Genomic DNA, 72,089 nt, shown 5'->3' with positions numbered 1-72,089 from the left:
TGCATCATGAAATCGAACGAAATTTGGTACACATATGTGCCCCTATGTGAACTTGTGCCCATTGGTTTTTGGCACGAATTCCTCCAAGGGGGGTGGAGCAATGGGACCTTTCTTGAGTAATATGTGCCTGCTATTCCCCAGGAAGTTACTGGCGAAATCAGACAAAATTTGGTTCATATGTTGCTCCTAAGATGTAAAGGTGCTGATTCAATTTTGGTGTTAATTGCTCAAACGTTTGAACTATTAAAGTTTTTTGTCGTCACTTGTGACTGCGATGTCTCAAGAAATAATGAACGGAATCAAACAAGAATTTATCTACAAGTAGCCCCTAGAGGGTACAACAGCATTTGGAACTGGTTCTGGTGCATACTGCAGCAGCAACAACACAAATCTGTGCTTCTCATTAGGAAAGCTTGCTACTGTCTTCCAGGCAGAAACGTTAGCCATATTGGCTTGTGTAACTGCCTTGAACGAGTTATAAACAGTAAGGTCATCAGAATATTCTCTGATAGCCAAGCTGCGTTAAAAGCTCTCAATTGAAACTGCTTCTCTACCAAGACTGTTTGGGAGTGCCATAATGCACTGGTAAGAGTAGCTGGCAGTAATATGGTTTCCCTTTACTGGGTTCCTGGTCACCCTGACACTGTAGGCAATGAATTGACTGATCAATTAACTAAGCAGGGTTCCAATGTTCCATTTGGGGGACCCGAGCCTGCCCTCTGTCTGCCCTACAGTGCAGTAAGGTTTACTGCAAAGAACCTTCTAATGGGTGAATTGTATAGTTTGTGGCTTTAGTCCAGTTCTCAAAGACAGGCCAAGACTCTCAAACAGCAGCCTCCTTGGTTTAAATCCAGGGAACTGCTGAATTTAAGTCGGAACGAGATCAAAAAGTCTGTTGGGTTACTAACTGGACACTGCTCTCTTAATAGGCATCTTAATCTGATGAGTATTATCAAAGATCCCTCATGCAGAGGATGCCATATGGCTGATGAAAGCTCAATCCATGTGCTGTGTGAATGTGACTTCTACTCTGCGCAGAGATTTGAGCAGTTAGGATACCACGAGGTGGATCCCTGGGCATAGGCGGATTTAGGACTGAGTTCCTGGGGGGGGGGGCAGGATCTTTTTTTTTTTTTTTTTTGGAGCAACATTTTAATTGCCCTCCCCCCTCCCATGTTTTTGTCTGTTTTCTGTGACGCGTAAGGCCATTCTTTACTTCATTACTGTGCGTAATCATGCTGTCCTTTTTAAATTGACCTTAAAAGAGAGGGGGCTGGTATTAAGAGAGTAACGCAGTGCTCCCTTTTAAGTGGGATATAGAATATCTCCAGTTTTAGGGGGCCCGGGGGTTACTCCCCCGGAGGAAATTGTCTAAAATGGATATAAAATTCAGCATTTTGAAGTCTTATAAGGGTTGATTGAAAATAATAGGCAAATAATTTTTTTTTTAAGTTTTACGCTTTAAAAGTGCTTTATGATGCAAGTTAATACTTTAAAAGAAATGGTGCACAGATTTAGAGAATAGGTATCAAGAGAGTAACATACTAGCCATTTGAACAATTCTTAATTTATACACTTGATAAGAAATAAAATTGAAGCACACTTTGCTTAGGAGTTTCAAAGACTTGTCTAATTATTTTCAAGGTTTGGTTGATTAGAATTGGGTTTTTGGTTCAAGAGCCCTTGTAGGCTATACTACGCCAATTCTTTTCAGGGATTTTAGAACCTATCAATAATTTGCACTTTCCAGTCTCTGAAATTGAGTAGTAGATTATACACTTGTACAGTATTGTTCAAACTTTGTAAGAAACGGCTATTTTAAGTTTAAAAGAAAAAATAAACTTTAAATTCCTATTCGAAAAAGAAAAAATCATGATTTTTTTTTGTTATAAGATTTTGGAAGATAAGTTGTTGCTATATAAACTCCTCCCAAAACTGGGGGGCATTGTCCCCTTCCCCCCCTATAAATCGACCCATTCTCTTCTGAACTATTCAAAAACGAAAAAATAATAATTTTTTTTTTAATTTTTGAAAGATGTGTTGTTACTACAAAAAGTCCTTCCAAAACTGGGGGGGCATTGCCCTCCTCTGACCCCTCATAAATCCGCCCATGCCAGTGGTCTCAGTGCTTGCGCTGGTTTTAAGCCCCCACTTTATCGCTTCATATTTCATACATAGAGGATACAAGAGCTGATTCTATTTTTACTTCAATAGCTGTAAAGGGGGTGGTACAATCGAACGTTCTATCGTTTTCATTGCGAGTGCTATATCTCAAGAAGTAATGCTAAAGTAAGTTCTGAATGAAATTTGGAATAAATGTGAACCCATATGTAAACAGGCGTTGGTTCAATTTTGGCACCAATCGCTCCAAGGGGGGGGGGGGGTTGTACAAAAAAAAATAGTTTTATTAATTCAACAATATTGAAAGATAAATCATAATAGACGGTCGTTTGCATATTTCGGGTGGTTTTAATTGTAGGGAAATGATCAGAAATATTATCTCACTGATTTAAAATGTTTAACTGTTGCCATCTTATGCTTGTTAACAAATAAAATATTTGTAATCATTTCAAGCAAGGCTTTTAAAATAACTTTCAATTTTTGCTGTTTGCTTTGCGTTTGTGATAATTCGGGAATTGGGACAGTTGTCAAGTTTTTATCTGCATGATTTTATTTTTGCTGAGAATATTGCTTTCTTGTCAAGCATGGGGAAGGATCAGAATTCATAGTAAAGATATAGAAGAAAGTTTCATAATATCCACAACATACGAGTTTCATGTTGGAATTAAGAAAAATCTTGAAATTAAGAAAAATAACTACTTCAGTAGGATTTTAAAATTTGGATTAGTTTATGAACGACAATGAGTTGAGGTACTTGCTGTGAGATAAATAGGTTTAATAAGTTTCTAGTTCTTCATTTTAGGTTTTTCAATTTACTAGGACCTGCTTATCTGACCAGAGAGCCTGTTGCTGGTTGTCAATTTTACATTTGTGTGAATAGATTGAGCGAACAAAAAAATAAAACACTTAAGAATACTGATTAAAGTGAAAAACCAACGTAAATAAAGCACAAACTCTCAAGAAAATACAGTACATAACTATTTGAAGGCAGCAGTGGAGACTCTTCATTAATGCAAAAAACTCACCACACAACCAGAAAGTTGTGAGAGAACTGAATGTCAACCAATGGATGCCGGTATTTATACCAAATGGGTGAGTCAATAGGAATTCCTAACAAAAGACAACAACCAACCAATCAGCAAACTGCAAGTCAACCCCTGGGCAGACAGTAACGGAGGGGGGGGGGAGATAACCAAAAAGAATGAGAATTTGTGATTTATTTACCTTGGTTTTTCACTTTATTCATGTTGCAGCACAAAATTTATTAGATGATTTTTCATTTAACTTAAGAATTATTTTGTGAAGTTTTAGTTATAAGGTCTTTTTTTAAGGCAAATGCTTAAATTGTTTTAATTCTCCTGTAGTTTATAATCTGGGAGATCATAAAGTTTCTATGTCTAAGTGGCTTAAAACAAGTTCGTATCATTCCAAACCCGATTGAAACATTTATTGAAGCTGCTCTGGAATGTGTTCCAAGACTACCTGTAAGCCCTGCATTTTATAAGGTAATTTTTTATTCATTGATTTACTTTTACCGATAAATGATTTTAAAAAAAATAGCTATAAGCATTTGAGCACATGGTCTTTTTCTTCTTTTTCATTAGCAGCTTTTCCAATGCTCAATTTTTCTGTAGGAAAGAAATGTATGAATGTTATGTATATTCTTGCAATGTTTCGTCTGCATGGGCAGCATTGTAATACTTGCTGATGTAGACAAATATTTAAACAAAATCAGCTATCCTCTATTGTTCAACTTAGTCACCTGTCCATATTCTTTGGCCATGCATGGTTTTGTGAAAAAAATATGGAAATTCAGACATTGTGCCCATCTTGGAAGATATCAGAGAAGACTGGAAAACTGGCCTAAAATTTAAATTTTGCTATTGTTTCCATTTGTAATTAAACTTCCTTGTAAAAAATCATTCTGAACCTTGCTTTTGAAACATCCCTCGTAATTTTTAAACATTTGCAGAATTTAAGGCAAAAATGTAAGGATTAGCTCTTTTCAGGGATTACAATATAAAAAGAGGTCTTGGCTTTTTCTTTTGAAATATTTCCAGTTGACACCCCTAATTAGTGCAGGGAAAAACATACTTCAACTCCCAAACAAAAGCAGTTCATACTATTAACGGAAAGAATAAGTGAGAAATGTGTTTTTTTACGTTGAAAATTGGAAGACAGCAAACACATGATTAGCTCTGTACAGGCAAAAATATTTCCAGTATGCCTGACCTTCACCCTTTCTGGCTCTTAATATTCATTGGAGATTGATAAATTGATTAGAACTCATCCCGGGACTGTTGCCGGTTGTCATTTTGTATTTTATTGTGTTTATAAAGATTGATGAAAAAAAATGTATTATCTTTTGTTTTACGAATGAATATCTTTTGTAGGTGATTGTGAGAAGGTACGGTTTGGAAAAAAGAAGCTGTTTGCTTCTTGAAGATCTATTTTTTGATATTGAAAATGAAGAAAACCTTTCAGCACATGAACTAAAGGAAGCATCTCGTTTCATTGCATCATTATATTCAAGTTTAGGAGAAAATGACTTATTGTCTGGACTCTGGCAAAAACATGCTAGATTTTTGGAGACAAGACACGGAATGATGTTTGAACAAGAGGGCAATATCCTTAAAGCTAGACAAGTTTATGCAGATGCATTGGAAAAATATGAGTTTCATGACATTTCTATTCATTTTGAATGCCAATCGGAGTATGATTTATGGCAATCTCACTGGACAAAGTAATTTTTCTTTTGTATTTATGTGTATTATTGTGCTTTTTTTGGATGTTTGACACAATTTAATTTGTTTTGATTATCTTATATCTTTAAACGAGCAATTCTTGTGGGTATATATATATATATTTCTTACCTCGGAAACGGCTCTAACAATTTGGATAAAATTTTGGATTTAATTGTAGTTTTGCATTCTAAGTTCATCTACATCAGTGTTTTTTCTGTAAAAACGCGATTTTTTTTACAAAAAACAGTTTTTTAATATAAAGTCAAATTGAGTTAAGCCTTGAAGTACACTGTGAGTTCACGCATCAGGCAGACGATTTGCAACCATAACAATGAAAATTTGTCTCGTGTTTTGAAATTTTATACTTGCTTAGGGTTGCCAGGCTTGGCTGATATTGGCCACTTTGGCTAATTTCAAACACACTTGGCTGAAAACAAATTCAAAAGCATTATGTAAGTCAATGTTAGGCTTTTTTTCTTTTTTAAGTGAAACTATTGCTTGACCATCCTATTTTATTTTATTTATTTGGAACTACTTTGATATACCCCCCCCCCCCCCAATCGGAAATTTGGCGACTTTTTTCCTTGCCAAGCAAAATACCTGTTTTTGGCATTGGCGCAAAATACCTGGTTTTCAACAACACTATATACAGTAGGCATATTGAAAGCTAAAAGATAAAAATAATTAATAGAAAAAAAATATATAATTGGAAAATACAACCAGATTTACGGCAAAAGACAGCAAGTCAGAATCTGCTTGATCACTTCACAAAGAATTGGCGAATGAATGAAATGGCGCTAAAACATATATGAAATCCAAAAATTGTTACCACAAAACTTTCAAAAAAAAAACACTCAAAAAATTGTACAAAATACAAGAAAATACTAAAAGCTGAAAAAAACCTAAATTGACAACACCTAAATAAGAAACAGCAACCCTAAAAAGTCCGTAGGGAGTGCCAGATTTGGCGCGCAATTTTTTTTTTTTTTTTGAGGGGGGGGGGTATGTCAAAGTGATATCATTTATTTATTTTCTTTTTACACTTCAAATGGTTTAAAATGTTTTTAAAATCACGCATCTAAATTTTATTTCGAAGAAGTGTATGTCTTGAGATTGTTTATGTTTTGTTGAGACAGTTGTTATCATTTGTTGGAATGGTTTGTGGATCATCAGTTTTGATGGATATCATGCTGTATGTAGCATTTTCTGGCGTAAAAACTAAAAGTACATATTCAAAAAAAAAATCTCGATTCGGATAAAATCGTGAAACGCATCATAGAATGAAAGGAAGTATTCGGTTAAAAACCGATTTCACCATAGCAAAACTAAGGTCAAAATATTTTAATTACTGACAAGAAAATTGTATAGTGGAAACAAACGTAACAGATAGTTTAAAGCAAAATGTTGATTTAATTACATTCAGAATCTTCTTTGTTTGGTACTTTAGTGTTATAAGAAGGTCGAATGCTTAATATTTTGTTAACGTAAAGCTTTTCAAGTATATTTAGAAAAGTATTGAACCTTAAAAAAACACGAGTTGACAAAAAATAATACTTTTAAAGCCGAGCGAGGCTCGGTCGCCCAGGTACTTATATACTAAATCACATTATAGTGAAGTTTCTGGTGTGTGCAAATCCAGGGGCCCATCGCGTCGATGGGCCCTCCCGTCTATGCGCCCTCAAACCTGAACATCTTTTTAAAATTGATTTTTAATTATTTTTAAATTTTATTTCTTTTTATTTATTTATTTATTTTGGTGCAAAGTTTCTTATTTTTTATATATTTTTTAAAAAATTTATCTTATTTTTTGTTTTTTGGTGCACAATTTCCTTATTTATTTATTTATTTTGAAGAAAGTACTGTAGTTACAGCTGAGGGACATATGAAATATCCCAAAAGGATTTTGCAAGACATTTTTTTTTCTTCAGTCACTACTCAATAATACTTTACTTGTAGAAAAAAAGAAAACAATCAACCCTTGTTTATCGTGGTTAATCCGTTCCTGACTCTGCCATGATAAATGAACGGTTTCTTTATTTATTAAGCAAATGTTTCCATTATTAGAAAATAGACTAAGTAGAACTTAGTATTAAAAAGTAGAACTTATTTATAACCTTATAAATGCAATTAAAAAAAAATGATTAGAGCTCTATAGATATTGCATTTTTTCATGCCTTTTCTTAGGGTAGGGAAATAGGTTTCAAAAATGTTTTCATTGTTAAACTGTAAAAAACTTATTTATGACCTTATAAATGCATTTTTAAAAAAATAAGTAGAGCCCTATAGATATGAAATAACATTCTTTATCCACCATTACTCATATTATCAAATTATTACACAAAATATGAAAATAAGACCCTATTAGGTGTTCTCATAAACATTATTTTCCCATTGTTAGTGTTGAGCATTGAACAACGCACACACGGAGTTCTTACACACTTTCACTAATCCATAAAACAGTGTAAGGTTTTTGGTGTTGAAATAAGTGCAAATGTGTAACAACGTTTCCCCAACCTGGCCTTTGCAATGTTTCTCTATTGAAGGTAATGCTTACTATTTGAAAAGCAAGAAGTTGAACAATATTACATTTATCCATACACTTAACACATTTATCCTCTTTCAACAATACAGTGATATACACTGTCCAAGAGTTTCATGTTTTAAAGCAGATTGCGATACTTCACACTTTATGCAGCGTTTTTATAAATCCGCCTCCCCCTCCTCTCTCAACTGATTCTACTGTAACCCCTAAGAAGAATTTGCCTTGCTTAAAATCAGTATTTTTTTACTTTTTTTAAGGAAAGAGTTAACCTAAGATTATGAAAGCAAATAAATAAATTTGATGAATAAATTTAAAGGGAAAAAAACGTGATGGAGCAAAGCCGCGATAGATAAAGCGCAAAGTGGCAAGGGACGACTGTATATCATTTATTATCTACTACTACATCACGTGTCTATACACTATTAAGGCTTGAGAGAGTCTGCGAATTTCACAAAAATGAATTTGGAATGCTTATGAATTTAGTTTCAATTCACTTTTGAAAGTTTTGTTTGCATTTAGAAAGTTCTTTTAATGTTCAGATCAGTCTCAGAGATCATTATGCAAGTTAATTTAAATAATATCAAGGTAGAATAAAACTAAACTGTTATTTACATCAAAGAAACAAAATACAATTGTTTCAGTATTTATCGCTTGGCAACTTCGATTGCTAAAAAAGAAGTTAAAATGTTAAGCAAAATGTTACGCCTGTTATGCAATTACTTTTTAAAATTGTAATAATGTGATACTCTCTGCTTTTCTATTAGGTGTTCAGCACAACTAGGTGATTGGACGACTGATTTCTGTGATGCTGAAATGTACAAGACAGCGCGTGCCTCTGGACTTTCGGAAGATGAATGGAAGAATAAGATTTTAGAAGCAATAGGAGAACCACTGTTTATCAAACAAGTATGTATGAACAAAAGTATCATGTAAGGTGTGACAGAAATAACTTCCGCAATCCAAATATGAGTAACAAAGCAAAAACCAAAACCTATTGAAAAAAAATGTTTACACTTAAACACTAGAAAGACGGAAGCGGTCATTTTGACCGCAAACTGTTTTCAAATGCTCATATTTGCTGCGTTTAATTTTCAGACTCTTTTTCCTTCATTATTTTTCCTGACTATTTATTAATATCTTACAATAATAAATTTTATTTCTTTAGCCGTATTATTGTAGTCACTATAAATGTTTTTACCTAGAAGGACTGACTATGTTCATTTTGATCGCTCAATGAACCTCTATTTATACATCCGTTTTCTTCGCTTGTCCTGTTGTCAGATGTGTGCACTATGGGTTTTTGTTAGTTGTCATTGTGAGTAACATTCTTTTGGGTTTGAGTTCCACTTGCTAGTCAGGTGTAATTCTTTGAACCATTAGGAAAATGAAACATCTGCTGGTCACATGTTTGGTATGGTTTCAGGAAAGGTAAATCGTGTGCTACTAATTTATTGCATTTCAGTGACAAGGTTGCCTTGGTTTAGGATAACAAAATTGCGTGGATGTTGTTTATATTGATTTTCAAAAAGCTTTCGATTGGTCAGTGTTGAGCAGTTTCTCAAACTGTGGTCCGCGAGAAATTTTCATCCGGTTCGCAAACAGCTGGTGAAAATTGCTCTATATCATTTTCAGGGCTCCCAAATGGTCCGCTTTTCCCGCCAAAGTCCGTTTTTTAAGGTTAAGTCCGCTTTAGACCGCTTTTTAACATTTTGGTCCGATTAGTCCGCTTTTATATTGTTTTTACTTAAAAATCAGATTTTAAAAGTTTCCATTGTGTTCAAAGATACTGTACACCCAAACACGTGGCCGCGGCGCCTTAACCTGACTTTCCCGTATTATTTCGCTTCAGATTGACGTCATTACTCCTTCAACCGCTGCAGCATGGAAATCTAAGGCCCCTATATATACGAGCCTACGCATCAGCTTAAGATTAGCCTTTTTGGATCGGAGCGCGTGTTTGAGTGGTTTTCTTTTCTGGCGAGTTATCGCGTTTGGTGATTGTTCACTGTGAGCGGCACGTGAATTTTCGGCAAATTTGGCGAAATCCGAAACTTTACTGTGGTAACCCTAGTAGTGCAACAATTAAAAATCCGATCCAAAATGGCTAAACTTAAGCTGATGCGTCGGCCTGTCTATATAGCGGCTCTATGGAAATCCATAAAAAAGAGAGGTTTGGGAGGAAGAGTTATGACCTCAAATCGCGGAGCAGAGTGCTACCGATATTTCTCGGAATTGCAGCCTCACGTTTGCAATAACGAATGAACTTTCCGATCTCAATAACTCGAATATTCATCTCAAAGTTTTCATTGGATCCCAAGCTCTAGAGACTGTTGTGTCGTGCGTTGGCTGTAATAGTAACGCTGCTATGAACCACCTCTTTTGCAAATAAATTCGGAAGTAATCTCGTGGCGCATGCGCCATTTTTTTTACAGGCGCATATGTTCGTAAATTTTACGCCCTTGAAAAACCTTGAAAAGTTCCTGAAAAATATATTTTTTTTCCAAGTGCTTGAAAGAGCCTTGAAAAAGTATGAAAAGTTTCTTTATTGCTTGATTCTTTCAAAAATCATTACAAGCAATCTAAAGCATACTTTAGATTGCTTGTAATTCTTTTAAAAATATTTCATCAGTGCAATTTTCTGAACATAGGTTCGATATGCAGTATCGCGAAAAATTGCTTTCGTGTTTGAGGTTTCAATCCTTTTGCATCTTGTAAATATTTTGATGTTTTTTCACAATCGGAAGTTATTTTGACATGTGCTACCTTAGATTAGCTTATTTTTTGTTTAATTTCAATAATTAACGAAGAAATTAGTTTGGAAACCATGACAACATTGAACTTACTCAAACTTTGCGGAAAACTGCTTCTCGCGTTTGAAATTTCAATCCTTTTGCATCTTGTAAATATTTTGATGTTTATTACAATATGAAGTTATTTTGACATATACTACTTTAGATTAGTTTATTTTTCGTTTAATTTCAACAATTAACGAGAAATTAGTTTGGAAACCATGACAACATTAAACTTAAACGGACTTCGCAGAAAACTACTTCTCGCGTTTGAAATTTCAATCTTTTTGCATCTTGTAAATATTTTGATGTTTTTGACAGCAGGAAGTTATTTTGACATATACTGCTTTAGATTAGCTTATTTTTCGTTTAATTTAAATAATTAACGAAGTAATTATTTTGGAAATCACGGCAACATTGAACTTACTTGGTCTTCGCGGAAAATGGGTTTTAGTGTTTGAAATTTCAGTCTTTTTGCATCATGAAAATATTAAAATATTTTGCCCAATCGAATGTTATTTTCCCAAATGCTACCTAAGATTAGCATGATTTGTGTTTAATATAGTAGAAAATAAATAAATTTATTTTATGGAAAGTATGCCAAAATTGAACTTGGTTCGTGAAAATTTGCTTATCTGAGCTTTCAATCGTTTTGCATCTAATAAATATTTTTATATTTTTGGCAATTTGAAGTTGTTTTGACATGCTGCATTAGATTAACTCGTTTTAATTTTTATTTAAATAATTAAAAAATTAATATATATTTTTTTTAATTCAAATTTCTAGTTTAGCAACCTTAACTTGCAAACTTAAGTTTCATTATTATTAGCTTAATTTCGGTTATTACTGTTTCTTATAGGGGGGGGGATATTAAATGTAAACAATTGAGTGCATAACATTTTAACTTAGTTTTTGTCTTTAAAACAAAGTTGAAATATAAAATTTTATAAAGGTGAATTTTTGTACATTTTTTTCATTGTCATGATGCCTGCTAAAGAGGGGAATCAGTCCCCCCCCCCCCCCCCGCATAAAAGTTCAAAGCACTCGTGGTCTTGCAATCATGGAGTTTTTTTAAATCTAAGTTGATCTGCTTCTTTGTGATTAAGCATTTCAGACATTTTTAGGAAAACTTTCAATACAGTAAATCTTTTATTAAAGTGTCTCTTGTAGAAAAAGCAGTTTGTTTTCGTATACTTTTTATATTACTTTCTTTTATTTATATGTTAGCATTAAATGAAATCTGCATGTAATATTTATAGTGCGAATTTAGGATAGTACCTTGAAAAACATTTTTTTACACTTGAAAAGTGCTTAAATTTTTTTTTCTCCCTAAATGGTATGAACCGTGTAATAAAGAGATTAAATTTAAAATTCAAATATAAAATAATTTTATTATAAACTCAGTTGTAGCTTTGTTGAAAATCAAAACAATATTTTTTAGGTTTCAGTGTGAGTCATGAGGAAGTGCAAATTTCTCAGCTAATAGTTAGATGAAACTGATGAAGATGGGAACAAAATTAGAGACTGGGAAAAACAACAAGAGAATAAAGTTTTTTTTTTTTTTTTTTTTTGGTGTATGATAACGCTATATTAAGAAGCATTAAAAGACAGAAAAACATAAAAATAATTTTAAACTAAATAAAGATGAAGTGCAACTTCACCTATCCTTTCAGTGAGACGTCAAAATGTATCATTATGCCTATTTAGTTCTAAAGAGGCTGCTTTAAGTGCTGAACTAAGTGCCCTCCCCCCCCCCCCCCCCCCCCACCCCAATGTTATGCACTTTTATCAATGGATAAAAAAAATCAGTTTCACTGGTGATAAAAGAATTGTATCTCTCGTTATTATAGTTAATTAACGAATTATCTTCATAAATTTAGCAGCTGGCAACTAATTTGCCTTTTGGTGCTTCGTGGGTTTAACTATGAGTGGCCCTCCCAAGGGCCTCTTTTTGATCCTAACTGGTCCTCTTTAGTCCCCTTTTTGATTGAAAATGGTCCTCTTTTACCCTTTTCTGAAGCTAAAATGTGTTGGGAGCCCTGCATTTTTATAGATGTAATTGAATTTATTAAAGAAAACTATTGGATTCATCTCATTTCACCTAATATAACTGTTGCAAAAATATTATTTCTATCATACATAATCCGCTTAGTATTTGGAAGGGTACCAAGTAATCCTCAGTAGTTGAGAACCACTCATTCCACTGAGTGACACACAGTGAAAACCACTGGTGTAGAGTATAAGAGTTCTATCTGGACTTCAATAAAAATTTTCAAAAGAATTTGCACCTCAACTAAAATTAGTCGGATCCCGACTTACGCGAGGGATGCGTTCCAAGACCCCTCGCGCAAGTCGAAATTTCGCATTGTGAAACAACGTATGTTTAGAAATATTTTATAAGCATACCCAATTATTTCAGACCTATGTTAACACCCCTCCAATTGTTTCAAACCATTTCTTCACTATATATTACAATTTCTTTTGTAAAGAACTGACTTTTTATTGTACTTTAGAAAAAGAGTTTCCATAAGTTGCTGTTATGAAGCACAAAATCAATTATCAATGAGAGACATGAATTAAATAGTATGGTACTTACATTAAGTACATTACATTACTGCATTAATACCATTAAACATAAGACATTATAAACTTAATTACAAGTTTTTTAGATGATGATGATGGTTTATGCATAGTCTGGGGACACCCCTCTTTCTGGCCTCTTTTATTCACAATGCATGAGCAGCTTCTATTTTCATGATGTTTGTATTTTGCTGAGACACTACTGTGCGAGCGTCAGTTTTAAAACTAAGTTTTGAACGATGACGGACTTCCTTTTCTTGAATTTTAAATGTACGTCTCGAAGATTCACTCATACCTAACTGTCGTGCTACCTTCGAAGAACTTTTTAATTCTTCTAGCATATCGAGAATCTTGGCCTTTTTTTAATGGTCAGAAACTTTCTCTTTTTCTTACTATTCACTTGTGCCAACTTTAGATAAAAAAGCACGTTTGGGAGCCATTCTATTTTATCAACGTTCATGTGTAAAATGAAAAACAAACATTAAGAATTTGAGTGGTTATTTGTATAAACTAAAGCAAAGCGTTGTTTAGACTAATACAGTGTGTTTATTTTGGCTTTTAGTGATGCTAAAGGGATGAAAGTCCATTCACAAAATTCAATATTTAATGTAAACGAAGCTCATTCTAACACTCCGCCGCTCCTTGCCAAAAAAATTCATGTTGCAGACGAGCAATTTGTGTCCACAATATTTTTTTTTTTTTTTTTTTTAAATCATTAATTAATGAAAAACTCGCGTTATAGCCATTTCACGTAAGTCGGATCGCGTTGTAGAGGATTATTTCTGATCCAACACAGGAAGTTTTGTTTACTGACCTAGCTCGTCTGATGGAAATGTGTTTCGTCATTAGGTTGCAGCAGTACAGGCATATAGTAATGTAAATTCCATTTCACGACAGCAATTAAAATTATATACCACACACTACTCAAAGTCACGTACATATGCAATACTAATAGGGCTACATTAACTGCAGTGACAAATTATTTCTGCTGTGTATATCTAATACTTATAACAAAATTATTAACTTTCTTGATGGCACTGAAATTAAAAGGTGACATATTCACTTAAGTATTTTATTGTTGCTTTGATTTTTTTAGATCTTAATATTTTTGTAATAACAGTATCAGATTCACATATCAAGAGCAGTGTGCATCACGAAAATTAAATATGACTAGACATTTCAAATCATTGGTCAAAATTTGAAGTGAAAACAACATTTCCAAAAACGTTTTGGCATTTGTCTCATTAATTTATTTTATTTATACATATTTCTAAAAGATTTTTGACGTATTTAATAACATCCTGCTCACAGATGCATTTAAAAATCTCTGTATAAATGTGCATTCAGTGATTTTTTTTAATGCCCCTATGAGCATATTTCACACATTGATTTTTGCAAATACACCTCAAAATGTAATCAAGTGTATTTTCATGATTTGTATTTCGAAAAAAAAATAGCATCACGCAAAATAAGGAAAGGAAAAAGCAATTAATAGTACATTTGAATATTTTTTAATTTTTTCCAAATTCAAAATGTCAAACATTCCAATGATAAAAAAAAATGGTTCACATCTTTTCTTTTTTTTCCTTGCCATCTGCCATCTCATGAATAGTAAGTTACTTTTCTCATGGAATTTTCTCACTACCTATGTTTTATCCTATTTTTATATACTTCATGCCTTCAAAGTGAATGTCATTTCTTTACAAAATGTAAAGGAGTATTTTCATACCTTGAACAAAACTCTCGCAATATCTGGTTGTGTTCATTTGTATTCTAATAATTTTGTCTTCTTGAAAAGTTAAACTTTATTTGTGTACTAGCATTTTCATGACTATTAAATTTTTGCTTAACCTTCTTTTTGATTTTATATAACTATTTCAGTTCTATGACCAATGTTTGCTCAAATTGCTATGGTGCATAAATGTATATTTATTACATGTACAATAGTTATTGTAACATTTATAATTTTGAGCTTTTTTTTTGTAGAGAAAGAGAATGTCGTTAGATGTGATAAAGTCAGACTTCAGACCACTTCTGCCAGATTCTTCCTCCTATCTTTTTTCTTCAATTGAGGATTTCAAACTCGATATGTCTCCAGCAGAAATAGTAACTGCAGCTAATTGTATGAACACTTGTATGTTGCCTGAAGTAATGACTATAAGGCATAAATTATTATTGCAAGTAAGTGCTTTGCATTATTAAGAGGGTTTTTTAAATTTCTTTATTTATTTATTTTTTTTAATCATGCGCTTGCATTTTTACATTAAAACCTAGCTTTTTGTTGAAAGCCATGATGAAATCCAGAATCTGACGAAAGCTATTCAAATCTCAAGCTAACCTGGAATTTAGGAAAAATTACCACTTTAGTTTGTGGGTTCTCGGAACAGCTTACCAGAAGAAGCTCTAATGAGTGAGGGGCTAGATAGCTTGAAGAGGGAATCTAATAAACTAACTAGGACCAGCCTAACTGTCCCCAGAGCCTGATGATGGTTTTCACATTTTTATTTATATTTTATAAGACTTATATTGTAGCATCTTTATTATTTTGGGGGGAGGGGGAATTTGTGCTTTAAAAAAAAGTGGAAATTTTTCAGTTAGGTTTTGGTGACATTGGAAGGGGGGAGAGAAATAAATAAAAATGACTTAAAATAGATTTTGGGCTTTCTAATTTAAAATAGGTGTTTTAATCTACATTCAGTTAATCATCGGCCAAAAAAAAAATAATAATCAAAGTATGGAAAGAATGCAGATAATCTGCATCGCTGATAATTCAGTGTTCACTTATTTCCACCAATTCCCACCTTTTAACATTACACATTAGGTTTTCCCATGCAAGGAGTCCTCATGATTGGGGTCAAAGGTATTCTGAACTACTGGGAGTAAAATGAGATTTTAAGTGTCCTCCATCAACTTGAATGCCATACAGACTGTTCCTCTTGTGAATAACTTAATTATCTTGTGAATAACTTAATTTTTCGAAAACCCACAAGTTTTGAAACATAGTATCGCTGCACCTATCTCAGCTATGATAAAAACAAATTTTTAAAGGTAATTTTAGACTCTTTAATTTAGCATTTGATGATTTTGCTTGCAATTAAATAGATTTTGAGGCATAAGACAAAAGCTGAAAAAGCGGAATCCAAGATTAACGGAAAAAATGGAATTCCAAGACAGTGGCGCGAGCTCCCTTCAACTTCTCTTCTTAGTACAGTAGACCCTCGTTTTATGCAGCTTTATTTTACGCGGTTTCGATTATACAAGATTTAATTAAAATTTGACACATTTATTTTACTTTACACGAACGAGTTTTGGTTCACGCGGATGCAGCAATGCAAACAGATAAAATTTTCCCCTCTTTCAAAATCCAAACTTCTAAAGATTGCAGATTACGCGTAATCAACTGCATTTTGGCGTGCTAATCATCCAGCTAGAGCCACTGGAGACATTTTATGCGGTTGATTCCAGAGCTCTTTCCAGAAGTAAAGTTATTCAACTCACTCAGTTCAGAACTCACTGGAAGAAGAGCTTTTAGGAGTGTCAAAGGAGGCTAAAATCAACGAGGATACCGACATTGATGCCACACAACCAAACATGTGCACATTGAAAATTTTGAGCCGTTCCTAGACAATAGAAATGATTTTTCTGATTCGTTAGTGAAGGAAGAGTCGATCATGGAAATGACGCAAGTGATCATGGATGCGTTAATGCTCTGCAAAGAATTATAGGGAAAAATTCTTAATGAGTGCCAAAAGACTATCATAACCAGCTCCTCTTTATAAACAGAACACGAAATTAATTTATATTTTCTTTATGCATGTTGTGCATAAAAGTCGACATAAGTACACATTAAACTTATTGTACAATTAGTCATCACTAGAATGAAGTATTTTGTTATCTACGGAAACAAACCCCTATTTTAACACTACTATTAGGTTTCAATTTAAGAGGCCTTTCTGTGGAACAAAACTGCCGCATAAAACGAGGGTCTACTGTGTGTTTGTTGGGAGACCTTTCTGTACATGTGTGCCAATTTTCAGAACTATATGTTTTTTTTTTAAATTTTTTTACCGCTTTCATTTTGGGCCTTTGTTTGCTTTACTATGAGGGGGGGGGGGAGAGAATGAAAAGAATACCTGCAAATGTTTTTATCTTTCTTCATTTGGCCCGTACTACTCTTCACATCAAAACAAAGAAATAACCATTTCAAATTTATCTTTCAAAAATGAAAAAGAGTAGAAAAATGATGAGGTTCTCAAAAATTCGCGAACTTTGAAATTGAATTTCTTGACATCTATTATATCTACAATAAAAACAAAAAAATCTTTTTAAAGATAATTTTACTTTCTTTAATTTACCAATAGACAGTTTTGCTCTCAAATAATTTTAAGATAAAAAACAAAAACTGAAATAATGCACCTAAAGTCCAAGATGGCAGTGCGATAACCCCCTTCCCCTACGACTATGAATTTTTAGTATGTTCATCAGGAGTCCTTCTTGTATGTGTGTACCAATTTTCAAAACTGCATTTTTTTTCCACCCTTATTTTCGCTTTTGGTTATTAGACTATTAAAGTTTCATTAGAAAGTAAAAATAGATAAAGATGACCAACATGGCAGCAATATAAACATTTTTCTATTTTCACCCATGTAGAAGGTAAACAAGCCATCAAGCCAGGTGACGTCTAACACAAAAGTACCCATTATTTTTTAAATGAACTGACCCACGTTGCTCAATAGTAGTTTTAGTGTCTTTGATATAATAGTTTTATTGTTGGTTATTTTTAATTCTATTGTTACTTCTTATATGTAGACTGCACAGCTTTTGGAAAAGTTTGGAACCTACAGCTTCAGCTCGATTGACAGAAAAAGAGTCATTTTCCAAAATGTATGGAAAAATTTGACTGCTCTCCCTTCTTGTTTGAGTTTTTCTGCACCTACGGTTGATGAAGATATTGCTTGGTGGTCAAATGTAATGCTTTCAGTGGAAAAAATGTACCAAAAAGTATGTTTCATACAAGCAGAAGATGAAGTAATATTTTCTGCGAAAGGTCAAGACACTCTAAGTTTTAAAGCTTTGGCTTCAAAGTGTGCCTACCAGTGGTCCTTGAAATCTGCAAGATTTTTTATGGAGTGCGAGGATATTGGTTTATGTCAAGATATTCTCATTAAGTAAGTTTTTGCTTCTTTCTTAGTTTCATTCATAGTGTAAAATAAGTCATGGTGTAAAATTCATCCTGTAGAAGGGTAGTTAATGATAGCTTATTTTTCCAGACCAATATTTTTTTTATAATGTCGCCACATTTATCAATCTTTTTATAAAGTTTCATCAGGATCCACCAACTTTAATTTTTTTCAACTTAATAAGCTAAAAATGACTGTTTTATTAGAATAACCCATATGGTATACATAAATCTTAGGCACTTTACACTTTACCTGTGGATACCAAATATCATGGTGCCCTTCACCTCCCCCAACAGCTCCCACTTAGTTTGTGCTGCTGGGGAAGGAGAACCTGTTTAAATGCAGTTTTTTTTAATACTGTCCAGAACCTTTTATCTGGGAACCAAAAAACAGGGAAACCAGAAAACTGGCAATTTTTTGCCGATTTTTTCCGCCATTTTTTAAAAATACACATTTTTAGCAATTTTTGAAAAACTTAATTTTTTTTTTTTTTTTGAAATACCTAAAAGAATGTGAACGGTTACTTAATAAAGCCATATAACTCACGTGTAACTCGGGAAAGTGTTTATGAAAACAAACTTCAAAGGGTTATCAACCTTTACAAGGAGCAAAATTTGCAAAATATTTTCTTGAATTAAAAAGTACACTCGTAAGTCTGAAATTTTCATGTTTAATTCCAACTGAAAACTAAAGAAACGAATATTGTCGTATTCTAATGGAATATTTTATTAAATGGCCTTTAATTAAAGCCGTTTAGAGCGTAACTGGCGTCGCAAAAGTGCAGGAAACGCCGGAAACCAGATTCGCGAATTTTCTGCATAGTGATCGTGGAACCAAGAAATCGTTAAACGCGACTGTGATAAGGCTGCAAGAACTCACAAATCAATTTTCTATTGATATTAACTTAATGCAAAAGCAGTAAAAATAAAAAAATACCGTAATTGCAAACAGAAAATATTTATAAATAATTTTTTTTTTTTTTGAAAGTGTTCATAAAAACAAATTCTTTTATACACTACAATGAAAAAAATCGCACATTTACGTTCAGACTTTTTTCTTGCCATTTTCTTCATTTTCTCTCTTTTTGAAACATCGAAAAGTGGTGGTTTTTTTTTTCTTTTTCAAACTGAATGTGAGGGTCTAAGGTTTTATGAATAACTTACCTTTTTTGGTGTTTAAATTATTCTCTCAGTAGTAGTTTTTAATATTTCGATATTTAAAAGCATTTCTGAACTGTTTTCTTCTTATTTTAATCTGTATTACTATTTATTACAGTAATTTAAGTTTTGTAAACAATCGGCCAATAGCGCTTTTTAGCGATCCAGAAAACCGGGAAATTCAGATATCCAGGATAGCAATGGTCCCAAACTTCCTGGACAATTGGTTCTCTACTGTACTAAACTCTTAAAGATTTCAATTCAAGAAACTTTTTTTAGTTAAAATGTCTTCATATATATATATATATATATATATATATATATATATATATATATATATAAAATTAAGCAAACAGAATTACAAATATTAAACAAATTATAAATAACAAATGATGATAAAAAGGAAAAATGCAAACAGCTATTAAGTAGGAATAGAAAAAGTGAATCCAGAGCTCATCAGCCGTGGAGGATTCATTAATTATGGTCAAAAGACCAAAATTTTTAACCATGAACTAGAAGAGAATGCTTAAGCTCCAGTACATGTAATATAGAGTAACAATGGGCAAACGCACCACTTGCTAAGCTAAAAACAATAAACTAGAGCTCAAACCTAAAACTAAAAGCAGGGGGTTTCGCCTCGACTAATTAGGAAAACAAGTTCCGATAATTAGCCTTCCACGGGACAGTACCTGCCAATAACAAAATTGTCTTACCTTGAAATCCGCGTAAACATATCCTGTCCGTTGTTCAGCCTGATAAAAAAACCTATCCATTCGTCAACAAAACATTAAAAATATAAAAACCATGTCCGGAAAACAGTCCAAAGACATTGTTACTCTATATTACATGTACTGGAGCTTAAACATTCTCTTCTAGTTCATGGTTAAAAATTTTGGTCTTTTGACCATAATTAATGAATCCTCCACGGCTAATGAGCTCTGGATTCACTCTTTTTCTATTCCTACTTAATAGCTGTTTGCATTTGTTGGGCTTAAAAGCCTTTATTCAGTATCTTGGAGCGCTTTTAATTTAATTACAAATGTTAAAGTATTTTTTGAAACTTACCTCCGATATGTTTTTGCCACTCCGCGTCTTGTGTCCCAGCGGCGGATAACTGAAATTGATTCGGGCATGATCGTGCAACATCGGAATCATCCTATGACGTAACACCCGATGGTTGAGATGTTTTTGGCTACTTTGAGCCGAAAAAACGAATAGAAAGATTGTTAAATCACTCAATCAGGAATAATTGAGATGTATATCTCCAATGCAAAGTAGGGTGTGTCATGGGATGACGTATCACGGTCATAGAACGTATAAATAGATTGATTGAAATATTTTCAGTGCTCACTTTTGTTTGTGTTTACTCCCCATTGGCATCTTGCCATTTTTTGTTGACCAATCAGGGATTGGTCTTTGAAGGTTTGGCAACCATGCTAGGTTGTTGATTGAAGTTGCGGCGCGCTCGAGCCGTTGATGATGCAACGTTTTTGAATTCAAGCTGGGCTTGAGATAAGTTTTATTCAGTGTTAAGTGTTGTTTAAGAATGTTCTAAATTACTCCGGCTAATGGAGGGAAAAATGTCAACATTGCTGAAGACGTTCGCAGGAGATGAAGTTCATTGCCATTAGGCATAACACTTAACCTTGGCCAATACCTGGATTGATTTACCGGTGCTCCTGTGGTGGTGTGGGACTGTCATCAGTTTGAAATCATCGATGTCCTTCAGAGTGACCTTCATGATTGGATTTCCTAGACGTTCCTACCAGAGTTCCAGAAGGTTCCGGTGTGATTCCTGGGCGTGCACAAGTTTGTGTTCCGGTATTTGAAAAGGTTCTTCTAGAACTAAGCAAGCCTATCGGCCGGTGAATGATGGAACTGTTTTCTTTGATTACACTTGGTAAAGAAGTCTTCAGCAATGTAAACATGCGCATTTAGCGCTGGAAGGTGACATTTTTACAATTTTTTCTAAAATGTTTCGCGTTTTTCCTAAAAGTGTTTATTTAATAATTTAACTTTGAAATTTCTGTGATTATTGGGGGGTTTTGTACACTCTAAATTATTTTTGGTATTTAACAAATGTTTATTGTTGTATACTGTGATATTTTAATAAATGTTATTTATTTAAAATTACTTTGAGTATGTTTTATTTCTTACTGGCAGACTGCACGACTTTTTGATGTTGGGGTTCTGTAAACCTTTTATTTAGTTCTATGAACTTAAGGTAAAGACACATTTCCCAACAGCATTTTTCCTTTTTATCATCATTTGTTATTTATAATTTGTTTAATATTTGTAATTCTGTTTGCTTAATTTTATATTTACTTGGCTTTTTAGTTTTGCTGCGTTGCGCATCTATGGGCTCTTGGTGTGGTCTTTTCAATATTTTTCACTTTTATTATTATTTTATATATATTTATATATATATATATATATATATTTTCTTTCTCTGTCTCTTACTCTAGCTTAGAAGAACTTGATGTACCTCTTTGGCGGGATATTGTAGCTGAGTTAAAGCAGTTGTTACGTACTAAAGCTCTTGATTCAGAACAAGTATGTTTCTTTTTCTTAATTTTTTTTCCCCCTAGAGATTAACTTGCTCTAAATTTTGTATTTTGATGTAATTGTCTTTATATCAAAAAATCAAATTTTTGTTTCATTATTGATTTATGCATCATTTATGATTTATCATGAATTCCTTCTGAAATGTATACTGCTGGTACTGTTTATGTAGCTGCTATAATGTTTAAAAATGCTCTATGTAACAACTATCTCTGTTTAAGAGCAATTTTTTTAACACCCAAACCATCATAGAAAAGTTAATAAATGATGATGATAGGATTTCTGTCTTTATATGATTTACTTAACATGTGTAAGGGTGATGTGACCAGATTTTCCCTACTAAAAATCAAGATACAGCACTGACAAGAGGAAGGGGTGGGGTGTTTTTTCTTCAGAGGTTTAATATGCCACCAAACAAAAGAAGAATTTTGATTTTGCATCAGAAATAAATTTTATATGGCGCACCTCCCTCCTTCTCTTTTGGAAACATAATGATTTCATGAAATCATTGCAATTTACCCATTTTAACTGTGTTTTAGATGTCAGTTCCAATTTTTTATGTTTTTTAAAATCCTGTTTCCTTCACTGTAAGTAGAGAAAACTCAGTTTTCCTCCATTCAAAAAAATTACTTGTTTTTTAAAAATTAAAAAATAATAATAAAATTGGTCTAAAAAGCTGAGAAAGGACATTTAGTACAGTGATAGATGATTCAAATTGGGGAATTTTAATGGTAAAATTATACAGAAGTCTGGAGGTGTTGTGAGCTTCTATAATCAGTTTTACATTATTTTTAGCTTTTCTTGAACATTTTCCGACAATATCAAAGTTTGAGCAAACTTTCAAACTCATCTATGGGAGAATTCTGCCGTGGACAGGTAAATAGGAGTATCTGCAAATATGAGTTTTTGAGTTATTTTAAGAAATATCTTTTGGATTCAGTACTAACAAAGGGAACATTTTGTTATTTGACGGGTTTTTTGCACTTTTTTTCAGCAAGAGCCAAAAAAACAAGCAAGCTTGTACAGTAAAGCTAACAAACAATAGATAGACAAAAATGCAAAAAATTAAAAAATTGCAGTTACTGCCCATTACCTGCTTACTGCAGAATTTCGTTTCAGTACATCTTAACATCTGAGTATCACTTAAAACATTTATTATTACATCTCAAATTCTTCATAATCAATAATAATATATTTTTTTTATTGCACTTGCAGCCCAACCATTTTCGTCAAGATGTATTTCATGCAATAACCAGTTTCAAACATTCCCCTCACCTTGGGGTAGGCCTAGATACTTCAGCATTCGAACCAGTCAAAAGTTCAATGTATTCCGACTACATCGAAGATGCTCAAAGCAGTGAGGTCAGGATGACTTGGGCAGAGTTTTTATATCTACTGTGTACTAAGAAAAACAAGTAAGCTATTGCCTTCAATTTTTATATGTTCAGTGTTGGGGGAAAACTGTCATTTTTCTGGGTCTAGCTTTTAAATCAATTCACGTTAAAAAATTGTTTTGCTGTTTACAAGTCAAGATAAAAAAAATAATAATATTTCAATCTTTTCAACATTCCATTTCAAATAACAAATTCAAGCTAACAAAATAAGTAATTTTGTTTCAACTGTACTAAAGGTTAGGAAGGAAAATCGGACATTGGGAATAAATAGGGAAGTTTTTGATTTTTTATTTTTATATGATAGAATAACATGCATAAACATCATGTGTGAAAAAAAAATTTCCTTTTGATAAGTACTTTATTAAAAATAATTAAATAATAATTAAAAATAATAGCAATGGGGATGTCACTTTGGTACTAGCTTATTATCATGAGTTTATATTTTCAAGTTACGTTTCCTTTCTTAGCTTGTCTTTACTTAGCATTTGAAAAAGCCTTTGAGCTCAGGGTTTCAGCAGCTATGTTCTATTGCACGTAACTCATTGCATATCTCTGCATTCTAATCTGAATACAAATATGACGATCAGAAACAGGCCCTTGGCCCAGCTAGGCTGGTCCTAGTCAATTTATTAGTCCTCAATGAAGATCAATGGCCCTCTTGAAGCCCCTTGCACACCCACTTGCTCATTACCACTTCTTCCGGTGAGCTGTTCCAAGGGCCCACAACCCTACTAAAGTAGTAGTTTTTCCTTATTTCCAGGTTAGCCTGAGATTTGAATAGCTCAAAACAATGACCCCTCGTCCTGCTTTTGCTGCAAAAATTTAATCCATTAGCATCATTCATTTTGATAAATTTAAACAACTGAATCATGTTCCCTATGATCCTCCTTTGCTCCAGGCTATACATGTTAAGCCTATTAAGTCTGGTATCATAATCTAACTCTGAGAGTCCCCTTACTAGCCTAATTACCCTTCTTTAAACCCTTTCCAATACAGAAATATCTTTCCTCTGATAAGGCGACCAAAACTGCACAGCATACTCCAAATGGGGCCTCACTAAACTCCTATATGAAGGCATAGGGATGTAAGTTACAAAATTTAAAAATTGGAGATAACCAGTACACATGGTAGGTTAACCTCTCCTCTGGGCTTGGGGCAAGAGATGGTACTAGTAGCTCCGATAGTTGCTGCTGTACAGCATGATTAAGAAAAGTTTCAATGAAAGCCTACCTAGTATGTTATCTTTAAACGCGTTTTACTCAAAACTTGAAAATGTCCACTTACATCCCTTTGCTTCTCACTGCCTCATTTAAAATGATGCGGTCAAGTGGTTTGACAAGGATCATTTTTCACTTGCATCTGGAAGGTAAAAAATATATTGATGAGCTGTTTTTTGCTTGTTTTACAAAGAATGAGTCATGTAAAATATAATAAAAGAAACTTACTATGTATGGCATGTTTTATTTTTAATTAGTATCGCATCATATACAAAAAAAAAAAATTTAAAAAAATAGAAAAAACATTCAGTCTAAATTCTAACTTTTTAGTAAATGTTTCTTTACACAAAAAGGTTTAATTTAATAATTGTAAATTTAATTTCGATTCCAGTGATGTAGGATTCGTTGTTTAATTATTTTGAAAAGTGAAACGGAATCTTACGTAAGAATAGGGGGGGGGAGGGGGTTGAAAAATCTTACATACCCTTACATAGGGGAAGGGAGGGGCAAAAATTGACAAAATCATCCTTACGTAATTAATGAAAGGCCCCTAATACTACGGACCAGGCCTAAAATAATTTTTCGAGCAATGTCAATGGATTCTGTGACTTGTTTATCTATCAATCACAAAGCAAATAAAAAACGGGAGGTAAAGGGATATCATTAAACAGTCCTAATCGCTTATAAAAAGTTGTACTTTGAAAATTAACATACATTCAAGGTTGATATTGCCTAAGAGAAGTTGCTTTTTTTTTTAATTTAGCATTTTATTTTCAAGCTTAAGATTGCTTTAAAAGACTTGCATGTCTTTTTAAAATTAATGTCTTTATTTTTATGAGAATTTTTATCAATGCATGTGGTTACTTCCCTATTGTGCTTAAAATAAATTATGCTTTTAGTTGTGAATAATTACTTGATTCAAAAAAAAAAAAAAAACTGCTGTTTTATAATTGATATAGTTTATTATGTATATATTTAGTTATTATGTATATATTTACATATTTTGATTGCAACTTTCTCTGTAGAATGAATGATGATCAAAAAGACTGGCAGAAATATGGAGTATTCGCCATTGAATGTTTCTTACAAAATTGCACTCTTGGCTACCAATCTCAAAGTTTTGTACCGATCTCTAAAGTGAGTGTTTTTTTTTCTGCTGTTGCTAAGTTAAGAGAATTAGTATATTTAATTATTTATTGTATTTTAATAAATATTTTTGACTCACAAGAAAACTTTGATAGAACAATGTCTCTGGACCCAATACAATTATTTCTACAGAGAAACATATCATTCTATTGATGTTTATTGTTAGCAAGCTTTTAAAATATCAAACTTGAAGTTTTCCTTTTTTTTATCTTGTTTTAATTTAAATCACAAATTATGAAAGGCTTGAAGAGTTTAAATGTGATAATTTTGCAAGCATGAAAAGGGTTTAAAATTCATATACTCAAGAAATTTGTTTATCAGATAAACTCACTTGCTGTTCATACTCTCACACATGAGTGGACCCCTTTCTTTTAGGAGGTAAATTGGGGAAAAATCAAAAACCTGCCCAGTTTTAGGCCATTTTTGGTCATTTAAAGAGGGAGGGGGGATCATGACCCCCATGGATCTGTGCCTGATTGACCCTCAGCTTTTAACCTCATTTCTTGTACTAAATTTTTCCATTGATATGCAAGTATATTGTTGCCTGAGAGCAACAGTAAGATATAAGATATCTTACTGCTGCTCTAAAGCGACGACATGCAATAGTTTTATTTGATTATTCCATCCTGTTTAACTGCTGGATCAAAAATATGAGAAGGATTACATATGAATGAAAGGCTTGAGAAAACTGCCCATAAAGACTTTATAGATTGATATTTTGCATAGCTAATGTCTCTTCTCCTGATCAGTGAATCAAGACTCCCCCCCCCCCACTTAAATTTAAGTTTAGGGCACCCCTGGGCCTAGGTCAGTTTTACCCCAGGGATAGTTTAATATCAGAATTTTTTAAAAATTGCCAATTTTTCAATAATAGGACCTTTATATGCGCAATTCAATTCATTACTTTCAAACCGTGCATTATAATGACTTATCTAAAGATTTAGAAGTGATTTGCTCAGTTTTCTTTTTTTCCTTTCTTTTGCATAATTAGTTAGTTTGTTTTAATTAATTCTTTAATTTTTGAGCGATTTATCATAAATTATAAGATTTGATAACTTTGGGACTGTGGATAATTTTTTATTTTGAACACACTGTTTGTAACACACTGATTTGGTTCAGTCTGCAATCATGTCTATTGAGTAGACCTTTGTCAAACTGCTACCTGACGGCAGTTGTCAGAGCCCTAGTCCACTGCACTCATTGTGACAGCAAAGTTATCCTCACCTTTTTTTCTTCAAAATTGTTGTTTTGGGTGAAATTTTTCGTTTGTGCCTCGAGAACTGCACACAAATAACATTTAGGTCTGTGTACACATTAATAAGCACCTCCTCAAGTGGTTAATGTAGAAATAACCCTGTTACTGTAAGTTTTATGTTTAAAACCTCTACTTTGTAAATTTTCATCTCTTCATGGGGTAACTTTTGGACTGAGAGATTTTCAAAGTTAAAGAGCTGCATGTTTACACAGATCTTTTGGCTTTGGTTGACAAAAACGGAACTTCACAAAGTGTTTAAAGAATCTTAGCCACGCTATCTGTTTGCTTACTAACATTTCAAAGCAGTTTAACGTAATTTATAATCTTGAATTTACCCATTAATTAGAATTTATTGTTCTTACTAGTTGCTAAATATAATATTCTAGGATTGATATAAAATTATTTTTCCCTTGTTGATCTATTTCAAATAAATCTAAAGAAGTTCTTCTGCCCTTATATAGAAGTTTGGTAAGACCCCATTTGGAGTATGCTGTTCAGTTTTGGTCTCCTTATCTTAAGAAAGACATTAATGTATTGGAAAGGGTTCAAAGGCGGGCTACAAGGCTAATAGGTGGACTTTCCCACTTAGATTATGATTCCAGGCTCAGAAAGCTTAAAATGTACAGTCTTGAGCAAAGAAGAGACCGAGGGGACATGATTCAGCTGTTTAAATTTATTAAAACGAAAGATGTTACGGGGCTGAAGTTTAGCACTGAAAACAGGACAAGGGGTCATTGTTTTAAGCTATTTAAATCTCAGGCTAACACGGATGTTAGGAAAAATTATTATTTTAGCAGGGTAGTGGAACCTCGGAACAGCTTACCGGAAGAGGTGGTAATGAGCAAAGGAGTAGACAGTTTTAAGAGGGCCATTGATCTTCACTGGGGATTGTAAATTGACTAGGACCAGTGTAGCTGGGCCCAGAGCCTGTTGCTGGTCGTCACTTTTGTATTTGTATTTGTTTTTAAAGTAGATAATGCACCTATTTAATAATAGTGAGATACCATTGGTACAAAGTCATGTTTCCTGCTGTTTTTAATGGGGATAAAGCACTGTCCAAATGTTATGCCAATTAATGGGGTAAGATTGGGACACATTAAGTTTTTTGTTTTCTTTTTTATGAAATACCATAGCAATTAGAGTTATTCTTTTACCATATCTTGTAAGAGGAATGCTCAACTGACATGTTAATGATTTTTTAAGCTTTTTTACTTTGAAAACAAAAATAGGAACAGAGTAAAACTTTGAAAATTGTCCCAAAGTTACCCCATCTAGCAATATTAATTAACACTTGGCTTGTCTTTGACATTTTTCGCCAAACTGTTGTGGTATTTAAAACAAATAAAAAATATGAAAAAGAAAGCTGAAATTTGTGTAAAATTATAATTTTTAGGAATATAGAGTGAACTACCTTCATTTTTTTCTTTCAGGTACTGTGGTTACTATCCTATGATGATGCAGAATCCAAACTTGCATCAGCAGTTAGTGAATATGGAGTGAAGATTCCTGCTGAACATTGGTTACTTTGGATTCCTCAACTGTTATCTCTGCTTTCTGAAAAACCTCTTTTCATTTCAAAAATATTGGCCTACATTGGACAAAAGTGTCCTCAAGATCTCTTTTTCCCTCTAAGATCTTTTGTTTTGGAGCATGCAGAAGCCAATAAGACAGGTGACATTTTCTTAGTTTTTTTCTCAACATTTTTTTTTTTTTTTTTTTTGAATTTCTGGTTCACCCCATCTCCCATCTCCTGCTTGCTGTTACTCCAAACTCCGTAGATTGCTTCACAATCTTATTTCATACAAGAAGATTTAAATCATCTATTAGGAAGAATCAGATTAAAATGTGTGTTGTGATTAGAACAAAATAAAAATCTCCCCTTCCATAGAAAATATAATTTCTGGAAAGAGCTTATTATAATTCAAGCAATATTAAAATCCCACTCCCACGTGGATTCAAATAGAGTTTGATGGAAATAAGCATAAGCAAGTTATTTATAAAAAAAAAAGAGCTTTGAAAAGCACCTTTTCCCTGGGTTACAAGCTAACTTGTGAGCTTAACAAACCGTTGGTACAAGCTAAGTTGTACCAACTAGCAGGGCTATAAGTGCTAAGGGACACCTGAAGCATTTCAAAACGTCAGTTTTGTATGTTTGAAAACTTATTTTTGAATTTGTGGTCTCTAGTAACATGTTGCGCCTTAGTTCAATGCTTGAACTGAGTTTAGTCTAGGACTTTCGCTGAAACGGAAACCCTTATATCTGCTTTTCTAATTTGATTGGGAAAATTGGAATAAACTTAATCTGATGCAGAAGAAAACCTTTTTTGTGACATACATTTGAACTCTCTTAATACAATCACATTTAATATGAAGCCACAGAAAACGAACATTTTGTTCATTAAATTTAGTTTGCTATTTAATTACTATATTAAAAATTTCACGTATAATACATGCATTAAATTGAAAGTCTCGGCTAAGAGGAACAAACCTCTTTACTTAAACTGTTCGTGGTTGAATACTGTAATCTTCTTTTTTAGTAATTATTCATCATTTTATTAGGTAGTAAAAGTCCCATTGTGTATCCAGAAGAAAATATTAAATATCTTGCATAGAAAATTAAGCCTGTACATTTATTTACCTGCAGACATTTCAATTTACTTGGAGATGAAATTGTTCATCTTCTATTGCGGATTACAACGCAATTGACATCTTCCCTTTTCAATATTTTCCAAAAACATTCATTTATAAGAAATAAGTGATTTTTTTTCTGAATGTTTTTTAAAGATAACAATGTGTGTAGTAATATTTTTAAAATCTAGCCCAGCATTTCTTCATTTTTTCACAGTATCACTCATTCATGGTTGTTACAAATAATGGCTAATATAAACAAATTCAAGGATTTTTGACAGTTCGTATTAACCGAGTTCAACTGTACTAGAATGGAGTATGGGAAATCTTTCACATCTTAAATTGGTAAATCATGTGAAATTTTAGCCACAAAAATTATATGAAAAAAAAAACTCAATGTTTTTGAAATAAATCCCTCCAAGGTACAACCCCCTCAAGTAAATTAATAACCCGGATAAGTAATTTTGTATCAAATTTCAAGGCTGTAGGTACTAGGAGGCCTCCTGGACACAGGTTCCTCATAGACAGAATTTCACAATTTCTTTGACTTTTTTTTTTTTTCTTTTTGATACATAGACATATATAAGTTTAAGCAGAGTAATATCAGTGTTGGCATGATTGAGGTGTGTGATAAATAGTTGAAATGAACTATTTCAGAACATTGTTTCAAAACGTTAGTTTTTGTCATCAATGTTAAACCATAAAACTTATTAATTTTGAATAAGATTAATTTTGAATAAGTAATTAGTTTTTTATCATAATGAATTTGCAAACTTTGCAGAAAATCAGCTGCTTGATACATTCAAGGAACTATCCATGTCAATCCAGTCAGGAGTGTTATCTTCATAGTATCAGAAGTTTAAAATATGTTAAAATTCAGAATAAAGTTAGCTACAGGAATTTTTTTGTTTTTCGCCAAAAAAATATTTCTGGCTTGAGATACAGCCCGCCAAAGATGGCAACCTGAACAGCATTTCTCACTTGTAATTTTCGATAACATTTTCAAACTGCGTTAACTCTAGAATGGTGCATGATATATTGGTTTTTTTTTTATTTGAAAGATAATCATTTTCTCTTTGGGTTGATAATGCACCATTCAGAAACATGTGTTTAATTTTTTGTGCTGCAGCATTTTGAAAAACAAATTATATATATATATATATATATATATATATATATATATATATATATATATATATATATCAATTTTAAAATTTATTTAAAAAACGCAAGCTTCAACAATTTTTATTTATTTATTTATTTATTTATTTATTTATTCTTTTACTTTTGATAAGTTCCAGAGTACTATATTTCCTGAAACAGAGAGCCTTAACTTTTGATTTTAAAAGGTTTTAAAGGCATTGGAAGAAAATACATACATATATATTTTTAATTCAATATTAATTATAATTTTTTAGAATGTTACTTTGCAAGTGACCAGAAGACGCTTTTAATTTGGTTATATTTTCATTTTAAATTGTCACTTTATCCAAGATTTCTACTTTTGTGAAAAATGAGCAGGCACTACGCTAAACTATTTTTTTGGCATTACGCTGAAAAGTGTAGAGAAAGATTTTGGCAAGCAAATCAGCTAGTGACTGCATTCTGATTTTCATAAAAAATAGAATTCCTGGATGAAGCGGCAACTAAAACTGAAAATTCAGATATGTATCCAAACTAAATAAGAATACCTGCTGACCGCTTGCTCCTAAATAAATTTTGAATTTTCAAATGCCTCTAAAGTCTATTTTAAACACGAAATAGAAGCTCTTCTTTTTGCAGGGAATGCAGTGCCCAGTAATACTGATCAATAGTTAAAAAAAATTAACAATTTTAAATTGGTGAGTTTGAAAAAAAAATTATACATTGATTTTCTAAAACACTGTAGTAAGAAAAATTAAGCACTTATTTCCAAATGAGTGCATATCGCCTTGAAAAATGATTATCTTTCACATTAAAAAAAGGTAACAAAATATGGTGCACTATTCTGGAGATAAAGCAGTTAGAAATTTTTGTTGAAAATCCAAGTGAGAAATGGCACCGGGATTGATATCTTGAGCAGGCTGTATCTCTTGAGTTCCTAAATCTTCATTTGGAATACATGCCATTATCATGTGTGCAAACGTAATGTTTGATTTTCTGTGTAATCTATGAGATATCAACAAATAAATAACTTAAAACTTTATATTCTTCTTTTTAGTGCAATAATTCTAGTACTTTCTCTTACCTAGGAAAGGGAACAGCTGCAAAGCCTGGTAAAGTTCCTGAAGGAGTGCAACTTTATCGCATAATACTGAATCGGATGAAAACTGAAAATCCGAGCTTGATTCTCTCGCTGAATAGAATAGCTGATGAGGTAAGAATATTTTTATGCAAAAATGTGGAACTTGAACATCTTCACTTAATCTAACTTTGAGAAGCTGAGTTTTGTACTTGCTGAAGCAGGGTGGCGACAGATCAGGGAAATCAGGGAGATCAGGGAAAAGTCAGGGAACTTTATTTATCAGGGAAAAGTCAGGGAAATATCAGGGAATTTTAACAAAATAACAAAAAATCAGGGAAAATTGATTTTATGAAGAATTTTTTTTTTTTTTGCTTTACAAAATTAAGTACCTTAATTCCCTACGCATTTTACGCCAATTATCTGTTCAAAAAAAGTAAAATGAATGAGGTGCGATTATACACTGTCGCATATTTGTGCATCTTTTTTCCTCAACGTTAAAGTATTGAATCTTACTTATTAACCACAGGATGAACTTCTTAAGATTGCTTCTGTGTCTGTTAGGTTGTTTATTTTACCTAGCTTGAAATTTCCTTTTACGCTTTCAATGCTACGTAAACTAAACAACCATACAGGCAAAGAGGAAGCCTTCATTAATGCCTTAGCTCCGTTGCCGTTATTCCATCGACTCGAAGTAATTAAGTACTATAATCACGATTTCAAGAAGAAATCTTTGGTGGTTTTTGAATTAATACTATAAAAGCTTAAGTTATTACTTCTTTGGGTTTTTAATTTAATTGCTAAAATAGAACTTTCAATTAAAAAACTTTGTTTTTTGCCGTTATACTATTTGTTGTCACCGCAGATTATAAAGGTTTTCTTTTCTTCAGACTTAAGTAATTTTTTAATTTTATAACCAAGTTGTATTCTTTTATATATTTTGATATTAACTAATTGCTTTTTTTTTCTTGCATTCAAAGTTGTTTGTTACCAAAGCAATCTAAGATTTTTTTTCGTTACATACTGAAATCATTTGAAATAGAGTTAACGTGTGTGATTAAGTAAATATCTTTATTTTTCATTGTTAAAATGCTGTGTTCATTCATTAAAATCTATGTTCTTTAATTAGAGAAGAGCTCCCTATGAATGGATGTCAAATGGTTTCATCTGTTTTGCATAAATATGTCAATTAGTTATTTAAGAATAACTATATTACTTCTATTCTTTCACTATTACTTGTTATTCTTGCAACAATTATTATACTGTTTGAAAACTTAGTTCAAAATATTTTCAATTACTTTTTAGTTCTATCATAAATACACATATGTTTTTAAGAATAATTTTAATAGTTTCTTAAAATTCTTATGCTAAGTGGTTTCTGGAAGTAAAGTATTTTTTTTTTTAAATTTCCTATAATCTTTCCATGTAGAAAAATTTAATGTACTGTTTTGTAGGTTTTGTTCCACCCCCTCCCCCCCAAAAAAATTGACTTGATACGTTTTTTTAACCATTTTATTAAAAAAGTAGCATTTTTTTAAAATAAATCTTTAGTTCAACAACTTTACACAACTTAAAACGTTTAAAATTTTGCATTTTATACAAACATACAATGGATTTCAAGTAGAGCAAAGAAAGAAAACAATTATCATTGGTAACGTAAATCAGGGAAGTTTGGTGAACTTAATCAGGGAAAAGTCAGGGAACTTTTTTTCACAGTTCCTGTCGCCACCCTGTGAAGGAGCGATAAGTGAATGTGCATATGAATACTATTGAATTAATTTTCATTTTGAAAAAATGCAATGCAATAGAAGTTCCCAAATTCGGACATTTTTTAAAACTGTAATTATACTTTCTTTCTGAGGTTTTTTTTGGGGGGGGGGGGTGAAGGACATATGATTGTATTTTTGCATTTTACAGGGAGTAGATGGGCAAAGGGTTTGTGTTTAATACATTTTATAGGGAAAAACAACAAAAACATACAAAAATGCATGATTTCATTATGTTTCTAAAATCCAGGGGAGGGGTCACTCAAGCCCCCTCCTCCTGCTATTGCCCAAATGGCAGGCCTACATTTTATCAATTCAAAGCCACTGCATGCCACTGAAACATTAAACGAATTTTGCACTTGTCTATCACTGATGTTTCTAAGTCAACTAATTGTACAGAAAAAGAGCAAAGTTAAAAAATCGTCAGCAAAAAAAAAAAAAAAAAAATGCTTACGCATGCTTTTTTTTTTAAATAATTTTAAAAGGGTATATTTGTACTTTCTTTGCTTTAATTTTTCTTCATTTTATATGTGACATTTCATTTATTTTTTGAGAGAGGTTGAAAATCAAGCTCTCATTCATATGTTTTGGTAGTTTTTTTTTTTCCCCTTGTGAAGATTGTAGAGTCAATGTAATGTAAAATAGTAATGTTCAGGATTCGGGAAAAAATCAGACATGCTGAATTCTCAAAGACTTCAAATTTTGTGCTTTGTACTGTACTTCCCCTAACATTTTGTTCAAGAAGTTCCTGTATATGTTTTGTAAGATTCCTGTAACTGTCTATATTTTTTTGGAAAACGTGCGTTCTCATTTTTTGTTTCTCATGGTGTTTCTCATTTTTATTGCATAGAGGGGAGGGTTTTTTTTATGTAATTTATTTTCCAACATAAATTAATAATTTAAAAATCAGCTGGTTAGTAATCATTTTTGATGACCTTGTTATCAATACGTGGTTCTAAGGATTATCAAACCGTATTTTGTGTGACAAATTTTTTTTCGAATAACTCAAATACCGTAGCCCCTCGTTATATCGCCTCTCGATATTTCGCTCATTTGGATAGATCTCCTTTCTTCTGTCTCCCAAAATATTGAAACTTTAAAAAAAAAACCTTGCTTTTAGCTTGAAACCATTCATGAAAACATATGGTATTACTCAGAAAAGGTCTTTATCTTTATTTTGCGAATGAACAAAATGAAGATGCTCCAATTCTTCTGAATTCGCTGGAAAAGCATCGGCAACTCCTGCTATCTAATGTACATACATGCAGTATATTTTAGTGTAAGATCTAGTTTGGTAACTATTTGATGTTTTCTTTTGTATTGATACTAAGACCTTTACAATAAATGAGACAGCAGGCGGGTGTCATACTGGTCTAAGTAGAAGAGAACATAGCCCTCTCTGACTACCTGTTAGCACAGTGTTGAGAGATTCCTCGTTATAATAATTTTATTGTATTTTACTAGTGAAATGCGTAATTGAAATTGTTTTATTTAGTTTTTGTTTTCTGAGAGCTGGCAACAAAATATCTTTAGAATGTGCGTGCGAAAAGAGTTTTGATTATTAGAGTTGAAAAATGTTAGTTTGGATGGCGTATTTTGAGTATTGAGAAGCGAGAAACACTTGAGAGATTTTATAAAATGAAATAGTGAGTTATTGAGTTTCATTTTGAGTTATTGAGTTTTATTTTCGAGTTTTGAGCATTAGTTAGGCAAATTTGCCATGAAATTATGTGTTGTGTAAATATTTTCTTGTTATGTGCTGTGTCCTGTGAATAAATGTATTTGTGCGATATGTGTTACGAGTGTACTGATTCGAAGTCCGATTAGAGTTTTTCGGACATCTGGCGTCCGTGACAGGACTCTTTCGTCTGTTTGAATAAAATAAATTTAATTATCGTGCTGAGAAAAAAAAAATGGATGAATTTAAGAAAAACAGGACACAGTACAGGAGATTATTTACGAAAGCTTGCAATGAATTTGATGCAGAAGAAGCTTGGTTAAGTGATGAAGATAAATTACTTAAACTTAAAGTAATTGAAGAAAAAGCACTTTTAATGATTGAGACTGAATACAAGGTTAGAAATCATCTTTGCGATGAAAATACTTCAGAAACAGAATGTGATGCTGAGTTCGATCAATCTGAGATTTATATTGATCGTTGGCGCGTTTTAGGACAAAAACTCAAAAAACTTTCATCATGTGAAAAAGAAGATTCTGTTTCGGTTTCAAGTGCAAATACATCGCAGAAAAATACTCTGTTACGGTATCCTAAGATACGGCTCCCGTCATTCAATGGAGATATAAGAAACTGGCTCGGATTTTGGGGACAGTTTCAAAAGATCGATAAAGACCCCAACTTGGACCTACATGACAAGTTTTCTTATTTGTCACAAAGTATGGTTAAAGGTAGCATTGCTGAGGATTTAATTAAAAGTTTCCCACCTGGAGGAGATAGCTATGAAAAAGCATTAAATCAGCTAAAGAGTAGATTTGGAAAAGAAGAGTTGCTGATCCAGATCTATGTAAGAGATCTATTAGCATTAGTTCTTCAGAGAGAAAGTGCTCAAACCAAATCTCTTCGAGTATTATACGACTTATTAGAGACTAAATTGAGGGCATTAGAGTCTCTAGGAGTAACTAGAGACAAATATGCTTGTATGTTATTTCCTCTAATTGAATCATCACTTCCACAAGAAACTTTGAGAGCTTGGGAACGATGCCGAGCAACAAACCGGAGAACGCGAGAGGTTGCCACAGAAAATGAATCGAGTTCACAGTTCGAAGAGACGAACGACTTGAGATCAATTTTGGATTTCCTACAAGATGAGGTAGAGGCTGAAGACAGAATAATTTTGGCTTCTCAGTCGTTCGATTGTCCTAAAGTGAAATCTACTTCTCGAGAGAACAGTAAATTACACATTGAAAAGAAAAATGGTAATAAATTAAAGTTTGGGAATAGAGATCAAGTAGCAACAGCAGCTGACCTTTTTACTGCATCGCGGGAACAGAAACTGTGTATTTTTTGCGGCAATCACCATGATTCGAATGATTGCATAAAAGCAGGGAAAATACCGCTTAAAGAGAGAGAATTACTAGTTGGAAAATCTCACTGCTGTTTTCTATGTCTCAAAACAGGACATCAAGTTCGTCAATGCAATGTGAAAGCTGGATGTGCTAATTGTGGAAGAAGACATCATATTTTGCTGTGCAGAAGTGGCCAACTGCATTTACCTTCATCTTCTGAAAGAGTTGTTGCATTAGAAGAAACTCCAAAGCAAGATTCAGCTCTCGCAAACATTTCAATGTCACCAAAAGTGATGTTGCAAACCCTAATAGTAATCATAAGAGGAAACGGAAAGAGCCGTAAAGAGAGAGCAATTTTTGATTCTGCATCCCAGAGGTCATACATTCTAAAGGATACGGCAAAGGAGATGAAGTACGAAGTCCTGGGTTCAGAGTGTCTCAAACATGCACTTTTCGGAGGAAAAAATTCTGGTGTGTGTAAACATGAAGTTTTTAAATTGTATTTAACTAGTGCTAACGGTAATTATAACTGCAATTTTGACGTTTTGAGTCAACCAGTCATATGTGAAACAAAGCCACCTACAAATGAACTCTGTATAAAAGAACTCTGTGACTTAAATATTCATATTGAGGATGATAGTAGAGCCCCTATTGAAATTTTGATAGGAGCAGACGTTGCGGGAAAACTGATGACAGGTGGTTATAAATTACTTCATAGTGGCCTTGCCGCAATTGAAACTAAACTAGGGTGGACACTAATGGGGAAGAACTCTAGTTTAGAATCTCGAGAAAGCACTGCATTACTTGTAACGAGTATGATTTGTAATGATACTTGTATATCAAACTTGTGGTCACTGGAAACGATCGGTATACTGGATCCATCTGAGAAGAAAACGCAAGATGAATTGCATGCAGCAGCTAAAGAACATTTTTTGAGAACTGTTAGAATAGACGATGAAGGAAGGTTTATCGTTGATTTGCCTTGGTTGAGTGAACATCCCCCTCTGCCTGAAAATTTTGAATTGGCTTTGAAGAGACTGAACAACACAGTAAAGAACTTAAAAGCGAAAAATCTGTATGAGGATTATGACCTGGTTTTCAAAGAATGGGAAAAGGAAGGAATAATTGAAGAGGTTCCTTATAATGAAATTCAAGAACCATCGCATTATTTACCACATCGGCCTGTTGTCAAAGAAAATAGTACGACTCGCATTAGGCCAGTATTCAATGCTTCCACTAAGTCGAGATCTTCACCAAGTCTAAATGACTGCCTTGAAAAGGGTATGAACCTTATGGAATTCATTCCATCAATATTAACACGCTTTCGTATGTATAAAATAGGGGTTACTGCTGATATATGTAAAGCGTTTCTGCAAATCCGTGTATCTGAAAGGGACAAAAATTATCTGAGATTCCTCTGGTACAACGATAAGTCTGAGCTAAAGTATTTCAGGCACTGTCGTGTAATATTCGGTGCTTCGTGTAGCCCTTTTTTACTCGGATCTGTGGTTCAGTATCATTTAGAATCAGCACTAGAAGAGGCACGAGTTGAGTCCTCGAAATATCCCGTTGAAACTGTAGAAGAACTTGCTAACAGTTTTTATGTGGACAATTGTCTTGTTAGCGTAAAGGATGAAGCTCAGTTGCATAAATTTATGCAAGCGGCCACAGAAATATTAATGGAGAGAAAATTTGAATTACGAGGGTGGGAGTACTCGGATTCCCGCTGTCAAGTTTCAGAACCCACGAATGTGCTAGGAATGATGTGGGACCGTGGAAATGATACCCTCAGTTTAAAGTTATCACATGATACTGATACCTCTTCGATGAAAATTTCTAAGAGGTCAATTTTATCTGCTGCACATAAAACGTTTGATCCTTTAGGCATAGCCTGTCCAGTTACTTTACTGCCAAAACTTTTGCTGCAGAGGTTATGGGAATGCAAATTAACATGGGATCAAGAAGTAGATACAAATACTAAAGAAGAATTCTTGAAATGGTTGAAAAATTTGGAGACTTTGAAAGAATTGAAGATAACTAGATGGTTGCAATGCGAATACGTAATTGATAGTTTACATTTTTTCTGCGACGCTAGTAAGTCTGCCTATTCAGCTGTTGTTTTTATAAAAATTTGTTTGAATGATTCAGCAGCTATTCATCTGCTAAGAGCCAAATCTCGGATTGCACCTTGTGGAAAGAAAGAGACGACTATAGCAAGATTAGAGCTTCTTGGAGCCACAATTTTAGCACGTCTTTCTGTAGAAGTTCTGAAAGAATTCAAAAAAGAGAAAATTGTGTTTTGGACTGATTCTACTACAGTTCTTTCATGGTTGAGAAGAGAAGGGCCGTGGGGAGTGTTTGTACAAAACCGAGTGCAGGAAATTAGATCCTTGACTCCTTTGAATGCATGGCGGTTCGTCCCAGGATCACTAAATCCAGCAGATCTTCCGAGTAGAGGTTGCTCTGCTCGTCAACTTCTTCCGTCAAAATGGTGGGAAGGTCCGCAATGGTTGTATTTCCCATCGGAAGAATGGCCTAAAGACGAATTTTTTGTTGATGAAGAAGAAATCCTAAGTGAAAGAAAGAGAGACGTGGTATCATCTATGGTCAACGTGCAATGTACAGATAACATTGTAAGTGACCGATTTTCACGATGACAGTCAGAACAATTGGATGGATCTATAGATTTTATCACAATATTTCCAGTCAGAGTAAGAGAGTAGGAGAGTTGACAACTGATGAGTACAACAGAGCTGAAATTGCACTTATTAGGCAAATACAATCAGAGCAATTTCATGAAGATAATCGTTTGAAGAAGCTGCAAACATTCAAAGATAAGTATGGATTACTGCGATTACAAACAAGATTGTTTGATTGCGAGGAAACAGAAGAGTTTAAGAGTCCTATTCTGTTACCTTCAAAACATAAAGCGGTATTGAAAATGGCGACTGAAGAACATAAAAAATCTTTCCACGCTGGACTGTCTACTTTATTAGTGAGATTAAGAGAAAAATATTGGATATTAGACGTCAGGAAGTTAGCTAAGCAAGTGATTTCTAACTGTGTTATATGTAAACGTCATACAGCTAAACCTCTGGAAGTGCCATTCGCCCCATTACCAAGAGACAGAGTCACCCATGCAGGTGTTTTTGAAGTTCCTGGAGCAGATGGCCATTCCAGAGTAGCCATAGTAAAGACACAACAAGGAGAGAGACTGCGGCCATTTCAAAGGCTATATCCCTTAGAACTATCTGCGATTGAAGTTAGTTCTTTGAAATTACCTTCGCTGGTCAAAGAGACCTCTGCAGAAACAACCTTTTTCTCAGGAACGAGAAAAGAGCCTGGGATACCTTCAGACGTGTTTTTGGGAGAAGAAACATCAAACAACACTCGGCCCCTTTTGAAAGAAACCAGATATGGGAGAAAGATTAGAGTACCTGAACGTTTAAAGCTGTAAAACTCTGTTTCATTTGAACTGTTATAATTTCTTTGATCTAATTGATATTTCGTAGGTTTTGTGTTGCAATACAAATTAGTAAATTTCATATTGCAAGGTGGGAGAATGTTGAGAGATTCCTCGTTATAATAATTTTATTGTATTTTACTAGTGAAATGCGTAATTGAAATTGTTTTATTTAGTTTTTGTTTTCTGAGAGCTGGCAACAAAATATCTTTAGAATGTGCGTGCGAAAAGAGTTTTGATTATTAGAGTTGAAAAATGTTAGTTTGGATGGCGTATTTTGAGTATTGAGAAGCGAGAAACACTTGAGAGATTTTATAAAATGAAATAGTGAGTTATTGAGTTTCATTTTGAGTTATTGAGTTTTATTTTCGAGTTTTGAGCATTAGTTAGGCAAATTTGCCATGAAATTATGTGTTGTGTAAATATTTTCTTGTTATGTGCTGTGTCCTGTGAATAAATGTATTTGTGCGATATGTGTTACGAGTGTACTGATTCGAAGTCCGATTAGAGTTTTTCGGACACACAGAAAAAAATTGTGCTCTGTTGCACAAATCTGGATTTGCATCAAAAAAAAGAAGAATGTTGTGAACGACGAAAGAATCTCCTCTAAACAATCTGGTTACTTTTACTTTTCACATCCTTTTTAATGCAAATCGAAGGGATTAGAAAGTCAACTGGGAATAAGAAGGTATTGGAATGCTCACTCTTATCATGATGTAACTAATGAAGATCATATTTTTCCGCCATTTCATATTGACGCTGAAAATTTACTTCAGTTTAAATGCTTGTGACAGTTCATTCGTGAACTACATTGAAACTATTTGAAAATCATCTCAAAAAAAAAAAAAAAAGAATGCTAATTTACTTGTATATTTGGATGGATAGCTATTTTTTATGAACTTGGTTATATCACGCTTTTGGATATGTTGCGCTTTTCTTTGTCCCCCGAAAAGTGCAATATAATGAGGGGTTACTGTAATTATCTTGAGATTAAGAAACAAAAACCATTTAGTAATCAATTTTTGACAATCATTAAACCAACATAATTTATCAGGGTTCGTACGCTCCTGACAAACTCCTGCTTTTTAAGAAAAGAAAATAAGGGCCTTTAAAACTCCTGAATTTTGCTATTATCTCCTTACGAACTCCTTATTTTTTTTATTCTACATGACCTTAAAGATGTTTTTCTATCATCCTAAAGAAGTGATTACGTTGTACCTAACTTTACCAAAATTCCGCTATTTCTTCGTCTGTTAATACCGGAAATCTGATTTTTCCGTTAGACAAATTTCTTTTCTGCATCCGATTTTTTTTTCAAATTTATGACGATTATGCGGATAGTTATTTGTAAAATAACATCTTGTAGATTTGTTAAAATACCATGCTAAAGGTTTTTTTTTTTTTTGCTTCTATAAATTCTTTTATGTAACACCCCCCTCCCCCCCCCTTGAATTTGATACCGAGGCTGCTCATGTCAAAGAAAATGCAGTAAATGCATATTTTACTATAAATTCAGTATGTTCGTGCGTTCAATGTTTTGTATGAAAACAGAAATAAATAATATTAGAGTTGTACATATTTTTTCTGAAATAAGTTTTAAAAAATACATCTTTAAACAGGAAATTAGACCTTAAAAAATAAAATGAACTCCTGCAAAATTCCTTAAAAACTCCTTACTTTTGATTTTTAAAGTTGAGTATGAACCCTGTTTATCTCTGCTACCCCTGTTTGTTATCATAATCAAAGATTTTTGCAAGAGAAAATGCTCTCATAGACATCTCATTAAAATGAAGCTACTCACGGAAAATTAGCTCGATAATGATCAACTGCGAAAATAAACCCTGGATCCTTGACTATGCATAACTGACCAATTCTTTATTTTCAGATGTTGCTGCTGAAAGGACCAGTTTATGAACACATCTTGAAGTTGCTGAAGGAAATTCGTAAAATATGCTACCATTTGTTATTTCAAAAAGCTGAAAACAGCCCTGTCACTTCCGAAATTTCTGCTCGTATCAAAGTTGTTGTAAACCTTTTTATGAATGAGGAGAACATAGAGAAAAATCTTGGTTCTGCTTTGCAAAAAGGGAGTGATGCTTCACTTGAATCCTTTAACAACTCATTTAATGCTATCAAAGTAAAGTTTTGTAAAGATTTCTATCATTAGTAAGTAAATCTTTCTTGTATGTTAGAATTTTTATGTGTCATATTTAGTAGTTATTCATAAATAATTTTTGTTTGGATCTTTTATTTCTTAATATTTTTCCATTTTTTGACTCATCCAAACAAATTTTAAAGGAATTGTTCAGAAAATAAGCATTTCAAATCAATGGTTTTTATTGCTTATTTCTTTCTCTTTTTTTAAATTAAGTATTTAGTAGTCAAATACGCATAGTAACTGAAAACAAATAAATGGGTTGGATAAACAAGTTTACTTTTATCCAAGTTCTCTACAAACAAAGAACTAGTTAATGAAAAGAGGCCTGTTGCCTCTGCAAAAAAAAAAGGTTAATGTTTCCATCATTGATATTTTGGGTGGATTTTTTTTTCTCTTTTGCTCTTCAAATTAATTGAAACATTAAAATTATTTACTGTTTTTAGTAATTTCCTCAGTATATGTCAACAAAAGGCTGTGAAAAAATATTGTGGATCAATTTCAAAACAATCTTATTATAGTAAAAAGGCAACATTATTTTACAGTAATGAAAGTGAAGTGTTTCTTTCTCTCCCCCCCCCCCCCTTCTAACTAAGATACTCTAACCTAATTGCTTTCTCTCACCCAAGTGCAAATCCAGAAGTTTTTCAAGAGAGAGTGGCTGATTTTTATTACTTACCATCTACAAAGCACGATGGTTTGCAAAATGCTGATCACAAATGTTCAATTCCAAAACATTTCCAAGGGAGAGCCACCATACCTCTCTTCTCATAATATCATAAAAGATCGCAAAAATTATGTTTTTTGAACTTCAATCTCGAAAAATTACCAATGGAGAGTCCCTCAAGGGAGGGTTGATCATCCCCATCACCTCTTCCTTGTGTTCAAGCTTGCTCTCACATTAATGAATTGAATACATTCTTTGAGGGTACCATGTCTTCAAAATTCAAGTACTGATTCAATTTTTGCTGCCGTGTACCCTATTCACGGTTTTGCAACAGTCCCTTCAGCTGTCAGTCTGCAGGTATTTTGACTAGCTATGCAGTGTTAATAGTGCTAAAACAACTTGTTTTGTTTAATGATTTCAGGACTTCATATGCGCCATAAACATGCTTAAGGCTTGTACAGACTTATGACTGCATGAAAAATGCTGAGAAAATGAAAAGTAAAAAGAGAAATTTTGTTTTCACCATGTTTCTGATAAGGAACCATAGAGGCTTAAAGTCATGAAAATATGATTATAAAGAGAATATTTCGTATATTAAATGCATTGTTCATCATTACTTTACAACAGAAAACCTTTTTTAAACAGAAAGAAGAGTTTTTATAAGCTACATAAAAGCAAAAGTTATTACACACTGTAGCACCGAATTTTCGTCTGCTACAGTACCCACAATGCACTGCAGTGACGTCAGATGAATAGGGTCCATTGCAACATCATCAAAATCAGTCTCTTTAATTAAAGCATATTCTTGATTTTTCTTTCTTTTCTCACCTCATCTAACAAGGCTGAACACTCTTATTATTCTTCCTTTTATTATACTTCCTTTTACAAAGAAGGAAGTATTGTATTCGCGAAAAAATTTCACTCAAAAACCGACCTTAATTTCCATTTTACTCACCCCCGAATGAATATTGAGTTTTTTTTCGACTCGACCACACGTGGATAAGTGCCTATGAACGTATAGACACGGGAAATATCCATTTTGACAATTCCCGAGTTAATTACAACGAGTTTTCTCGTAACATCTGTATGTATGTATATGCGTATGTATGTCGCATAACTCAAGAACGGTATGTCCTAGAAAGTTGAAATTTAGTATGTAGACTCCTAGTGGGGTCTGGTTGTGCATCTTGCCTTTTGGTTGCATTCGGGTGTTTTTAAAGTGGTCTTTTGCTTCTTTTGGGGGGGAAATCATTGTTAATTTCGATGTAAACTCAAGTGGTGTTATAATTTGACTACACATGATGATATATATATCGCCAGTCTTTTGGTTGCCAAGTTTTGTCGCCAACATGGGGACAACAGGGTGGCGACAGATCAGGGAAATCAGGGAAAAGTCAGGAAACTTTATTTATCAGGGAAAAGTCGGGGAAATATCAGGAAATTTTGACAAAATAACAAAAAATCAGGGAAAATTGATTTCATGAAGAAAAAAATTTTTTTTTGCTTTACAGAATTAAGTACTTTAATTCCCTGCGCATTTTCCGCCAATTTTCTGTTCAAAAAAAGTAAAATGAATGAGGTGCGATTATACACTGCCGCATATTTGTGCATCTTTTTTCTTCAACGTCAAAGTATTGAATCTTACTTATTAACCACAGGATGAACTTCCTAAGATTGTGTCTGTTAGGTTGTTTATTTTACCTAGCTTAAAATTTCCTTTTACGCTTTCAATGCTACGTAAAATAAACAACCATACAAGCAAAGAGGAAGCCTTCATTAATGCCTTAGCTCCTTTGCCTTTATTCCATTGTCTTGAAGTAATTAGTGTACTGTAATCACGATTTCAAGAAGAAATCTTTGGTTTTTGAATTAATACTATAAAAGCCTAAAAGTTATTACTTCTTCTCGTTTTTAATTTTAATTGCTAAAATTGAACTTTCAATAAAAAAACTTTGTTTGTTGCCGTTATACTATTATGTTGTCACCGCAGATTATAAAGGTTGTCTTTTCTTCAGATTTAATTGATTCTTTAATTTTATAACCAAGTTGTATTCTTCTTTTATGTATTTTAAAATTAACTTATTGTTTTTTTTTCTTTTTTTTTTCTTGCATTTTAAAGTTGTTTGTTACAAAAGCAATCTTAAGATTTTTTTTTTCGTTACATACTGAAATCATTTGAAATAGAGTTAACTTGTGTACTTAAGTAAATATCTTTTTTTTTTCATTGTTAAAATGCTGTATTCATTCATCAAAACCTATGTTCTTGATTAGAGAAAAGCTCCCTATGAATGGATGTCAAATGGTTTCATCTGTTTTGCATAAATATGTCAATTAGTTAGATAAGAATAACTATATTACTTCTATTCTTTCACTTTTACTTGTTATTCTTGCAACAATTATTATACTGTTTGAAAACTTAGTTCAAAATATTTTCAATTTCTTTTTAGTTCTATCATAAATACACATATGTTTTTAAGAATAATTTTAATAGTTTCTTAAAATTCTTATGCTAAGTGGTTTCTAAAAGTAAAGTTTTTTTTTTTTTTTAATTTTCTATAATCTTTCCATGTAGAAAAATTTAATGTACTGTTTTGTAGGTCCCCCCCCCCCCAAAAAAAAATTGACTTGATGCATTTTTTTTAACTATTTTATTAAAAATGTAGCATCTTTTGAAAATATATCTTTAGTTCAACAACTTTACATAACTTAAAACGTTTAAAATACTGCATTTTATGCAAACATACAATGGATTTCAAGTAGATCAAAGAAAGAAAACCATTATCGTTGGTAACGTAAATCAGGGAAATTTGGTGAACTTAATCAGTGAAATCAGGGAAAAGTCAGGGAACTTTTTTTCACAGTTCCTGTCGCCACCCTGGACAAATTTGGCTTTTTTTTTTTAAATGTTCCATTTTGGCCACTGTTGGTGGTATTTAGAGAGTTAACTATTGAATCACATTAAAATTGCCAGTAATGGGAAATGACATAAAATTGGAGTAAAAGGAAGTCATGTGATGCACACATCAGCTCGTTTTTTTTTTTTAATGAAAGCAAGATACTCAGGTGGTAGTTGATAAGATTTGTTGCGATTGGTACTTGTCAACAGATAAAAGATTTCTGTTAATCAAAAGTATATTAGGTAGTCATTAGTGTTGCTTTAAATGACATGTCTAAAATCAGAATTAACTAATAATACTGTCAATTTATAATCTCATGCAGTATAAAGACTACTGCCATGTAATTATTTTGAGCAACAACTGTTTGCAAAAATATATTGCAGTGTACCTTTCAACAGTATATAATAGCCTTTAGGAAGGTTTTGAAATCATTAGTGTTTTTGAAAGCTTTATACGAAAAAGTAGTTCCTTTTTCCGGGATCATATCTGGGGAAATTTTTTGGTATATATATGTATATATATATATATATATATGTGTGTGTGTGTGTGTGTGTTTGTATACTTTTTTTCCATGATTTTTCTTGTAACGGAATTCTTCTGCTCCTTCGAAAGATATATTAATATTTTTTACAACATAAGACAGCAAAAAGTAATTGCAAATAGAAGAAGTATAGAATGGGCTTTTGTGTATTTTTAGTTTATGACTTGCTGATAACTATTGCTCAAGTTCTGCATCGCTTGAAGTAGCCTATGCTTGCACCATAAAATCAGTGGACCCTATCTATACCTTGTTTTCAGCTCAAAAATCTTCAAGTTTTGAATATCCTCTTTATTTTCTTAGCAGTTATTCATGAGTAGATTATGCCTTTAATATTTTAGAAACATAGATTGGATTTGAATTAAGGACACCTAAAACAGACCCAGAGCCGCAAATTTCTGCTTCTAATTTAGATGAAACCTTTCCAATTGAATTTCTCATTTTTTCAGCAAAGAATACATGTTCAATTATGAATATATGATTCATAATTTTCAGAAGGAAGAAAATCTTTTTGTCGTAGGGTAACTACCCCAGTAATTGGCACTTTAAAAGTTTATCCGTAAACTTACCCCTGTTTTCATTTCTTAGAAAAGAAATATTTCTTGTAAATATTTTTGTATAAAAAAATACACATCTATGCATCTATTCAGTTCACTAAAAGCAAAAATATTTGAATAGATATTTTTATAAAAATATATGTATGAAAAGTTACCCAAATCACCAGTCATTGGCACCTGATACCCGAGTGTATGACACCTTGTGATCCAGTGTTTGGCACATGTTAATTTACACTGGAAAATCATTTTATTTTTCACTTTCAGATTACATACAAATTTCATCATCATAAGAAACATAATTAATGTTAATTTATAGTAGATAATTTTACATAAATTAATATTTAATCACACATCTTGACGTTAAACGCATATTTTAGAGAAGTAAAAATTTGGAATGTTACAAGAAAAAAAAATATCGAGATTTGATTGCTGTTTCATCAGTTGGCATGCAGTTTTGATTTTAAGAATTATACCTGTTTTCACATAAAAAGGAACATTAAACTGATGATTCAAAGGGGCCACAAAAAATGGAACAATTCTCTACAGTCGCAATATCCGACATTGATGGCCAAACATATTTGTTTTTTATTGTTTTTTTTTTTTTTTTAATTTAACAGTAGATTCTGGAGGATCCAAATCAATAGTAGAACCCATGTAATATTTTTGCTGCAAAAGTATCGGAAATCAAACTATTGACACATTGCAAAACACATTAGAGACTTTGAAGCACCAGTAAATGGCATCCACCATTTTTTCAAAAACCCAAAAAGAGATGAAAAATTACTTCTACCAACTGAAAGTAATATCCTTCAACTAAAAAAAACTTTTGACAACCAAAATGTAAAAATATATTTTAAGTCAGATTTTAATGGATTGATGTGCATGCTTCCTTTAAGCCAGAGAAGAAACTTTTGCAACAAAAATGGCTGATTTGGCACAGGCCACAATTGTTTCTCTTTCCTATGCACTGCTACCATTCAGTAACATGAATTGAAGTTATAATCTTTTAAGTAAATGTACATTCAATTGGTATATGGCCTTCTACTTTTAAAAGATTGGATATGAATCTTATTTTAGGACATTTTTGTTGGAAGTGCCAATCACTGGTGACCTGCCAATTACTGGGGGGTGTTACCCTAGATGCCAAAATAGTGCCTATTAGTGGTTCCCTTTAGAAGTATCAAACTTTATTCTTAACTATTGTGATTGGTAATCTAACGAAATATAACAACTAAACGTGCCATCTAAACCAATTGGGGCTTTATCCTTTTGTATTGTGATTTTAACCTATTGTGAGTGTTATTTATTTTAAATCTCTTATTAAAATTACATTGAATTTATTTCAGTGACTCTAAGAATTGTGATGTGCACAGTACTATATGTAAAGTGGATCAGTACATTTCAATGTTATCTGATTTAAGCAAAATGAAAAAGAGGTATTTAAAATCAATGTGTTTCATGTAGTCTATTTTTTAATATTTTTTTTAACCAAAAATGTTTTATATTCTGTTCAATTTTTTCACCCACTATTTAGGCAATTTTATCTACACGACAAGACTAAATACTTATGTTCGCTCCATTACGAGAGGCAGGATTTGAAAATGTTTGCAAAATCTCCCCTCGAAGTAAGTGCATTAAGTGCTTCTAAAAATAGCTAAATAATTGAAATTTAGCTATTATATCTTGTTTTGATGTCCTTGCTAAACATGCTATTAATTTGTTCAGTTAAAAAGCTTTATCATTCTGCTCTTTGTATGACTTCCAATTTCTTCCCTCTTTTATCATCAGAAAATCCTCTCTTGAATTTTCCCTGATTCATTTCCTCAAATTTATTGAAATTTGGTTTATTTAATTTGGATTGACTCTGTAGTAAATACTTTCTTTTCTTTTTCTTTAAAGTATTTTTTCATTGTATAAATTTTTGTTCTTTTGACATTTTCAACATTGTTTAACACATTGTTGCTATTGATTGTGCTAAGCTTAAAACCTTAACTTAAGGTGCTTTAAAAAATGTTTCTTAGTTTATACTATGCTAATTTTTGGAGACAAAAGCTGACTTATAAATAGCAAGGTATTTCAATGTGGATGCATAAATTTGTAAAATGTGTTATCTCAGTGTCTATTAACACGAAAATAATAAAAAGACGATCCATGTGCATTATAAAAAAATAATACAGTTGCATTAACAAATAATACAAGCATATAATACTTGATAAACATATAATAACTTTACTGCAGCAGAGGTACCCATCCCCCCCAAGAGCAACAGCACCTTCCTCACCCCCTCCCCCTTCCCAAATACCACTAAGAACCCAAGGTCAAGAGCTCCCTGAAAAAGAAAAAAATACCTTGGAAAAACACCCCACTAAAAATTTCAATGCTGCCACCCCCTCCCCTTTCCCCCCGTTGGGCACCTATGTAGCAATACTTACTAATAGCTTCTCTACTCCTGATTCTAAAACACCAAATTATGTAATTCCAGAGTTGAAAGCCAGTTTCTTCTTATTGTGCTGTTCTGAAGGGTTGTGGGAATTACGTGAGTTGTTCAGTAAAATTTAGCTGTAAATACAATGGATTTTGCAGGCTTATCGTTTAGGGGGATCAATGCCATCCCTTGACTTGGAAAAATTAATACGCATAAGTGGGTGTGGTATTTATTGTTTTCCAATAGAATTTGTCAAGTATACATCATTTGCTCCCACCCCCACATGAAAAAATTCGAAATGATGAACTTGCCTTTTCATACTGTCGGTCTTGCTTAATCAAATATTGTCAGTTTCAAGAAATATTATTTGATTAAGAGGGGAAATTTTCTTTACCTTTCTGAATTGACAACATTTGTCTTAAAATGTGATAGTAATTAATAAAAAGCCATTTAAAGGAAATAATTAACGTTATTGGATTTTTCTTTTTTTTTTGCAATGAGCTAAATAAACTGCAAAATAGTTTTAAAATAATTAGTATACATATTGCAAATATGTATGAAAATTATAAAAAATAACTTACAACTTGAGTTATGAAATTTTTGTTTTGGCACCTTTTTTCAGTACATTATTTTTTGAAAAATTTCATAGTAATGAGTTGCTTGCTCAAGGTCTTTTGGAAACACTTTTGTGTTACTTAATTTAATTATCGCCTGAATAATTGTTCTTGTTTGATTTAATTTTAAATTTATTCAAAAATTTTCTCAACAAAAATATTTGCAAAAGCTAATTAATATTATTCGATTATCCAGGGAACTTATTCAATTAAGCAGAAATCTTTAACATTTCGTCTATGAGGAAAGATTTGGTTCTGGGAGGTTTTAGTCGTATAAGTGGGGTATTCTTTTATCTGTTTCTCGATTAAGCGGTGCCGACAGTATATGTTAGGACCAAAGCCCGAAATCAACCAATTCGCTGTTTGCTCAATGTCACTGTAAATTTACTGGCCAATGTTGGATCTTTTCTTGATTTCAAGCTTTGACTGGCAAACTCAAGAAGGAACATTGAGATGAATGGCTAAAGTAGAAAGAAAGAAACCAAGAGCAGATTATTTTACACACTGTTAAAATATTTAAAAATGAGTACTTTTGTGCTCTTTTTTTTTTTGTTAAGTACAATTGTTTCAGAAGCGAGTTCAAATGTGAGTGACACCTCTGAGTTAAAAGTTAGCTTGTAATGTATAAAATGATGATCTGGCGTTATTCCTGTCTTGCCGTAGTAGAAATTGTTCAGTGAACGTGTATGCTGTCACAACATGCTAGCGTGAAGAAGATTAGATTTCCGACCTTCAAAAAAATTAATTACATTTTGAGCAAATGCTTTGTGTATTGTGTTTGAATACAAAGTCAAATTGACTTAATTTTCTGCACCATAGACCTAATTTTAAAGATCCCAGGTTACATTCTCTTCTGTAATATATCTCTTAAACCAGTGGCTCAATTTGACTATCTTGATTTATCCCAGGATTAGCATTATCAATAAACGTTTTTGGATCCCTGTCATTGTTATATGTTAGCCTTTGCCCCAATTCCCTTTTCTGAATCTGTGCCAACTATAATTTAAAATATCAGGGATATTTTTCAGAAGTATTGTCAGTTCCGCTTAATCGGGTAACAGATAAACGAATACCCCGCTTATACATGAATAAAGCCTCTTGGAACCAAATATCTCCCCATAAACGCAATGTTAAAGATCCCCGCTTAATCAAATATTTTCCCCGGATAATCGAATAATATTTATCAGCTTTCGCAAGTATTTTTGTTAAAATATTTTTGAATTAGAAATAAGTTAAGCAAGAACAATTGTTGCTGTAAAGATATAAAACAATATATTTTGGTAAAGTAACATAAAGTAACATCGTCTAAAAAACACAAATTCACAGATTACTGGAGTCATATGCTTCAGCGTTTCAGGAAACGCCTTTTTCAATGCAAAACGTATTGAAAAATGCATTTCCTGAAATGCTGAAACATATGTCTGCAGTATTCTGTGAATTTGTGCTTTTTAGACGTTGTTACTTTACGTTACTTTACTGTTCAGCACAAAGGTATTTATCTATCTTAATATTTTTTTGTCTTCAATGGGCTTGAAAAAACTTTTATTTTTCATCAAAACATTTCCTCTATTCTATCTAATTTCTTTTGTTGTTGCCATTATAAAAAACAATAAACCGCATTGTCGATAATTAAATTAAATAAAACAAAGAAATATACATATTTCAGACGATAATATATTGAAAAATACTAAATGTACAACACGGCAGACGAGAAGGGAAAAAAGGACTTGGAGAAGTATTCCCAAAAGACTTTAGAGCATGCAATCCACTGTTACAGAATTTTTTTCAAAATCTATTGTACTGAAATTATGTGAGGCTAAGAAAAACATTTCATAACTCAAGTTGGAAGTTACTTTTTATAATTTTCATACATACTATAATATATGAATAAATTAGTAAACTAATTTGTTGTTTACTTAGCTTATTTCAATAACTTTTTACAAATAACACTAGTTATTTCCTTTATATAGCTATTCATTTACAATTATTACGTTTTGAGACAAATGTTGTCAATTTAGAAAGGTCAAAAAAAATTTCCCCTCTTAATCGAATAATATTTCTCGGAATCGACGATATTCGATTAAGCGGGGCTAACAGTATTTATATTTTTCATGAACTTGTAAATGCATTTTGGGCATCACCCCTAGAAAAAGGGGTTTCTTGTAACATGTTGTTTCAATTGTTATTATTATTTGCACTGAATTAAAACCTACAATCTACGCAATTGTATGTTTTAAATCAATGAATTTTTATTTTCATTATTGATTTATTACAACTTTTCATTCAATTCAGAGATATGAAACTGTTCACATTGCAAGATTCCTTCCTCAAGTAAAATTGGCTCAAAAAGGTAACACAATTGCAAGGAAATTGAGCATTGAAGGAGACAATGGAAAGATTTACCAATACTCCTTGACCTTCAATCAAGAATCTGGTGAAAATAGGAAGATAGACCGAATTTCAAATTTGCAACAAGTCATGAATTGCCTTTTCCCCAAGATAAAGAATATGGCTAAAAAGCGCTTGAAATTCAAGATTCGAGAGGCGATTTTTTTGAATCCACATACATGTCTTATGTATGAAGGTGATTCTGCAGTATCCCTTTTTGATATTTTTGAAGAGGTATGTAATTTAAATTTTTATACCATAATGATATACGGTTATTGAACCATTTTTATGCTCAGAGATAAATTAAAGGTTTTTTAAGGTTGGAAAAAACTCGTTGATGTTTTTGGATTAGTGAAATACGCAAAAACAGTAAAAACGGGGGGGGGGATAGATTGCATCCAAAAAGTTTACAGACGAAAAAGTTATACCTCCTCAAGCTAACTAAATGAGCAAGCAAGAAGAAAAAAATTATGCAAATAAATAATGATGACAAAAATAACAAAATGCTCAAAATATATAAACAGTCAGTGTCAAAAATTGACTTAAGTATTGGTATTTAAAATTTGCATGTTACAAGGTCAGCTCCTTGTGATGCAAAGGTCTTCTGACATAAAAATGAACTTGTGCTTATATTTCTGAACGATTGCCAAGATGCCTGGCAATGTACAGTTCTCTAAAAAGGAAAATTTACAAATAGAGTATAACCTCAACTTAAGGATTGTCAAGGGAATGGAAAAAGTTATCGTTCAATATAGGATATTGTTAAATCGAGGATCATAGACATTTAACACAGTCGAATCCCGACCAGTACAATGTATCATTGAATTGAGGAAATTGTTAAATCAGGTATCGTTAAATTGAAATTGTACTGTATATTGCTTGAAAGATTGTGGATGGAAAATTGTTGACATAGTTAATTAGTGTGCAGTAGGGTTTGTATTCATCGAATTTTGTCAAAAAATAATAGGTTTGTAGCAGACTCCCATTCCAAAAGACCAAAAAATGCAACTAAACCTCAAGACATAGAGATTTTTGTATTAGTATCAATACAGAGCTTGTCTACTTGGTCAATTTGTATAGAAGTAAGCTTTCCAGGATCAAAATCCATGGTACGTGTAGGCAAGTCATTTCTCCATTAATCGCAAAAATACGTTGTTTGCCGAAGCATACATAATGGTATAAAGACGCTCATCTAAAGTGAGCCCAAAAGCACATGAATTAGACAAATGAATGGGTAAGTGTTATTTACAGTGATTGAAAGAAATTTAAGTTTAGATGGTACTGATGGTTGGGCATATTACTTGCAAGAAATCACAAACTTTTTTCAGTTGACAATAGAGAGGTTTACTCATGGTGTGGGACACATTTTCTTTCAGTGTAATCACTGATATTACTTTTTTAAAAGGTCATCAGTGTTAGAAGCTTGCCAGAGAATGCTTGAAGTAAAGTTACTTCCATGTGGAAACTTTCTTGGTGGGGACCAATGAATATTACGACAAGAAGCTTCATTCACGTGTCTAACCCGACTGTACAGTGGTTAGGCGAAAACCAAGTAACTCTTATTGATTTACCAGCCTTAAGTCCTGATCTAAACCCTATAGAGAACATCTGGGAAGTATTAGCTAGAGATGTATATGCTAATGGGAGGCAGTTAGCAACAGTTCAAAAACTTAGGCTGCAAATTGAATGTAGTTTGTTTTCTTTAAAGTCAGTAATTCTTCAAACCCTTGTTTTAAGTATGCCTGATAGTGCTTTTGAAGCTATTAGTAAAAACAGCTTAAAAATTTGAATCTTAAAAGGAAAATAATGAGTTAGTTGTCTGTAATCTTTTGGGACAGTAAAATTTGAATTTTAATTTTTCTCAAATTTAACGTAATTTTTATAAAGTATTATTGTTTTGATGTTTTTTATGATTCTAAATAGTTGCTTCTCTTTTCTACTTTTAAAATCTTGTTTTCTCTAAATTTGTAGGGTGCACTGTAGTGATCAATCTTTTAATAAAAAATAATATTTCTAAGGATGAAATGGAAATCGACGAATGGTCGAAAAAATAAGCTTTTATCTCAAAAGGAAATAAAGTTACAAGCCTTTTAAAATCAAGTTTAAGAAATCTCGATTCCATTCAAATTATGAACCATTTTCTTTCGCATTTTAATTCCTTAAATTTATTTTATTTTGTGTTTCCTTGGTTACGTATTTTAAATCCATCTTTCTGGATTTAATTTCTTAAAAGTATTTTAATATCTGTCGTCATTGTTCGGAAAGGAAATCATGATGTTTTTTTTATTTATTTTTTACGCCTGATTGTTGAATATACGTCACTTGACACACTTTTTATTTTCAAGGTGGACCGGGCAACGCAGCTAGTGTATAAATTTAACTAAGCAAAGTGCAATATACTTGCTTGTTGTAGCCAATTATGATTCATTTTGTGGCTTAGATTTCCAGCAAAGACTGAGTATGAAACCAGAGGAAGATCCCCTGATCTTTTTTTTTTTTTCCTAAAATGATGAACTTGGACTAGTGGGCTGGGATGGTTTTATCAAAGTTACTATTCTCTGAGCTGATACAATTAGAAAACTTTAAAGCAGTAAGTTAATGAAACATGTGACTGCTTAAATGTAAAGTAACTTTTAGGATTTAGGAAAAATAATTCAAGGTTTGAACTCGGCACAAATAACATAAATTCTCCAAAGATAAAATTAAGATCTAAATTTCTAGTTCTCAACTCTTTCATATTTTTCAAAATGTTTGTTACATGTGCAATCATTAATTAATATATATATTGTTCTATGAAGTTCAAAAAAACATATGATAATTATTTTTAAACCTTTCTTTAGCACTGCTCTAATAAAGGCATAAAATCATCTGCACCTCTTCATAAGTATTATAAGTCAATACAAGGTTTACATGAAGCAGGAGTCATAAATTCAGAAGTTTTGAAACGAATTTTTACCAGTATACAGAGTGAATTGGTACCACAAAATTTGCTGAAAGATTGGGTGCATCATGCACATCCTTGTGCTGCTGATTATTGGAAGTTTCGGACACAGGTACGCTCTTAAAATTTTACTCCTTTAAAAAAAAATTAAAAATTCACTGATGTATTTAATAGCCATGTTTATTTTTAGAAAACTGATTAGTATTTAAAATCTATCATTAGGAAATTTTCTGCTTAAATTGTAATTCATTTCACAACAAACTTAAAGCAATAGAGTTTTTTCTTTTTTTTTTAAAATGAAAACTACTTTATATGGTGTGTTAATTTTGGTGAAATGTTTTATGTTTTTTGAGAAAGAAGTGTTCAAATTTATTGGTATGAAGCAGGGGTGCCCAACCTACAGCCCAGGAACCAAAGGTGGCTTGCGAAGCTGATCCTTGTGGATCGTTGATATGTTCAATGTTTTGATTAGTAATTCCAAAAGTAAAATTATTTTTATCATGCTAAAAACTAATCATAATGTCATAGCATTACTTTTTTCTACAGCGATCAAGGACGGATCCAGAAACTTTTCAAGGAGGTGGCGAAATAATTTTACTCTTTGGAACTTTAATTTCTAAAAAAAATTTGGGGGAGTGTGCTAAACCGCACCGCTTAACCTTAACAATCAAAGGTGTCCTACATTTGTGTTTTTTCAAAAAATTTTCACTGAGTGTCCTCTAACCTATCTCTAATACCATCTAAGATCGTCTAAAATTGAGATTTTGGAACTTGAATTTTGAAAAAAATCCTGTTGAAAGTTCCAGCCCTTATCTCTAAACGAGAGTAATAAAAGATGGACTAGGATTTTGTTTTCAAGGCTTGAATTTTGGAAACGAGCTCTCTTTCTCCTTACGCCATTGATGATTATATAAAATTGCATTTTTGGATCCTAAAAATACCTGAAGAAAGTTCCTGTACCTTGGCTCAAGCAGAAGTCCATCACCCTCCACCCCTCCCTTGTATCCGTCCTTGATAGCGATGTAGTTTGTATTCTAGTTACTGTTACTTATTCATTACTTTTTTTTTTTTTTTGCTTTGTAAACAAACAATCAATATGGTTTTGTAGCAAATACAGTATACAGTACAACCTCAATATCTCAAATCTCTCGGGACAGGAAAAAAATTCGAGATATCAAGTTCTTGAGTTATCAAGGTTTTGAAAAAATTACACTAGAAATTCTCACAATTACATACACGTATGCTATATGCATTTATATATGTAATATGAGACCACTTTGAATTTCGATCAATAAAGTTGTCTTCAATATTTTACTAGATTTGAAATTTTATATTTGTCAAAAGTGCACAGGAAGAGATTTTGAAATGAACAACAACTTCAACTTAATTTTTCACCTAAAAATTTAAAAATCCTTATCTTCAACTAGTAGTTCCCCACATTCAAAAACGTTTTCAGTAGGCATTTTGTGGGAGTTAAAAAAGCAGAATGATGAAAATGAGGAACGCATTTTCCGTTTTCACTTGAAATCTGACTGGCGAAAAATCAACCCCCTTTCCTCAAAGTGGACAATATGTTCGAGAGAAATGCACAAAGATTCTAAACTCTGGGGAAAACACAGCACCCCTTTCATACCAACACTTCCCTATTATCTTGCTTCAATCCCTTAATGAAAGTTTCCAAGAAGAGAGATGAAAACTGGTCCCTGGAACTGGTTTTACTACAAAAATTGCCCAAGAAAAACAACTGAAACTTGCTTTTGTGCAAAAATTTCGACATATCAAGGGTTTCGAAAAATAAATTTCGAGATAACTATGGAAAATACATTGGGATTTTTATAGAAAATGCAGGGGAAAAATGTTTTTTCGTGACTTCAAGGGTTTTGAGATAAAGAGGTTCGAGATATCAAGGTTCAACTGTGTATCGCATTAATCTTGCTATATCCTGATCATCTGCTCTTTTAGAATCACAATCTTTCTTCTCTTCTATGAAAATTAACTGACCTTTGCTCTCTACAACCCTTAAACTAAGATCAATTGTTCGACCTCCTGCCTCTACGAGGTCAAACGTAGAGGCAGGAGGTTGACCTCCTGCCTATACTTCAGAATGAGGGAAAATTAAATAATGTGAAACTGCATTCATGTGACATCAAATTCATTTGTTTATTTTCAGTTTACTCATCATGCTGCATTATTGGGTATGATTGAACATGTCATTGGACTTTCACCTCAGACACCAGATTTTATGTACATACAGAGGAGCAGCGGAGAGATGAATTTTTTGAATTTCCGATTCTCTCTCATACATGAAGATGGTATGATATTGTTCAAAAGTTTTATGTCAGTTCTGAAATTAGTTTAATGTTATATATATATTTTTTTCAATGTTAAATTTCTTTTGTTATAATAATTATTATTATTAATTGCATTAATAGCGGTATTTTTCTTCAAATAAATTATAAATTGTAATTTTCAGTTTATATATTCCCGATAATTTCCATATTTGTTAGTGCCAATTGTGATTTTGTCGTTCGACGAAAATTGAGTCGACAAGATAGGAAAAAGCCAAAACATACATTTTAATTTTTACAAGTAAGCCTTTTCAAAGAAAAGGTAGCATAAATGTAAGTTTTCCGAAGAAGAAAATGCATTTATTTTCTTAGAACATGTTAGACGTACTTTCTTTGCGTTTTTTTTTTTTTTAATTTGGCTATAAAGGTAAGGTTTTTTTTTTTTTTTCATACGCACAAGGAAAAATATTTTTATGGTAGCAAGAAACTTATTTCTTTAGATTTTGCATTTTAAATCAAAACTTATTCATCTATAATGTTATGTTTTGAATGTGATGTATCAGAATGCAATGGTTTAATCACGTAAAGTGATTAAGAAAAAAAATTAAGTATTTTTTGGTTATTGGCAACAATATTGGTAACTTTGATATCAGCAAAAAAACCTGATCTTCCCTCAAATCTTTTATTTAATGTAAGTAGTTTGGATAGAATATTGAAAAGAAATAACTTTCTTATGATGTGTGAAACTGTTATGTTGTCACCACTATTAAGTAATTATTTTCTTTACATAGTTTTCTCAATTTTTTATTTTAGCAGGGACAGAGACAGAAAGAAAAGTCCCATTTCGTTTAACTTCAAATATTTGTAAATTCATCACACCTTATGGAGTTTGGGGAACATTTGGAGGAACTCTTTTGAATGCAGTCGAGTGCCTGAGGATACAGTGGTGGAAAATAGAATCTGTGATAAAAGTTCTTTTGATGGATGAATTACTTTCTTTGAACCAAAAGGTAATGTAGTTTTTATTGTTAATGTGACACTTATATCAGTCTTTAATTCAGCAAATGCATATTTACAAAAATGACAACCAACTATGATGATCCTTACTTTGGTATTAATCAATCCCCAGAAACGATCTAGTGGGCTACCTAGTGTGGGACTTCTTGAAAGTATTATCCCACTACTTCTATTTCTTTATCGTATATAGGGGAGACCAGGGCAAGATGACTATGCAACTATTTTTGTTGTTTATTAATGTATTTTTAAGTTTAATAAAATTAACTTTAGATGGGCTGTTAGAATAGTCCTTTGTAGTATTAAATGTACTACCAGTAAAATTTTTCAAATAAAATAAATGAAGAATTTTTTATATTTTTTCATAACCTTAACAAATCATCATCTTGCCCCAGTACTGGGGGAAGATGACTTTGGCCTTGGGGCAAGATGACAACGCTGAAAAAGGTTGAACTCATTTCATCTTTTGAATATATTGCATAGTTTAACAAATAATAACTGTGTTTTTACATTTTACAAAGCATCAAATTAAGCGTAATGAATTGCAATGCAATGTTGAAGTGTTTAGTTATGCAGATAACAATAGTCACAAATAAAAATGCCATTTTCACAATTGGAACATTCATCAAGCCACCACTCTTGGCATTGCAGCACTAAACCATCCTTTTGTTGAAGGGTCACAATATTCTTCTTTACAAGCAGGACTTGTAAAGAGGAAGTATTGTCATCTTGCCCTGTGTTTCGGCTCGTCATCATGCCCCGAACTGCCTGTTTGAAAGGATTCATCTTCACTGCCATCAAGGAAGGCGATTAATTGACATTTATTCATGATAATAGGCAGTATATAAACTAAGTTGCTCATAAATACTAAAAAGAAACAATCTATCATTCCTGTATTTTTAGCAGAGCTTATTTACACATGCATAAAAGTTATAACTTGGCAGCAGTAAACAATCAGAGCTTCAGAACTAACACAAATATGACGATTTCAAAGTCTTTATGCTATTGCTGAACTAACAGCCGGTAGGAGAGCCAGTAGTATCCAGTTGATGCTGCTTCTTAGTAGAAAACGGAAAAATTAAGACATTCCTCATCTTGCCCCGGTCTTCCCTACTTGTTCTTTATTTTGTTGTTAAGTTCTGTTGTGCAATACAAAACATTTTGACTGTACGGTATGTATTTTAACTGTTTGTGGAAAATATTATCCATCAAGTTTAGTTTATTCATTCAGGGCCGGTTTTTTAAGTGTGGAGACCCCGGGGCAACGAAGGAGTTGAGGCCCCTAATCAGGGTTCGAAAAGCTATAAGTTTTTGAGCTCAAGAAGCAAGAAGTTGTAAGGATGACCTTCAAAGTTAACCATTTTTCGGATTTTTTTTTACTTACTTTATTTCTCTTTAACTCATAGGTACAAATTACAAATTAAATGAATAATAAAAAAAATATATTACCACTGAAATGCTCGATCAAATAAAAAATTGATAGTAAATGGATACTTGCAATCAGGGCTTTCTGATATAAATTTTAATAATATTATTTTTGTGCAAGCATTCTTTGTAGAAATACAAAAAAAAAAATGTCTGGGAGAAAAAACGTAAAATTTGCTGACCTGTGAAAGTTATGATATTTTGTAAAAATTTAATTGTGGGGGGGGGGCCCCTTTGTTGTGGAGGCCCCGGGGCAATAGCCCCGCCTGCCCTCCCCTAAGTCCGACCCTGTGTTCATGTTTTGAATAATCTAAAGCAAGCAAAGTTTTTGAGGAAGGGCAATTTTTTCCTTATTTCTCCCTCATTTTAGCCTTTTTGAGCTTTATCCGTGATTTTTATAATCCCCGGCACTTGTGCCATCCAATTCAGCGGATAATTTCTTAATAATTACGACACTGATGTGACGCTTGTTTTAATGAAATCAATCACTAATTTGCATATTTAAATAAATAAAAAAAACTTCTGTTTCATTGACAAAAATAAAAGCAGCTAGGCAAATTAGTGTCCTTTATGTTGATGACAAAATCTAAAAATTCGATCCAATTTCATCCAAGGTTTTGAATGCCTCAGAGCAGATTTGGTTCGATTAGGAATGACCCTTTCAGTGCAGATATTTTGGCACCAGGTTTTTTTTTTTTTTTTTTTTTTTTCATTATGAACTCTGAATGTCAGAATTATTAATCTTAATAAGAAAAAGTTAGGGGGGAATTATGAGGATTTGGCACTTTAGGTTCCAGAAGTTTGTTTAAACCTGTTTAAAAATTTACACTGTTAGGAAGAGGGGCACACGTGAACATAGTATGTTTTACCAGGGCCGTCCGAAGAGCTGACGGCACCTGGGGCAAAAGTTTCTTGGCAACCCCCCCCCCCCCCCATACACACAGAAAAATCAATTTAGTTATAACATCAGTGCATCGAGAGCCGACTCTAGTAGTTCTACCACCCTAGGCGATATTGACAAGTGTCGCCCCCCCCCTTGAATAATAATATAAAAAAATATATATATTAATAAAATTAAAATAATAGTAAAGTGATTAAAATTAAAGTGAGTTTCTACTTAAAGTTCAAACTGAGTTTTGCATATCCAAGCACTGGTACACACTTTAAATTATCTCCTTTAACATTAAGGACCCAAAAAAACTTTTCAAAAAAATGGAAATATTTAAAATCTAAATATTTAACTTGTAAAATGTTACCCCACAGGTTAAAAAACAAACAACTAAAGCTTAATTAGTTACTCATATTGATCAAACAAAGAACACGAATAAATAATTTGTTGATTATAAATAGAAAATATATTTATTGAAGTTTATTACATTAAAGTTAAATATCGATCTGGATTCATCCAATGCTTCCTTTCGAAAGTTTTTTGGTCTAAAGTAGTGCATTTTATAGCACTGAAACAGATATTAATATTTTCAAAAGACTTTTGACTTGAGCAATTTGCCGCCTCTAAAATTAAATTGAATTTCCTTTTAAATTCCAATCCGAATTGTGTTTTGCATATCCAAGCACTGGTGCACACTATAATTTTTTTTTACTATTGAAGCGATTGTATTACTTGTACCAATTTAATACCAGCTTTTATATATGTTAGAAACAAAGATGTCATTTTTTTGCATCAAATTTTTGTAAGTTTGAGGGGAAACCCCCCAAATACTCAGCAGTATCGAAAATTGCTTAGAATGACATTTTTGGAGCTTTAATTTCGAAAAACTACTGGCCCTAATATTACAAAATATGACCTTGCAATTGCGTTTTTAAGACTTGAGTTTCAGAAAATATTCGAGCAAGGATCCCAAAACTGCCTTTCTTTAGTATCACAAGGAATGGATTTTTCAAACAACACTTACAAAAAATTTAAGTGGAATAGATCCTGTATTTGGACCATAATTTTCTAAAATTTTCCAGATGGGCTTCAGATTCTCCTTCCCATAAACCTTCAAAGTTTATCTAAAATTGCATTTTTGAAACTTAAATTTCAAAAACTTGCAGGGGACAGGAGGAATAAATTTCAATCATTTTTTTTTAATCGATCGGGGACTCCCTGAGCCCCCTCCATCTCTTGCTATAACATCAATAAACATGGACTGTAATCCCATTTTTAAGGCTTCATTTCTAGAAATTTCCGCTGAAACCCGCTGTACATCTGCAAAGAAAGTCTAAAATTGCGTTTTTAAAACTAAAAGTTGCAAAATTTTGAGCGGACCCCTCACTTTCCTTTCCTATCGGATCAAAAAAAAAACTCTTTTTTTTTTTCAATGTGCCCACCTAAAAAAAAATTCTGGTTATGTCACTGCACACAGGGGCAGAATTCCAAGAAATTTGTTGGGAACTAGACGAAGAAGAAGAGGTCCTTTTGTTTGATTCTAAACATTCATTATCCCAGAATTTATATCTGCTTTAATGACATAATGAAACGCATGTTTTGGAGACGGAGAGAGAGGAATATTTTTGTGCACTAGGAAAAAAATATATAGAATTATTGCAATGATTCTCTGTTTTGTGTGTTTATGACTGTTCATCTATGATACACGAAATGAGGGGGTTCCTCCATGGTGCCCCCTCATTTCATGGTGCCCGGGGCACTATGCTCTGCTCGCCCCCCATTCGGACGACCCCGTGTTTAACTATGATAACTAAATCTTGAAAAATTATCAAGTAATAGCTGTACTAGTCCTACCTCTTTGTCATACTTTTAGTTTAGAGTAATGCTGAGGCATTTTGTGTTTCTATGGTGAAAACTTCTTTGTTCTAGCAGGTGCTCCTATATAGTTTTATCACCATCTTCTTCATGTAAAAACACCTTTTTAACTAATTAAAGAGTTAAACTTAATCATTGCAAACCATTCTGTGATCAATCAGGCAAATTTAGGATGATAATTGATTTTTTTTTTTTTGCATAAAAAAGTTTATTTTTGAAAGTTAGTTCTAAAAGTTTATAGTTACTATTTTTCTATAATCAATTTATAAGAGCAAAATGTAGTATGAAAAAATATAAATAAGAAGTTGATACAATGAAGTATTGTGAATCTCTGAGAAGTTGAGCTCCGACTATGACAATGTTTACCTCTGTTTCAGTAAATAAGGAGGGGGAAATGGCGCTATAAGTTGAGTTTAGAAACTTTCTTAGCAGTTTTTCAAAAATATTCCAACTAAAATCCGAGCCAATAACACGTTTATTTTTCACTAAACTCCCCTAAAACAGGTAAACATAATGGCATGACAAGGGATCATTGTTTTCAGCTATTCAATCTCTGACTAACCTGGAAATTAGGAAAAATTACTTCTTTATTAGATTCATGGGCACTTGGAAATGCTTTAGTAGAGTTGTGGGAGCTTGGAAATGCTTACTGAAGAAGCGGTATTGAGTAAGGTGGTGGATAGCTTTAAGAGAGCCATTGGTCTTCATTGGTGATCAATAAATTGACTAGGACCAGCCTAGGGTCCGGTGCCTGTTTCTGGTCGTCGCATTTGTATTTGTTAGTAAATAATAGAATAAGCATTTTTACACTCACCTTGCCTTGAAGGCCCACATCCTTTGCATACCTATTTTTAAGAGGTATGCCTTTTTAAGTAGACAATTTTGATGAAGGATCTACTTTTAAGAGCATTAATGTTGGCTGAATAAATCCATCAATGTACGGGCCTTTTTCTTGGACTAATCTTGCAGTACAGATCTGTTTGTAAGTATCTTTTTAGTGCTTAGGAGCCCCTCCTCCTGAAGTTTTGTCCTCTTGACTTGTCCCCAAGTTTTGAGATTAAAATTATCTGCAGGGGACCGTTGACATTGAAATGACTTATTTTACCGGTCTTGAAATTACTTCAATGTATTGATCAACCTGATGGACCATCACAAAAAGAATAAGCTTTTTCACATCTATTCATTGTAGCGCAATAAAAATTACAAATACAGTTGGCTCTCTGTTTAACGACGCTCTATTTAACGACTTTCTCTATTTATCGACGGCTTTTCACGGTCCCAGATGGTCTACTTTAGTGTTAAAAGCATTCTATTTAAGGACGATTTTTTGTGGTCCCTTGAAAGTCGTTAAACAGAGAGCCAACTGTACAAATGTGATGACCAGCAACAGGCTCTGGGCCCAGCTAAGCTGGTCCTAGTCAATTTATTAGTCCTCAATGAAGATCAATGACTCTCTTGAAGCTATCCATCCCCTTGCTCATTACCACCTCTTCCGGTAAGCTGTTCCAAGTGTCCAGAACCCTACTAAAGAAGTAATTTTTCCTAATTTTCAGGTTAGTCTGAGATTTGAATAGCTGAAAACAGTGGCCCCTCGTCCTGCTTTCCGTGCAAAAATTTAATCCATTAACATCTTTCATTTTGAGAAATTTAAATAACTGGATCATGTCCCCTCTGACTCTCCTTTGCTCCAGGCTATACATATGAATCCTATTCAGTCTGGTATCATAGTCTAAATCTGAAAGTCCCCTTACTAGTCTAGTTACCCTTCTTTGAACACATCTTTTCTCAGATAAGGAGACCAAAACTGAACAGCATACTCCAAATGAGGTCTAACTAAACTCCTATATAAAGGCAGAAGAACCTTCTTAGATTTGTTAGAAATAGATCTATTGATAAACCCAAGCATTTTGTTGGCTTTGTTACTAGCAATACTGCACTGTTGACTAAACTTGAAATTACATATCTTATATGGGGAACTTCCTTCTTCGTGATAAAGATAAATTCTTGATTTATTATTTTTTAATCAGAAGCAATAAAAAAATTTCACCCACTTCTTTCTCATATAAAACAATTCCTTGGTCAGAAAGTAAGAATTCAAAGAAGCAGCAGAATTGAAGGTGCACCACAAAGAAAAATGCCGTAATTTGAGGCGGAAAAACCACACAGCTGATTTTATCAACTGGTCGTTTGAATGGTTTTTGCAATAAAGTTGAAATTTAGGGTCATTCCATGTCAATTCAACCAAAAAAATGGCATTTTGACACCCACCGACACAGATTTTGATAAAACTTGGTGAGTTTAGTCCTTTAATGTAGAAAAGTATCCACATCAATTTTTTCTTCTCAATCTGGTTTAGTTTTCATTTTACAGCCAGTCGAAATTTTGAATTTTTCGTATTTTCCAAACTATGACGATTCTGCTCGTTGATTGAAAATAATTTGTATTTCATTTATTTTTCAGCCAATTTTTATGAAAATTTACAGTAATATTAATGAAAGTATGAGAATTTCAGAAAAAAATATAAAAAAATTCTAAGTATTATTTTAAAAGTAGAAAAAAATTATTTTCATAATTTTTTTTTCTAAAAGTATGAAATACGTTAAAGTCAATATCAACCAAAGGGAATATGATAATCAAAAAAATTCTTTTTTCCTGATGATCTTAGATGTCTGTTCTGCCATTAAAAAAAATAAAATTAATGGCTTTTTCAGTTCTTTATATTTTTAGCTAAAAAATTTATCTGCTTCATTGTTTTTTTTTTCAATTTTATTTTTTTACTTATTTATTTTCCCACGCTATTATCAAAAAAATAAATGTATTTAAAAATATAAATATCTCAATAATTTGCACATGAAATACTCTTAATTTTTATTTTAATCACAAAAATGCTATTTTTTTACAAATTTCATTACATAGTACACTAGTGCAGCCAGAAATACCTTCTGGAGGGGGTTTTTGATCAACAATACCTTCTGAAAGGGGATTTTTTCATCAAAACAGTCTTTTCATATGCATAAACTATTGTATTAGAAGACACATGTATGTTAAAACCAATGCCTTGGGGGTGGGGGGTTAACCCCCCCCCCCCCTCGCTGCGCCACTGACATAGTAGCCTATTTAAAAGTGTTCTCTTCTCATCTTTCTTTCAGCCTGTGAAATGTTCTACTGCAAAAGTGAAACACAAATCCTCCTTCATCTACACGTTTCCCAACCAGTGGTTTGGGAACCCCTAGGGGTTCATGAGGGCTGAGGGGTAGAAAGGGGGTTCTCAAAAATACTATTGTAATGGCGAAGTGTATAATTCATGTGCTGTTTACTCATCATTTATTCATTTGTCTCTTGCAAGGCCAAGTTCCATAGAGTGCTGAAGAAGTTACACTTATGGATACAGGGTATATGAAGTTGAAAGCATATATAAATATTTTCGTTTTCTCAGTAGCTTTTGATCGGAAAATTCGATTAAACTTAAGGGAAATAGTACATAGAGCATATTGTGGGGCCGATTTTGACCTTCTGCCCCACATGCCGGGAAAGGGATATCTATCCCCTGAACCTTCATTCCGCTACAAATAGCCTCCCTCGCTTTTTTAAACGTCTTTTAGGTTAAGAAGAGTTGACCTTTTGTCGCGGTGCGGCGGTACATTTTTCCCGTGCAGGAAATAAGTTCAGACCCCCGAGCAGTTGCATCTCATAAAATAGAGAGTTAGAAATAAACACATTTTGGCGGGAAAGTTTCCCTCCGCTTGTTTTGAGTAAGCGACACTTGGAATTTTCTGTGACACCCGCAGTGGGTCAAAAGGGGTTAGCTTCTTTCGGACATTTCAAACATTTTCCCCCTTTCCGAGTCATAGCTGTAGGATATAACTTCTGAAGTTCTGACATTTTTTGAGCCCATAAAATAGAAGACTTGGGAATAACAAAATTCCATTCTGACACTTTGCGACACTCCGTACCCCATAAAGCATAGGGTTTTCCTGGAAGCTGGATCTCCAGATGTTGAACTATGATCCCCAGAGAATGTGCCCCGATCAGGGAACTTTATCCCCCAGTAAAAAACAAGGAGTTAAGATTTTTCGAGGGGAAAAAGAAGAGATAGTTTTGAAGGTAGAGGAGACGATCTTTCGAGAGCTCGGCGTTTCTCCGAGACGTTTGTCCGGAGTCATGATAGAAACGCGCTGCGCCTTTGGATGACTTAATGGAGAAAGGACCGAAATCTTGGTACGTACAATACTAGCTCCCACTTCCCACAAATTAATTTAAACCAGTAGATTAAAGTTTAATTCCTTTGGAGAGCAGAATCATGATGTACTTAATTATTGAAGTCTTTAATGTTTTGAATATAAATATTTAACTCCTAACTAAATATCTAAGCTTAGTTTAGAACTGTATATGTACTATTTTATTTAATAAACTTTCATGGTGCAAAAATGAATCCAACTATTATTCCTACAGTCCAAAAGTCCACCAAATCATAACACAACGCATTGTACGAACTCCACTACGGCCTAACGGCCCAGCAATATGCAAATGCCTGTTTCACTATTAAAGTGGGACAAGGAGTTGCTGTGTTTGTTAGCAACAATTTCCTATGAGCTCTTAGTGATGAAAAAGAGAAGGAATGATTGGCAACCCAAAAATACAGCAGGGATGGGAAAAAATATTTTTACTTAAGAAAAATTTTCTGGGTGAAACTTGCTACAGTGTGAATTATAGTTAAAAAAAGAAAAGCAAAGGAATAAACTATGCAACCTGCTTTGTAGTGTATGTAAAAAAGGAGTTCATGAAATTTGTTCAGATGGAGTTTCGCTTAACAAGTGGGCATACAAATATGTTTGTTGATAAAAAATACCCTTTTTTTAAATATCTGATTATTAAAGCAGTTCTAATGTTTTTCAAAAATAAAAGAAAATTCTTAAGCATTCAAACTCAAAATTGCAGTCAAATGATAATTATGTGCCGCATATTCCTACCAAACAGCTAGACTCATAATCCTGTACAAGAAGTTATAAATTTAAAGACTGTTCTAGTTTTATTGCAAGAAAAAGGATCATATTGTTAAACTGAGAGTTTCTAAAGGGTATTTTCTAAAACTATTCCTTAGTTGCCATCTGATTCAATGTTACAAATAAATATACTGTTGAGTTAGAAAAAAACTTTTTTTTTTTAATTTGATATCCCCTTTTGATCAATGTTTCAAGGACCAAAAGGATTTTCCCACACACAGAGAAGCAAATTAAATGCTGAACATAAAGTGAGACTGAAACTGTCAGATATTCTAGTCAAACTTTGAGATACTTTAATTCCACAACTATTGCAGTAAGTTGCATTTAGATGTTCTGTGTGCTTAGAGCTGCTTAAATGTTTACCTGTTTCAGTAAGAAAAATGGAAGACAAGTGTAGTGTTGGAGAGTTGACATTAACTCACTGTCACAAATTTAGCAATGGAGCACACAAGTTATAAAAAATGTTAATGATTTGTCTGAAGATTAACAAATTTTCCTAAAGCTACAAAGTAAATCAGAACAAGAATTCAAACTATTTGTCTGCATCACAAAATATTTCTGAAAAAGTTTGAATTTCTGCAAAAGGTAATAAAATATTAATCATCATACTACATAAAGAAGTTCGAAAAACATTTAAGTGGAATCAATATTTCAGAGAAAAAGTAAATAAAAAAATATCTTGTAAATAATAGGAATAAAAGGCTGATTTGATAGATGCTGAATGTTTAATAAAATAATACATTAAAAATTGTGTTTGTAGGCTCTTTATTCTATCAAATAATACAGCTATGTAAACAAATTGGGTAGTGAAAATTTTTCGAAAATATTTTGTTTTAAATATATACATACATAAAAAGAAATAGAATAGCCATTAATTTTATTTTTTTAAATGGCAGAACACACTTTTAAGATTCTCCAAAGGCATTGGTTTTAACATATATGTGTATTCTAATACAGTAGTTTCTGCATATGAAAGGACTGTTTTGATGAAAAAATCCTCTTTCAGAAGATATTTTTGATCAAGAAATCGCCTTCAGAAGGTGTTAATCCAAAAACCCCTTTCAGAAGGTATTTTTGGTCCAAAAACCCCCTCCAGTAGGTATTTCTGGCTGCGCTAGTGTACTATGTAATGAAATTTGTTTTTTAAAAAAAAGCATTTTTGTGATTAAAATAAAAATTAAGGGTATTTCATGTGCAAATTATTGAGATATTTATATTTTTAAATACATTCATTTTTTGATAGTAGTGTGGGAAAATAAATAAATAAATAAAATTAAAAAAAAAAAAGAAAACCAATGAAGCAGATATATTTTTAAGCTAAAACTATAAAGAACTAAAAAAGACATTAATTTTATTTCTTTTAATGGCAGAACACACATCTAAGATCATCAGGAAAAAAGAATTTTTTTGATTATCATATTCCCTTTGGTTGATATTGACTTTAACGTATTTCATACTTTAAAAAAAAAATTATGAAAATAATTTTTTTCTACTTTTAAAATAATACTTAGAATTTTTTTATATTTTTTTCTGAAATCCTCATACTTTCATTAATATTACTGTAAATTTTCATAAAAATTGGCTGATAAATAAATGAAATACAAATTATTTTCAATCAACGAGCAGAATCGTCATAGTTTGGAAAATACGAAAAATTCAAAATTTCGACTGGCTGTAAAATGAAAACTAAAGCAGATTGAGAAGAAAAAATTGATGTGGATACTTTTCTACATTAAAGGACTAAACTCACCAAGTTTCATCAAAATCTGAGTCGGTGGGTGTCATGGCTTGGTTGAATTGACGTGGAATGACCCTTTAACGAGTTGCCTTCTTGCTATAGATGTGGCATTTACGACGTTTTGTACTAAAATGTTCATTTACCCCTAAAGAAATATGTACCACTAACAGCTCAATTTTGGAAAAGATTGTCGTTTGATGGGTTTCTGAAATTAATGGTTCAGTTATGACCAATGATTAGTTTGAAATTACAATATTGTTTTTCTTTAGATTTTCACTTTGAGCATGTTGGTTTTATTATGGTTTCCCTAATTTTATTATTATATTTCTATTATTTAAATTACTTCTACATGCATATTAGCTCATTTTACATCTTCTTTAACAGAAAGCTAGCAAATCAGAAATTGCGTGCAACAAGCCAGAGTTCTTTATTTCAACTATTGAAAGATCAGTTTGTGAAACTTATGAAAGGATTGAACGTAAGTATTTGATTTTGTTTTGTATAATCAAGTGCTAATTTTTCCTATTTTTTGTAAAGCTCTTCCATTATTTTGTGTCTCTTTTTTACACGTTTGTAATAGGATCAGTTTTTTGCAATCTATTTAAAGCATAAGAGGACTTAAATCAATAATATTACTCTTGCCAACCTATGCTATGTGTTTTAAGTACAGGAAACTCTTGGTTATCAACTAGCAAATTATCAACATTGTAATATATTATTGCAAAAAAAAAAAAAAAAAAAAACATAGTGTGAGGGCAATGAGATTAAAGTCTTAAGTTCCTCTATTTATTTATTTATTTATTTTTTTTAATTCTATTAAGAAGGCTTTTTTTTTTCTATTTCTCTTAACTAAATATGTTAAAGAGTTAAAATTATCTATGAAGTGTATTTCAATTTTTAAAGCAGAACTAATGTATTTGTTTTCCAAATCTGTATAATAAAAGTATAGAGTGTTAATCAAGTCTTGCACTGCTAAAGAAAATTTATTTTAAAAATTAAAAACTATTTAAGATTTCTGCATATTTCTTTTTTCATTTTGATTCTTGTCTCATCAAGCTCCCCCCCCCCCCCAATGGTACACTAATCTCTAAAGCATACAGATTTCAGAACATTGGAAATCCGTTGTCTAACACTTGAAAATAAACATGTCTACACAGGGACGTCAATAATTGCATTAAATTTTTAGTGTTCCAAGTTTTAAAGATTTTCTACAATTTACTTGATCCACACGAGAGGCTTCAAGTGAACAAACTGCTGATGAAATCTTTTAATGCGATTCTGAAAGGTTTTTTTTTTTCTTTCTTAACCCTCTTTTAAAAATTTTAAGCAGAACTAATTCAGTATATAGCAAAGCCCCGAAATTATGACTTGTATGACTAAGCATATATTGTGTTAAAAACTAATGACAATATATGATAAAATAAATATTTATTTCTGTACCAATAGAGAAAAGTAGGTGTGGGAGTATCAAACATAGAATTCCTATTGCTTCTTTGACTTTAACACAACAACCACATTATGCATTTATAACCTGTAATTTTGATTTGAAGGAAGCTGAAATTGATTGCTGAAAGAGAACGGGAAAGGTTTTAGTACCGACTTTTTGACGCAGAACATGGTTTGCCAAAAGAAAGCACAAAATCCCCCCCCCCCCCACGTTTGAAATTTGTTTCAATACAATAATTCTGTACCTTAAAAAGTTACTTAAAGATCACATCTATTGTTGGGGCAAACCTAACCTGAAAGCATTGTGGAGGCTAAGCACAGCCTAATTACAGCATTTCCACTCTGCCAGGTTGTTAGCCCCAACTATAGTTTGCTATCACCCACCAACCCTGGAACTGCTTTTGCGCTTCCTTTGGAAAAATAATTGATTCTATTGTGTTCTAGTCTTACTTTTGTTATGAATGGTATTCATTACTGAAAATACTTCTACTTTTCAGCGTTATCTGGTTCAGAAAAAGAACATCATGTTCAACTGTGGAAACTGATTTCTTCTGCTGAGAGCTGTGATAACCTATCTGCTCTTGATCCATTTAGTTACCCATGGTTGTAATTTTAAATCCGACCATGAACTTTGAATTATTTTTATGGAAATTATTTTTATGTTGTGATAGAGGCAAATATTTATTTATCATTAATTTATTTATTTCTCTGGGTACCACAAAACCCCCTCCGAATGATTGCACTGTAAAAACAACTCATCATTTATGTACAAAAAATATTTCACCTCATTTGTTTTAAATGGTTTTAAATGCCAGGCTTGTACATTGTTGAATTACTGAAAGTTTTTGATTTTTTTTTTTTTTTTTCACTGCTGTATCCTTGCATTTACAGCTCTCTTATTTTCTGGACTATACGACTATATTTGTAAAAGGAAGAAATAGCACTTTTTGTTAATTGGATGAAAATTCAAAGCTGAAGAACTAAATGAGATTTTATTTCTTTCCTTGTAAAATAATCTAAATTAATGATCATCTTGTAAATGTATGTTATTGATTTGCTTATGTTCTTTATTTTATGGAGTTATTTCTATTAAAAGAATCTTTTCTAGAAGATAATATAATCAGCAATACGGCAACTAAAAAATCCATTAAATTAACTAAATTTGCTTGGTTATGATCAAGCATAATATAATCATTTGTTATATGATCTGATCTGTATATTATGGAATTATAGGTTTTTTATTCTAAAGAAACTCTACCCTAAGCTTTTAAAGAATTGTTACCTGATGCAAGCCAGATAATTGTACATATACTGTTTTCACATTTGTACAAAATGTTTTTGTGAATGCATTTTTAATTTATAATAAAAGCATGTTTTTTTATCTCACCTAGTAGAAGAAATTTTTTACTTTAAAACATTATCGAGTACTGAAGTTATGGT

At 32.5% G+C, this 72,089-nt stretch overlaps 1 protein-coding gene across 1 annotated transcript; it reads left to right on the top strand.

Annotated features, from left to right (window-relative positions):
- Positions 1 to 46,183: 46,183 nt before the first annotated feature.
- Positions 46,184 to 71,726, top strand: LOC129223334 (transformation/transcription domain-associated protein-like). The gene is made up of 9 exons (XM_054857900.1): positions 46,184 to 46,251; positions 47,950 to 48,039; positions 48,138 to 48,228; positions 51,935 to 52,264; positions 54,871 to 55,083; positions 57,142 to 57,283; positions 58,073 to 58,269; positions 69,588 to 69,681; positions 71,147 to 71,726. Exons 1-9 carry the CDS (start codon positions 46,184 to 46,186, stop codon positions 71,257 to 71,259), a joined length of 1,338 nt encoding a protein of 445 aa, XP_054713875.1. The 3' UTR covers positions 71,260 to 71,726.
- Positions 71,727 to 72,089: the final 363 nt, after the last annotated feature.

This window comes from Uloborus diversus, chromosome 5 (genome assembly GCF_026930045.1).
Source record: "Uloborus diversus isolate 005 chromosome 5, Udiv.v.3.1, whole genome shotgun sequence".
In the NCBI taxonomy this organism is placed as follows: Eukaryota; Metazoa; Arthropoda; class Arachnida; order Araneae; family Uloboridae; genus Uloborus; species Uloborus diversus.
Note: the sequence above shows the minus strand (reverse complement) of the source record. Positions and strands in the feature narration are given on the sequence as shown.

Coding starts and splice junctions, on each gene's coding strand:
- LOC129223334 (XM_054857900.1), top strand. CDS start 46,184: ATGGGCTTTTGTGTATTTTTAGTTTATGACTTGCTGATAACTATTGCT. Junction 48,040..48,137: donor TTAAGCAAAATGAAAAAGAG/GTATTTAAAATC, acceptor CCCACTATTTAG/GCAATTTTATCTACACGACA. Junction 55,084..57,141: donor ATTGGAAGTTTCGGACACAG/GTACGCTCTTAA, acceptor GTTTATTTTCAG/TTTACTCATCATGCTGCATT.